General features: G+C 38.4%; 6 protein-coding genes and 1 long non-coding RNA gene across 15 annotated transcripts in view; 3 read left to right on the top strand and 4 right to left on the bottom strand.

The window, feature by feature from the left end:
* Window positions 1–24,052: 24,052 nt before the first annotated feature.
* On the top strand, window positions 24,053–29,701 carry LOC104099520 (putative disease resistance RPP13-like protein 1). 3 transcript variants are annotated; one of them, XR_011413673.1, is made up of 5 exons: window positions 24,053–24,426; window positions 24,511–28,291; window positions 28,364–28,618; window positions 28,723–28,803; window positions 29,248–29,701. XR_011413673.1 is itself a non-coding variant. In XM_070194977.1 (3 exons), exon 2 carries the CDS (start codon window positions 24,520–24,522, stop codon window positions 28,582–28,584), a length of 4,065 nt encoding a protein of 1,354 aa, XP_070051078.1. In that variant the 5' UTR covers window positions 24,065–24,426; window positions 24,511–24,519; the 3' UTR covers window positions 28,585–28,618; window positions 28,723–29,238. The 3 variants fall into 3 exon arrangements, 1 of the variants encoding a protein (XP_070051078.1); XR_011413672.1 differs by having other exon boundaries at window positions 24,065–24,426; window positions 24,511–28,618; XM_070194977.1 differs by lacking the exon at window positions 29,248–29,701 and having other exon boundaries at window positions 24,065–24,426; window positions 24,511–28,618; window positions 28,723–29,238.
* A 614-nt stretch (window positions 29,702–30,315) lies between these two features.
* LOC138891349 (putative F-box protein At1g20795) lies at window positions 30,316–31,479 on the bottom strand. The gene has a single exon (XM_070192843.1). The coding sequence runs from the start codon at window positions 31,477–31,479 to the stop codon at window positions 30,316–30,318; it is 1,164 nt and encodes a 387-aa protein (XP_070048944.1).
* Window positions 31,480–36,246: 4,767 nt separating this feature from the next.
* On the bottom strand, window positions 36,247–38,183 carry LOC108945685 (uncharacterized). Its single transcript, XR_011413674.1, has 2 exons — window positions 38,045–38,183; window positions 36,247–36,400 (listed from the first exon to the last, which is right to left on the bottom strand). It is a non-coding gene; the product is annotated as an uncharacterized lncRNA (long non-coding RNA).
* A 354-nt stretch (window positions 38,184–38,537) lies between these two features.
* LOC104099496 (NADH--cytochrome b5 reductase 1) lies at window positions 38,538–47,723 on the bottom strand. 6 transcript variants are annotated; one of them, XM_009606517.4, is made up of 11 exons: window positions 47,611–47,723; window positions 47,457–47,492; window positions 47,148–47,273; window positions 44,489–44,630; window positions 44,282–44,372; window positions 44,095–44,172; window positions 43,396–43,476; window positions 43,139–43,228; window positions 41,817–41,882; window positions 39,079–39,165; window positions 38,538–38,988 (listed from the first exon to the last, which is right to left on the bottom strand). In XM_009606517.4, the coding sequence occupies exons 3-11, from the start codon at window positions 47,254–47,256 to the stop codon at window positions 38,896–38,898; spliced, it is 837 nt and encodes a 278-aa protein (XP_009604812.1). In that variant the 5' UTR covers window positions 47,257–47,273; window positions 47,457–47,492; window positions 47,611–47,723; the 3' UTR covers window positions 38,538–38,895. The 6 variants fall into 6 exon arrangements, with proteins under 6 accessions (XP_009604812.1, XP_009604806.1, XP_009604816.1 ...); XM_009606511.4 differs by having other exon boundaries at window positions 47,148–47,278; XM_009606521.4 differs by having other exon boundaries at window positions 47,148–47,278; window positions 47,615–47,702.
* Window positions 47,724–50,186: 2,463 nt separating this feature from the next.
* LOC138904344 (uncharacterized) lies at window positions 50,187–52,128 on the top strand. The gene is made up of 2 exons (XM_070192844.1): window positions 50,187–50,682; window positions 51,437–52,128. The coding sequence occupies exons 1-2, from the start codon at window positions 50,187–50,189 to the stop codon at window positions 52,126–52,128; spliced, it is 1,188 nt and encodes a 395-aa protein (XP_070048945.1).
* A 9,423-nt stretch (window positions 52,129–61,551) lies between these two features.
* LOC104099489 (probable lysophospholipase BODYGUARD 4) lies at window positions 61,552–65,044 on the top strand. Its single transcript, XM_009606499.4, has 4 exons — window positions 61,552–62,091; window positions 62,890–63,239; window positions 64,113–64,309; window positions 64,601–65,044. The coding sequence occupies exons 1-4, from the start codon at window positions 61,662–61,664 to the stop codon at window positions 64,962–64,964; spliced, it is 1,341 nt and encodes a 446-aa protein (XP_009604794.1). The 5' UTR covers window positions 61,552–61,661; the 3' UTR covers window positions 64,965–65,044.
* Window positions 65,045–65,450: 406 nt separating this feature from the next.
* The window catches only part of LOC104099475 (cationic amino acid transporter 2, vacuolar-like), a 7,794-nt gene continuing 2,053 nt past the window's right edge, over window positions 65,451–71,191 (bottom strand). The window contains exons 4-14 of one of the 2 annotated variants that reach the window (XM_009606483.4): window positions 70,926–71,066; window positions 70,727–70,845; window positions 70,550–70,646; window positions 70,263–70,435; window positions 70,068–70,134; window positions 69,430–69,588; window positions 68,198–68,468; window positions 67,519–67,621; window positions 66,890–67,002; window positions 66,625–66,700; window positions 65,451–66,055 (exon numbers count right to left, since the gene is read on the bottom strand). In XM_009606483.4, coding sequence (XP_009604778.1) covers window positions 65,896–66,055; window positions 66,625–66,700; window positions 66,890–67,002; window positions 67,519–67,621; window positions 68,198–68,468; window positions 69,430–69,588; window positions 70,068–70,134; window positions 70,263–70,435; window positions 70,550–70,646; window positions 70,727–70,845; window positions 70,926–71,066 — 1,479 coding nt within the window. In that variant the 3' untranslated portion in view covers window positions 65,451–65,895. The remainder of the gene's footprint in view (window positions 66,056–66,624; window positions 66,701–66,889; window positions 67,003–67,518; window positions 67,622–68,197; window positions 68,469–69,429; window positions 69,589–70,067; window positions 70,135–70,262; window positions 70,436–70,549; window positions 70,647–70,726; window positions 70,846–70,925; window positions 71,067–71,191) is intronic. The other variant, XM_009606490.4, reaches the window with a different exon arrangement.

The raw sequence follows: 71,191 nt of genomic DNA on the forward strand, positions 1-71,191 counted from the left end.
ACCATATCATAATCAAGTTATTTTCTCCATTTTTCAGCCATTTATAGTTCATGGAAACAACCTTTCCAAAACAGTCCATTAAAACCCATAACATCTCAAACTATTTCAAGTCTCCTCTTGTAGTATTTTGCTCAAATAATGTAACCAGCACACAAACAACTTCAAGTACATATAGTAGGATTTTATACTCACCTTAAAAAGTATAAAACACACAAAATTTCAGCCAAGCACAGCCCAAAACGATCCTCAATAACACCACAACATTATAGGTGTTGTATTCTCTTCTTGAATCAACTTTTGGTATTCAAGTTGGTGTGTAAACACTTGTAGTTCGCCTTGAAAATCTAATACATATGAAGGAGGGACTGATTATTACCTTAATAAACAAGAACAATATGAAATCTGAGGTTACTTACCTTTGAAGAACCCTCCAAAACAGCCACAAGACAAAGAACTACGAACTAGCAAGCACCATGGGATTTCTAGCATTGGATTCATGTTTCCATCTTAGGTTCTCACCCTAGAATCATGGAGGAACCATTGGAGAGAATTTAGGAGGATTTAGGAACTATTTGGTAACAGAAAAATGAGTTAAAACGATGGAGAATTGAGTTTAATACAAGCTGGAATATTTCCCCGACTTTTTAGGTCCCATGGGTGCTGCTTGCGCAGTCTCACAAAAACGTAAATATCTCTCTACTCTGATATCATATCGATAAACGGTTAAATGAGTTAGAAACTAAACTCAAAGACCTTCAATTTTGTATATAATATGTCCCAAAAAGATATCATAAAGCTTACGAAAGGTATTGATCAAAAAGCTTCATTACAAGGAAAATCCTTAGTCGGTTATTTTTTCTGCAACTTAAATCCGATTTTTTCCAAACTTTATATTTCATATCCAAACATCATATATAGTCATATCATGACTTTAAACTCATTTAAATAATGATTCACAAGTCTCATATTCATCTTAACTTACTTAAGACTTCGGTAAACCTTTCTTATCCTTGTAGAAGGATTTCGTCATTTTGAGCTTACATTAGATAATCCTATAATGACAGTGAAGTCTGAAGTACGGGGTGTAACAACATGTCCCATTAGAAATATTTGTCTATGATAACTCTTAAAGGCTAGTGAAAATGGGACGTAACATCATTAAATCACTTTATATACTTTCAAAGAGGATCTCATTTTCAAGCTTACATCAATTGACTTACGACGTACTTTCACGTACAAAAACATGGGGTGTAACATCATTCCCATCTTTGGAACATTCATCCTCGAATGTTGACTGATACACTTATCATTCTTATAACCCATGGCTCTGATGAATACTTTAATATTGTCCTTTGCCATCTAGGCAACTGTTCTATGAATAAATCCAAAGGCCAGGGCATTCCCCCCTTTAGGCCTCTTACTCACGCCACGACTCGTGGTTAGAATTCTTCTAATCTCGTAACTATTACTACCTTCTATCATGCAGTCTGTACGACTTTGTCATTGTATGTGTGCCTATGCGACTCTTCTCTCGTTTTCCTCCAGCTTTTGGCCAATCTCTAGGCCTCACTTTGTGAACATATACACGACTACGACAAGTTGTCCCTCTGGGCATCTATAGGTATACTGAAGTTCTTCGCTTGGTACTTTGTTGAATGTACCACTATTGCTATATTTTGTTTCCTAGCCTTGGTTATCTGTCCTTATGGCATTAGTGCATCTAGGTAGGTCATACCGTACTATAACACTTACTTCGGTTTATTATTACTGAAGTCTGCTACCCAACTCTAGGTTACTCTCTCACTCCTTATCCCATATGTATAAATCTAAGTCCTTTAATGCTTCCTTATTACTGTTCATCTAAAGAATGGCATCATAACCTCCTCTTATACTTTGGAATTTTTATCCATCTATTATTGATTCACCTTAATGTTGATCTATATCTACCACTGATAACTTGGGACCTCTTACGTAATACATTGTCACTAGGGCTAACTTCTCATTGGGGAACATCTGAAGTGATTTTCCTGATCCACCTAGGGATGGTACTATACTTCAATAATCATATTTCATAGCATCCTGGCGTGATTCATCTTATATGGGTATTTTAGTCCCATGCAATTCATGAAATCCCTTTTCTTAAAATCATTACTCATTCAAAAGCCTAAACGTCACCCTCTTATCTATCACCATTACACCCTTATTCTACTACTAGGGCAGCATTTCATCTCTTCTAATTGCTCATATTCTTAGACTCCTCTGAGTTCCTTTAGACTGTACCGAGCTTTCTATAACTTATGGAAACCATTAGCTCTCTTGTTTTGATAGGCTTAATCTCGAGGCCTTACCTGTTCTCATCACCTTCTCACTTACCTTTTCATAACCTTATTCTTGTCTACCTAAAATGTTGTCGTTATATCATACTTTATCTTGCGACCTACACATATCTATTTATACTACTCGCAATCTTCCTTTAAATTGCTAGCACCATAGATTCCCTTTCGTGCCTTCTCAGTTGTCTTTAAATGTAAGCAATTACTTTTTCTGGTCGTTCTTCCACTTGTTGCATGAATACTTGGCTTATCTTGTTGCCCACAAATACTGAAATTTCCTGTAACTAATATGATCTCAAATATCACCTTTGATTTTTACTTCCCATTCATTAGCCACGATGGTGTCGCTTTCTTATGGAGTGTGTACAATATTGTAGTGAGACTATTGCTACAAGACCATTTCTTCTTTATGTCACTATGCTTAAGTTGAAGCCTTCTTTCTTATTTCCTCAGCTAGTCTTTCGAGGTAATACATAGTGGAGACCCTCTGACTCCTATAAAGCTACGAGCTTATTACATCGCATATCCGAAGGAATCTTTAATGTTCTTACTCGCCTATAATTATCCTTAGTTACATACCTCTGCGCCCTTGTGCTCGTAGGGTTGCTTCTGAACTGAAATTTTGAATGTCTCCCCAGTGGCACTTTTATTTGTGGAACACTTATACAGTACCTTTAACTACCCCAACTCCTATCTGAAAATTTTTAAACAATTGCGATCTCGTATCTGCGAGACTGGATTCCCTATGTTGGGGTTCACTATTTTATCTTGCGTGATCTGCTTTTTTGTCTATTTCTTCTTGGGTAGCCATAACTAGACTCTTCGTGAATCAACTTCTAACTACTCGTTAGTCCATTCTCATATCTATATTCTACGTAACCCCTCTTGGGTTATGTCATTTGTCTTAACTTACATCTCGTACTGGCTCCTTATGTATCAAGTGTTCATTTCCACTTATTTATCAGTATCATCTGGTGCGGAACCCTTACTGTCTCTCCTCGACATCATGCTTGCATAATGTTCTAGAATCTATCATATCTGTAGGATCTGAATAAATGCAATCTCATTCCTTTCACCTTTTTACTGCATTCTTTCTTTATTATTCCATAGTTACCTCTTCATCTTTGGCATCTTTTCACATATTTACTGACATCTTACCCGCCTTACGGTAACCTTTCCGTACCAAGGATAACTAAAGTTCTTACGCACGAGGGTGACACCTCGTATAACTGGCACACTTAGTCCCTTAAGCTTAACTTTGCTCACAGTGCTCGCTTTAGGGAAGCGTCTTCTTGAATGACCTTTAAAGGAATGTGATCTCTAAAATTCTCATGATGCCGGCTATTGTCAAATCATTCGGTCCCTAATTCATATTTATTTTATCTTGTTCACCAGCTCATACTAATTTCTATTACTCCGGGGTCTAACGTTTCCTTCTGGTAATCATGTTGGAGTCACCAACTTATTTTTCGAAAGAAGGATATGACTTTATGGCTTATACTCTTCTATTGTTTCAAGGCATGTCTCCTCTTGTCTTTTCCTTCACTTGACTATAGACTCTGTCATCGTGTCATATTTTGATTTACCGTTATCACCCATATATCACATCTTACTCATGATGCTTCATTTACTCTCTTCTTATTCTCCGGATAATATTTTTGTCTATCACTTTATTCTGAAAACATCAACAAAATGTTCTTTCACTTTTATCTCCCCTTGCTTCATCTCACTGGCTCTTTGGAATGCCTAACATTCTCCTTTTTCTTTACTCGGGGCTGGAGTCATACTAAGGTAAATATTTATCCCTTCTAGGATTCCACTGCCTATTTTTGAAATTTCTAAATATTCTAGTATTCATATCTGACTGTACTATTCTAGATTTCCCCATCTGGGTGTCTCACAAGGAGATCTATTACCACATTTGCACTATCTTCGAAATGTTAGCTAATGATAACAATCCATCCACCATTTTTGGGTTACTCTAACCCCACCTGGATCCTGATATCATATCCTTCTCTTAAACTATATTTTCTAGCTCCCATATGGCATAATTAATATGAGTGTGGCCACTTGTATATAACTCTATTACTGTTGAAAGTAACCCATAATGCTTGTATTTCTCTGTCTGAATTGCAAATACTGATAATCTTCATTAACTTGGCACCTCGTGCCCTTCTTTATCTTGCTTCTTTTACTTGCCGAAACTTGTATCTACCTTCTGATTCTCTTATTTCTTTTTAGCATATGGGTGGATAGATATTCTTGCCTTAGGGCTCCTTATTAAGAAGCTTACACATCTTAGTACACACATGATCTGCTAAATACCTCACATTTACTCATCATAAGCATGATGCAAAATTGAGTTCCTCTGACTCAACTCTTCCACTGCCACATTCAATCTATTACCAACTGTATTTCTGGATGTAGGTATCATTGTATTACGAATAAAATAAAATTTAGGAGTTTGAATTCTTACAAGTGAGCTCTACCACACGATCTAAAGTAAGAAGAAAGAGTGACAGTCCTAAATGCCCTCTAGCCTCCTGCTTATAAGTGTGGTGCACAACACACCCATAAACAATACTCTACTAGACACGGCTTGTAGACTCCCTAAGACAGAACTGCTCTAATACCACTTTTGTCACGACCCAAACTGTAGGACCGCGATGGGCACCCGGTGCCTAACTCAACTGAGTACCAATGTAATGTATCCTTCTTATCATACTATCATGGGTAAATGAACTGTAAATGCCATCATGAGTTAACTAGAATTAAACATACGAGAATACTCGACATGGGATAACCCAACATGAAATAGAAGTTTATGCATGCGACACACGGGCCTATAAGGCTGACATGATCATTTGTATACTCAAAACATAGGCCAACAAGGCCATACAAGTATCCATATACATGACATATGTCTGCAAGCCTCTACGAGTACATAAATGTCATAAAGTTCGAGATATGGACTCGCTCTACCAATCAATACATGTCCAAATCATACTGACTAGATAGGCAACTCCGGAGCAAGTGGAGTGCACCAACACCTTTCGTTGAGCTGATAGCCTACTAGGAGGACTCTCAACCTGTCTATCGGGACCTGCGGGCATGAAATAGAGTGTCCCTAGGCAAAAGGGACATCAGTACAAATAAAGTACCGAGTATGTAAGGCATGACAATAGTATATAAAAGACATGAAAGAAACATGGAGTAAAGAACTTAACCTATAATTCTGAATAGCTCTGTGAATCATAAAAAATTTATAATGTCATGCATGTGCGTATAAATGCCATACCATGCATAGGTATATGCGTGCATAATATCATCAAGTCTATGAGGGCATCTCATCATATCATCTCAGCCACTGTAGGAAAAATTATCAACATATACTAGCTAATCAGGTGGTGGTGCGTATATAACATCATAACCGTTCCCCATACCTCATATACATATACTATACGCATATGTAACACTATCTGGTCATGGGTCAATATACATGTATAAATAAATGCAGTGCATAATGAAATAAGTCAATAAGATCTCTCGAAATGTCATGAGACCCATGAACATACGATATGATAGTAGGACATATGGGGAATCAAGAACATAGGTAACACTAGTACTTCTAGGAATAGAATCATTCGTGAAAGTGGCGTGCTTGCTCGTTTTGTTGTATCATATGGATCATGCCAAAAGGAAAGAAGGGATAGCCTTAATATACCTGTATGATCTCTTCCTTATTACTCAACCAAGCTCAGCACAACTTCTTGCATCTACAACAAGTGAAATGATATTGGCGTTAACATATAATGTTGTACCATCGTATTTGGCTAGTCGTATGGCTTAAGGAAAATCGGGAAACAACTCCCCTATTTTTAATACATCCCAAAGACCATAAAGGGTCATCAACAGCCCAACAACAACAAGTATAACCAACAATAGCAACAACAATAATATAATCCAATATGAGTTTCTCCGATTATCTTAACAATCATATTGAGCGGCAAGCTCGTTTTTACTCATAACAAGATATAAATTGAATCCAACTATTATTCCATAAATTAGTTTACAACCTTCAGAACATCATACTTATATGTACTATATTATTTCTACTTCAAAACAACCACAAAATGCCTTCCAAAACAGCCTCATAGGTCTAGCACCTTAATTTTTATCATCAATCACTTGTTTTCATATTTTCTTCTTCAATCAACTTAATTAACACCTAGAAAAACTTAACAACAGCAGCCACAACATTATCAAATTATTTCTCATAATTTTAAGCCACCACAAATCATATATTTATCCACAAAATAGTCCAACCAAAAAGACAACCATATCTCATGTTCTTTCAAGTGCTATCTTATGGTTTTTCACTCAAACAACATAACCAACACAAAATTAACCTTAGGCACAATCAAGAAGATGTTATACATACCTTGGACAGCAGATAAAACTCGAAACCTTATCTCTAATTAACTCACAATAGCCCTCAATGGCAATACAACACCATAGAAGTGACTTAAGCTAATCTTCACTTCCATTCTCAAGTTTCGTATACTTCTTTCACTAATTCACTTGATAAACATATATACATGCATAAAAACATAAAACATATCATAATCAAGTTATTTTCCCTATTTTCCAGCCATTTATAGTTCATGGAAATAACATTTCCAAAACAATCCATTAAAACCCGTAACATCTCAAACTATTTCAAGTCTCCTCTTGTAGTATTTTGCTCAAATAATGCAACCAGCACACAAAACAACTTTAAGTACATGTAGTAGGATTTTATACTCACCTTAAAAAGTAGAAAAAACACAAAATTTAAGCCAAGCATAGCCCAAAACTATCCTCAATAACACCACGACATTATAGGTGTTGTATTCTCTTCTTGAATCAAGTTTTGGTGTTTAAGTTGGTGTGTAAACACTTGTAGTTTGCCTTGAAAATCTAATATATATGAAGGAGAGACTGATTATCACCTTAATCAACAAGAAAAATATGAAATCTGAGGTTACTTACCTTTGAAGAACCCTCCAAAATACCCACAAGACAAAGAACTACGAACTAGCAAGCACCACGGGATTTCTAGCGTTGGATTCATGTTTTCATCTTTGGTTCTCACCCTAGAATCATGGAGGAGCCATTGGAGAGAATTTAGGAGGATTTAGAAATTGTTTTGTACCAGAAAAATGAGTTAAAACGATGGAGAATTGAGTTTAATACAAGCTGGAATATTTCCCCGACTTTGTGGGTCCCACGGGTGCTGCTTGCGCAGTCTCGCAAAAACGTGAATATCTCTCTACTCCGATATCATATCGACAAATGGTTAAATGCGTTAGAAACTAGACTGAAAGCACTTCAATTTGATATATAATATGTCCCAAAAATACATTATAAGCTTACGAAAGATATTTCTCAAAAAGCTTCATTACAAGGCGAATCCTTAATCGGGTTTTTTTTGCAACTTAATCCGATTTTTCCCAAACTTTATATTTCATATCCAAACACAATATATAGTTATATCATGACTTTAGACTAATTTAAATTGTGATTAATAAGTCTCATATTCATGTTAACTTACTTAAGACTTCGGTAAACCTTTCTTATCCTTGTAGAAGGATTTCGTCCTTTTTGAGCTTATATTAGATAACCCTATAATGACAGTGACGTCTGAAGTACGGGGTGTAACAACATTTTCCCTTAGAAACATTTGTCCCGGAATGATAACTCTTAAAGGCTTGCGAAAATGGGACGTAACATCATTAAATCACTTTATATACTTTCAAAGAAAATCTCATTTTCAAGCTTACATCAATTGACTTACGACGTACTTTCACGTACAAAAAACATGGGGTGTAACAAATTCCTCTCGTGCTTCCTTAACTGCCTTGAAGCATACGCAATTACCTCCCCATGTTGCATCAGGACACATCCTAACCCGACACCTGAGGCATCACAATACACGGCATTACCCTTTGGACCCTCTGGAAGTGTTAGAACTGGCGCTGAGGTCAACCTGTTCTTAAACTCTTGGAAACTCCGCTCGCAAGCCTCCGTCCACTAAAACTTAGTTGCTTTCTGCATCAACTTCGTCAATGGTGCCGAAAGGGAAGAAAAACCCTCTACAAACCTCCGATAGTATCCTGCTAAGCCTAGAAAGCTACGAACCTCTGTTGGAGTGGTAGGTCTAGGCCAAGATTTCACGGCCTCAATCTTCTGAGTGTCTACCTTTATACCTTCATCGGATACAATATGCCCCAAGAACGCTACAGACTTCAACCAGAACTAACATTTAGAAAACTTAGCATACAACTTACGATCACAGAGGGTTTGGAGTGCCGCTCGTAGGTGGTCTGCATGATCATCCTCTAAACTTGAATAAACTCGAATATCATCAATAAATACTATCACGAATAGATCTAAAAATGGCCGGAATAGGCTATTCATCAAGTCCATAAATACGGCGGGTGCATTCGTCAACCCAAAGGACATGACAAGGAACTCGAAGTGGCCATATCGGGTTCTGAAGGCTGTCTTCGGAATATCTTTCTCCCGAACTCTAACTTGGTGGTATCCCGACCTCAAATCTATCTTTGAAAAGAATCTAGCCCCCTGCAACTGATCAAACAAGTCATCGATCCTTGGAAGTGGATACTTATTCTTAATAGTTACCTTGTTCAGCTGTCTATAATCGATACACATTCTCAGCGAGCCGTCTTTCTTCCACACAAATAGTACCAGTGCACCCCAAGGTGAGGTACTGGGCCTGATGAAACCTTTCTCCAGCAAATCTTTTAACTGCTCCTTCAACTCCTACAATTTGGCATGTGCCATTCTATATGGAGGGATGGATATTGGTTGAGTTCCTGGAAGAAAATCGATGCTAAAATCAATCTCTCGCTCTAGAGGAATACCTTGAAGCTCATCCGGAAACACATCTGCATACTCTTTAACCACGAAAATAGACTGAAGTGTAGGTATCTCATGATCTGCATCTCTAACTCGCACAATATGATAAATGCACCCTTTTGCGATCATTTTCCTTGCCTTCAGATAGGAAATAAACCTACCTCTAGGTGTCGCTGTATTACCTACCCATTCAAGGACTGGCTCACCCGAAAAATAAAATATGGCTGCCTTTGCTTGGCAATCAACTGTGGCATAACAAGATGCCAACCAGTTCATGCCCATGATAGCATCAAAATCCATCATCTCTAGCTCAACTAGGTCGGCTGAGGTCTGGCGACTACAAACTATTACCGTACAACCTCGATAAACCCGTCTAGCAATAATAGTTCTCCGACCAGTGTAGATACCGCAAAAGGATCACTTAGTATTTCAGGCACTATACCAAACTTCCCCGCGACAAAAGGGGTAATATATGATAAAGTAGATCCTGGGTCTATCAAGGCATAAGCATCGTGAGAGCAAATGGTCAATATACCTGTCACAACATCTGGTGAAGACTCCTGGTCCTGTTGACCGGCTAAAGCATAGATACGGTTCTGATTACCCCCTGAACTGGAGCCTCTACCTCTGCCTCGACCTCTACCAGCCGAAGACTGAGACTCGTTCCCTAAAGGATGCACGGACATAGATGATCATGTTGCTGAACTCACTGGTTGTGCCATACACCCAGAATCTCTATTTGGGCAATCTCGCATCATATGCCCCGGGTGCCCATATGTATAACAAGCATCAGAACCTACTCGGCATTGGCCCAAGTGTCCTCTACCACAGATGTTACACCGAGGCAAAAATGACCATGTCTGCCTTAAACCTCGCTGTCGCTGCAAACTCGACGCCCGTGAGCTCTCACCTGGTCCTGACTGAGTATAGCGGTCATACCTGTAACCCTGTAACTGAGTTGGCGGAGGCCTAGGTGGCCGTCCGAAGTACTGGGGCCTATAACTACCCTAAGACTACTCCTGAGACCTTGGAAATCTCATCATCTTACGCTGCACTTGCTCAGTCCTCTCTGTACCCTGCTGTCGACGCCTACCCCTTTCTATATTCTGAGTGAATGCCTGAATCCGGGAGATGTCCATACTATCCTGCAATGCAGAGGTGGCGCATGCCTTGGTCAACTCTGGGGCCAACCCTGCTATAAACCTATGGATCATGTCCCGCGTAGTAGCAACTATGGATGGTGCATATCTGGCTAATGAGTCAAAATGGAGACTATACTCTCGAACACTCATAATGCCCTGCTTGAGGGCTAGAAACTGATCGACCCGAGCTTGTCGGATCTCCTGCGGTATGTACTAGTTAAGGAAGGCATCTGAAAAATTCTCCCAACTATCTAGAGGTGCATCACGTGCCCTGGACCTCTCCTATCCCTCGTACCAAAGGATGGCTATATCTCGGAGTCGAAAAGCTGCTAGCTCAACTGCCTCTTTCTCTGTGGCATGCATAACCCGAAAGATCCTGTGAAGTTGATCTATGAAATCCTGCGGGTCCTCCCTCTGATCTGTCCCCGTGAAATCTGGGGGACTCAAAGCAATAAACTCTCGGACCCTTGAACTCCTAGACCCCTCAGAAGATCCTGCACTAGCTGATGCCCTAGCTTGTTACTGGGTAGCTACCAACTATGTCAACAAATGCACCACACTCCTCAAGTCTTGATCTGATGGAAGTGGAGGGGGAACTGGGTGTGCAATATCCCTAGGAATCTCCTCAGGTGGTGGAGGAGCCGGCAATGGCTGAGTAGGGGTCTCGCCCTGGGCCTCAGACAGGGACCCATCTACTGGGGGGTACCCTGCCGGTCCCCTCAACTGTTGCTGCATCTCCCCTCTGGCTAGCCGTAGTCTTCCTAGTCACCATCATCTGTGTATGCAACACCAGCACATAAGTTTAACTCAAATTTCCTATAACTCAGTTCTACATCACAATTTAGATTTGAAAGAAGGGTAACCAAATCCTAAATGCCCTGTAATTCCCTACTTATATAATGTGGTGCACAACACATCTATAAACAAGACACTACTAGACACGGCTTGAAGTCTCCCTAGGACAGAACTGCTCTGATACCAAGTTTGTCATGCCCCGAACCTGGGGGGCGAGACCGGCACCCGGTGCCTCACCTAACCTAGCGTGCTAACTTGCGACTAAGAGACTCTGAACATATAATGTCATAATTTGGCCATAGGGCCATATTGCAAGACAATTTGCGAAGCAAAATATAAAATGAACGGCAACTAGCGCTGACCAAACATCAATATAAAGCTGGACCGACAAGGCCGTCATAACTACTACAGCTGACAAACCAACAAAATATACATACCAGGCCTACAAGCCCAACATACTGCACTAGCTGACAGGATATGTCTACAAGCCTCTACTGATGGATGTATTGTGATCGGAACAGGGGCCCGACCTACCCATAACATATATACATACATACAGAAGATGTACATGAAACCCTAGACCCAGAAACTCCAAAGGACGTGGAGGTTACCGATCAGGATGAACTCGGGAAATACCTACTGAGGAGGTCTACCCGTCTGTCTATCTGAACCTGCACGTATGAAATGCAGCGTCCCCAGAAAAGGGACATCAGTACGAAATAATGTACCGAGTATGTAAAGCAATAACATAACTGAAAGCTGAAATTGAACTGATAATATAATAACTGAAAGTAACTGGGAGTCAAAGATGATCTGGAGATATACTTACCTGCTGATACTGACTCAACTCCTTCAATATAGCAAGTAAAATAAATGTCCGGCCCTATAAGGCTCGGTACGTGTAACTGCTCGGCCGTAGTAGGCTCGCTCATAGGCGCTCGGCCATACTAGGCTCTATATCTCGGCCATTCTGGGCTCGCTTATAGGTGCTCGGCCACAATAGGCTCGGTATATAACTTACCATCTGATAAGAGGTTGCCCAATAGGGGCCTGCCCACCGATTATAGCTCGATGGTGGCGAAAATACTGTAATACTGTATATATATAGACCCTCTACTCTCTTGACTGGAAGAAGACAATACTCAATTGAATATAAAGTCCCGATAAGGGAGAATACTGTAACTTATGAGACTAGGATAATATATATAAATTCGGGAGTATGAACTTCTCTTTATGCCTCGTTATCAAACACATGTAGTTACGAGATCATGCCAAAATGAAGGAAGGGCTTAGACTTAACATACCTTATCACAATCTTTCCAATCACCAAGTGGAACTCGCCTCTTCTCACCTTAATCTACAACAACGATAATAATACTATCATTAAGTTACGAAAGGTACAACTATCGCACAACGAACGACAAGCTTATTTTGTATTAAAACGGGTATCTCCCCTATAATCCTTATTTCCTCCAAATTCAAGATAACACCAACACAAGAACTCAACAATAAAAATATATATATATATATATATATATATATATATATATATATATATATTATTTTCCAATCTTTTATACTCCACCAAATACTACAAAATAGCCCAACACACCCCAATCCCTTCAAACACAAAACGACCATCGTAGTAGTGTCAAACAACTCGAAAATATTACAACAAACAACCATCCCACCACCCTGCATTTATGTGGTATTTCTCCACACCCTTCCTCCTCCAAAACTCCACAAAACAGTAAAAAATGCAGACCAACATCAACACAAAATAGTCCACAAAACAGTCCGCTACAAATGAATAACTCGAACTCACGACTTCCGATCACCGTCCCGTGAGTTCTTTCAAATATAGAACGACTTACCATGCATTTACAGCAGAGAAAAATGGATGAAATAGAGCAGTAAAGTTACCTTATTTGTTGGATAACTCTGCTCCTATCTTGTTTCTTCCAACTCTAGGTTTTACCTCGAATTAGAACTTGAAAGGGAGAGAAAATCAATTGGGGTTTGTGGGCAATTTTTGGGAGAATTTTTGCCAAGCTTATATCTAGTTATTATGCCCTATTATCAGTCTAATACATGAAGGAGATAGGCCTTTAAAAATACCACTTTGTACGACCCGAACTGGCCCATTTTTGGATGACCCGAACTGATCCATTTTTGGACTCTCGTTTAAGCAAGTAGGTGACAGTCTGCGCAGTTTCTCAAAAATGCCCATATATCTCTACTCTGACATCGTATTGACAAACGGTTTAATGAGTTAGAAAATAAACTCATAGATATTCAATTTGATGGGTGGAAAACCCCATAACTCTAAGTATATTGGGAGAAAATTGTAGTTACATTTGACCCAAAGTTTCAGTAAAACTTATGAACATAACTTGTGATGACTTTTATCGACTTTTGTTCCACCACTCGCTTGACTTCAAAACATAACGCACGACTATCATACTACTAACATAACTTGTAATATAACCTCTTTATCATGTTAAGCACCCTAGTCTCACCCCAAAAGTACATGTTATAGCATTTCCAACTTGTCGACTTTCGATGAAACACTATATTCTTCAATTCCTTTAGCTTCTGAACCTTCCAACCCTCTTTGTACTTGTTGTTCATGATATTCAATATTTGTAACCTCCGAGGTAACATGATTAACTTAATTTTTATATTTTCAAAGATGATCTCATTTTTCGTCCTATATTAGTTTGCTCACGACACACTTTTACGTATGGAAATATATGGTATAACAGGTGTTACCAAACCTTTTTCATTTTCCAGCTTTGGTTACTTAATGATCTTAACATTTTTCCTTATACTCGCAAGACTCGGTGCTTCACCACGAGATATTTCTCTAATATCGAGAATAGTTGAGTCTCCTCAAGGCAGAAGCCAAAGAGCTTATTGAGAAGAGGGATATGTACAAACTTCTCAGTGAGCAACACGAGGGGGAGGTGAAGAGCTTCCAATCTGAGTCAGAGGTGGCTCGAAAGGAGCATGCCGACTTGGTTGAGCAGGTAAAAATATTTGAGCTTAGTGATGAAGAATTAGGCTCGATTACTAATGGTCAGAATCCGCAGGTCCAATAAAAAATCAATCAGATCGGTCAATTGCGAGCTGAGATGGATGTTGTCAAGGCCGAGACCGACAAATGGAGGGGCAGGATGGATTGTCTGGCCTCGTAAAAAGAGGTTGCTCGGGCAAAACTGACTTAGGCTGAGGTCCATCTTCGAGCAACAAAGGAAAAGGCTGAGGTGCAGGCCAAAAATATTGAAGAGCTTCAGTCTTCACTAAGTCTGTCTGCCTCTGATCAAAATATTATGGCCAAGGAACTTGAAACGGCCAAGTCAGCGGCCGCGGTGACTAAATCCGACGCCGACAAGATGGTGTCCCAATATAAGGCCGATACCTAGGCGGCCCAGGACCGCTTGAAATACATTTTTGAATACAAAAAGCAACAGTCACGAAGAGAGGCCCTCGAGGAGGTTCATGCTCGAGGTTTTGATCTATCTGTAGAGATCGAGATCGCTAAGGGACTCGAGGACGAGGCCAAGAAATTGTCTTAGCCCGAGGAAGAAGAAGAAGACTCCGAGGGTTCCGATGGAACCAAGGGCGAAGAAGACCATGCTATTTAGACGCCTTTGTAGATATTTTTTTTTCTTTGTACTTGTGCACTTTTTGTTAAGGCCATTTGGCTTTTGTTAAGACTGAATATAATATACAAGGTTTGTTTTTCCATTCGACAGTTTAAGAATTTTGTTTTCCTTTGCTTTTTATTCTTTGTGTTTGCAAAGATCAAAATGACTTAGCATAAAATAGTTTAGGTCATGTTTGGAGGTTTGAATAGGCCTTGCCTTCAATATTATTCTGTTTAAGGCATCGTGGGGGTTCGGTATGACCAGAAACTTTTTTTTTCGTTATGAAATTTTGAAGGCCTTGTTTTTCGTTACGGGTCTCGGACATCTCCGAGCCATTTTAATATGGCCGTAGCCTTTTTAGTTTGGGTGTTGCCCAGTTGGCTCATTACCCCCGAGTTATCCGGTCATTGCCTCGAATGGGGATGGTTGTAGCCTTTAAGGTTCGGGCATTGCCTAATAGGTCTTGTGCCCGCAGGGCTTTCGATAGCCCGAGCTGTCCGAGTTTTTTTATGATGGCAGTCCCCTATTGAGAGTTTTCGTTGAAATCGGATAAGGCGGCTCTTGGGCTCGATGCCTTTAGGGGACCGAATGTAGGAAATTCTTTTAAGAAAGAAGAGAAATGTTTAAGGGACAAGATGTCTTTCCGCAAGGTAGAAACTTCGTTTTATTCTTGTACGTAATAGTCACACATGTGTACAAGTTTTATTCCAGGGCTCGAGCAGTCTATGCGGGTATGGTTCATTTGACCGTTTGGACCTTACAGTAAATCCTATCAATCGAGCCGAGACCATTCAATCATAAATTTTCTTTCCTTGCTAAGGTCGTTATCCGAGGGTAATGCCCCCAGTGTTCCGGGCTGATCAAAGAAAGGCCTCGAATACTGTTGTTGTGATCTTCGATACCGGTTTGTAACCGGCCTTCAATTCTAAGTTAGCACGATCTATTGTTGCCTCATTAAAAACCTTGTTGGAAAACCCATTTGGGACAAAACCGGTTGAATGAAAAAAGAGTGCAATGCGTGCTTTCAGACCTAAAGATTGTATCGTTCTTTGATGATCGCCTGCAGGTGTTAGTTCATAATGCAAATAAATAAAAGGAAATGAATAGGGTCGTACCTTAGCAGTAGTATCGCTTCAAGTGAGCTACATTCCAGTTGTTCGGTAGTTGCTCACCGTTCATTTTTCCGAGTTTGTACGATCATTTACCGGTGATCTTGATAATTTGATAAGGGCCTTCCTAGTTCGGCCCCAACTTCCCTTCATTCGAATTTTAGGTGTTTAGTGTAACCTTACTCAGTACCAAGTCCCCGACATTGAAATGTCGAAGGTTGGCCCTTCGATTGTAATATCTCTCGATCCGCTGCTTTTGGGCGGCCAACCGGACAAGGGCTTCTTCACGCCTTTTATCCAATAGATCTAGGCTCGTGTTCATAGCTTCGTCGTTCGATTCCTTGGTTGCATATCGGAACCTGAGACTTGGTTCTCCAACTTCGACCAGTATTAGAGCTTCGGCACCGTAGACCAGTGAGAATGGGGTGGCCCCGGTACTGGATTTCGAGGTCGTTCGGTATGCCCATAAGACTTCGGGTAGGATTTCCTTCCATTTTTCCTTGGCGTCAGCTAACCTCTTTTTGAGGTTTTGGAGTATGGCTTTGTTGGTCGATTCTGCTTGTCTGTTCCCACTAAGGTGGTAGGGTGTTGATAGGATCCTTTTGATCTTATGATCTTCGAAAAACTTACTTACTTTGCTGCCGATGAATTGTTTCCCATTGTCGCACACGATCTCGGTCGGCATTCTGAAGCGGCATATGATATGATCCCAAATGAAATCGATGACTTCCTTCTCCCTGACCTTTTCGTATGCCTGGGCTTTCACCCACTTAGAAAAATAGTCAATCATAATCAATATAAATTAAGCCTTACCGGGTGCCCATAGAAGGGGGCCAACAATATCCATCCCCCACTTCATGAACAGCCATGGTGACAAAACCGAAGGCAGCAGCTCTCTGGGCTGATGAATCATCGGAGCATGTCTTTGATATTCATCACATATTAGTACGAACTCTTTCGCGTCCCTTTCAATATTGATCCAGTAATAGCCGGCTCTGATTACTTTTTGAACCAATGATTCGGTGCCTGAATGATTTCCACAGGTACCTTCGTGGATTTCCCTCAAAACTTACTCGATATCCCCTGGACCTAGACATATTGCGAGTGGGCCATCGAATGTTCTTTTAAACAAGGTTCCATCTTCAGAAAGGATAAGTCGGGCAACCTTTGTACGCAGGGTCCTTGATTCTTTCGGATCCAAGGGCAGTTTTCCAGTCTTCAGATATTCTATATATTTGTATCTCCAGTCCCAAGTTAGGCTCGTTGAGTTAATCTCGTCATGGCCCTCTTCTACTACCTATCTCATAAGTTGAACGACTGCCCCCGAGTTGAACTCGTTGTCCTCAACCGATGATCCTAAGTTAGCAAGGGTATCGGCCTCACTGTTTTGATCCCGAGGTACATGTTGCAAAGTTCATTCTTTGAACCGATGTAACATTACCTACAACCTATCTAGGTACATTTGCATCTGTTCTTCTCTGACCTCGAACGTCACATTGACTTGCTTCACCACGAGGAGGGAGTCACACTTGGCTTCGATCACCTCTGCCCCCAAGCTTTTGGCTAGTTCGAGACCTACAATCATGGCCTCATATTCGGTCTCGTTGTTAGTCAATTTCACAGTTCTAATAGATTGTCTAACTACATTGCCTGTTGGTGGATTCAATATGATGCCAAGTCCGGACCCTTTGGCGTCCGAGGCGCTGTCCATAAAAAGGGTCCAGATCCCCGAGGAGGTTCCTAAGTTGATTAATAGCTCTCTTTCGACCTCGGGTATTAAGGTTGGCGTAAAGTCGGCCACAAAGTCTGCCAAAATTTGAGACTTAATGGCAGTTCGGGGTCAATATTCAATATCGTACCCACTGATTTCCATGGCCCATTGGGCCAACCGGCTCGAGAGCTCGGGCTTATACAGAACATTCCTTAACAGGTAAGTGGTCACGACACATATGGGGTGACACTGGAAATATGGTTTTAGCTTTCTAGAGGCGCTTAGTAAAGCGAGCGCCAGCTTTTCTAGGTAAGGGCACCTAGTTTCGGCTTCACCTAGGGTCCTGCTAACATAGTAAATTGGAAATTGCATACCTTGTTCTTCCCAGACCAGGACTCAACTTACCGCTATCTCCGATACTGACAAGTATAAGTATAGTTGTTCGTCTGTCTTCGGCGTGTGAAGTAGTGGTGGGCTTAATAGATACCGCTTGAGTTCCTCCAAAGCCCGTCGGCATTTTGGGGTCCATGAGAAGTTATTCTTCTTCTTCTTCTTCAATAGTATGAAGAACCGGTGGCTCTTGTCGGACGACCTCGAGATGAATCGCCCTAGGGCGGATATGCGCCCGATTAATCTTTTCACAACCTTCACATTGTCCACAATCGTGATATCTTCGATGGCTTTGATTTTGCCGGGGTTGATCTCGATATTCCGGTTGGATACCATGAATTCGACGAATTTACCTGACCCAACTCCAAACGCATATTTCTTCGGGTTTAGCTTCATATTGTATTGCTTCAATATGCTAAAGGTTTCTTGCAAATGTTTTAAATGGTCCTCTGCTCGCAGGGACTTAACCAACGTATCATCAATGTAAACTTCCATTGATTTTCCTTTTTTTTCCTTGAACATCCGGTTTACTAGGCGTTGGTAAGTAGCACCGGCATTTTTTTTAATCTGAACGGCATCACGTTATAGCAGTATGTGTCGTATTTAGTGATGAATGAGGTTTTTTCCTGATCACCCGGGTCCATCCATATTTGGTTGTACCCGGAGTAGCCATCGAGAAAACTGAGGATATCATGGTCGGCCGTGGCATCGATCATACGATCCATGTTAGGCAAAGGGAAGGAGTCTTTGGGACATGCCTTATTCAAATCCTTATAGTCTACACACATTCTTAATTTATTCCCTTTTTTAGGGACTACCACTACGTTCGCTAACCAATCCGGGTATTTAACCTCCCGAATGAATCCTATTTTAAGGAGTTTAGATACCTCGTCCTTGATAAAAGCATGTTTGACCTCGGACTGGGGTCTCCTCTTCTGCTTGACTGGATGGAGCTTCGGATCCAGGCTTAGCTTGTGAGTGGTTATCTCCGATGGGATCCCTGTCATGTCAAGGTGGGACCAAGTGAATCTTTATTAGTTATAAGAAATTGAATGAGTTTTTTCCTGAGCTCGGGGCTTAACCCCGTGCCCAGGTATACCTTTCGATCGGGCAAGTGTTCACTCAATACGACTTGTTTCAGCTCCTCAACTGTTGATTTAGTGGAATTGGAATCATCAAGGGCTATAAAAGATTTGGGGACCCCGTAATCATCATCCTCGTCTACCCCTTGTTCCTCTGATTCTGCCGAGGCTGGTATTAGTGATTGCTATTTGGCCCCGTTTTTTACCATCTGGTTCAGATATATCTCAGTTGAGATTGAGTATGCCGGTATCACTTCATCAACCGCGAATATTTCCTTGGCGGCCGGTTGTTCCCCATAGACTATTTTGACTTCGCCAGGTGTTGGGAATTTCAGCACCTGGTGCAGTATCGAGGGCACTGCTCTCATGTTGTGAATCCACGGCCTCCCAAACAAAGCGTTGTACCTCATGTCTTCTTCGATCACATAAAACTTAGCTTCCTGGATGGTTCCGGCGGTGTTCACCGGTAATGTTATCTCACCCTTAGGGGTTTCACATATCATGTTTAATCCGTTTAGAACTAGGACTGCAGGCACAATTTGCTCTTGTATACCGAGCTGCTCCACGACCCTCGATCAGATGATGTTGGCCGAGCTACCTGGATCAAATAACACACGCTTAACTCGAATTTTATTTACGAGTACATATATTACCAGTGCATCATTATAGGGTTTCACGATCCATTCTGCATCCTCATCATTGAAAGACAAGGTCTCTTCTAGCTTTTAATTCCGAGTCTGTTTTTCCCTCATGATGGATACTTTGGTGCTTCATCATCGGCCTCTGAGGGACATCGACCCCACCGATGAGCATGTTAATGAAGTGTTGAGGTTCTTCTTGTTCGACCTGCTTGTTAGAATCCCTATTCCTGAAATGGTTCTTGGCTCGGTCGCTCAGGAATTCTCGCAGATGCCCGTTGTTGAATAATCGGGCTACTTCCTCTCTCAATTGTGGGCAATCCTCCGCTCTGTGGCCGTGTGTGCCATGATATTTACACACCTTGTTAGGATCCCTTTGGGACGGATCGGATTGTAGAGGCCGAGGTCATTTGGTGTCCTTGATGCGTCCAATGGCTGACACATGGTGACAGCATCGACGTTAAAGTTGTATTCCGATAACCTCGGTGCTTCTTTAAGCCCGACGGGCCAGTTGAAGTTGTTTTTGCTCATGAGTCCCCGGTTGCTCTGACCTCGATCACTTCCCCTTTCATTCCTCATAGAGTTTCACCTAGACCCGCTGCTTCTTTGGTCTCCATTATACGGTTAATACTGATACCTGTTTGGTCTCGGCTCACGATCGATGTCTCTCTTGACTATGTCGATGGCTCTGACTGGATACACGGACCCGAAAGGGGCCCTAAACTGATCATCTTTGACCCTGATTTTTTATTGAAACCGGTTATGCACGTCGGCCCAAGTAACATCCGTATATTCTATTAGGTTTTGTTTCAACTGCTGTGAAGCCACCGATCTTTGAATATTGAGTCCTTGGGTGAAAGACTGAACGACCCAATCATCAGTGACCAGTGGCAGGTCCATCCGTTCCATTTGAAACCGGGATACGAAATCTTTGAGCATCTTGTTATCCTTCTGTTTTACTTTGAAAAGGTCTGACTTCCTGGTCTCGGCCTTAATGGCCCCGGCGTATGCTTTTACAAAAGAATCTGCAAGCATAGCAAATGAGTCAATATAAGTAGGAGGTAAGTTGTGATACCATATCAGAGCTCCCTTTGACAGGTTCTCTCCGAACTTCTTCAGCAGGACAGACTCGATCTCATCATCCTCCAAATCGTTCCCTTTGATGGCACATGTATAAGAGGTTACATGCTCATTTGGGTCGGTCGTTCCGTTATACTTAGGTATCTCAGGCATGCGGAATTTCTTAGGTCGGCTTCGCCGCGCTCGGAGGGAAAGGTTTTTGCACAAACTTCTTGGAATCCATGCCTTTCAATATTGGCGGCGCTCCTGAGATTTTGTCTACCCTGGAATTGTAGGTTTTCACCTTTTTGTTATTAGCTTCGATTTTCTTCTCCCCTGATTCTACTCGTTTTGTCAGTTCCTCGAGCATTTTTATGATCTCAGGGTTAGTCCCCAATTCGTTTTCATTCGACCTCTCTACGACCGGTTCATCCCTACAGGTGACCACCCGTGGTAGATCGGGCTCAACTCTGCTCGGTGCGCGGCTCTGGTTCTGTAACTAAGCTATCACCGCCTGTTGGGCCTGCAACATTTCGAAGATCACCCTTAAACCGATCCCGTCTCCACCAACATTTTGTGTATTTTGAGCCGCTAATCGAGCTCCACCACGGACACTATTCTCGGGATCGGTAGGTGTCGATAGCCATATGTGAATTAGCATCAATTAGGTATGCGATCGGAATTCCGATGGGATTAACGGGCGGTACCTTGTCACCGGGTGCTATATTGTTATTTTCACCGGGATGACCAGACTTGTTGTCAACATATATTGTGCTGATTGAGAGTTTGACATTTTGTGTTTTAACCTGAAATTAGGGACACTTCAAAGAACAAGTGTAAAGCAGTGTGTGTTATAGAGATTTGTATTAAATAACCACTATTATCCTTAGCCCCACGGTGGGTGCCAAACTGTTTACCCTCAAAATCGGATAACAATTGAATTTGTAAGTGGTTTTAAGGATACGTGATCTAACTTGATACAAAACGATAAATTAGATTGCAATTAAAATAAATAATAGAAAAGTAAATGCAAACCACACGAATTGAACGGTCATAGCCTTGGAGAATTAATCACCCTCGAGCCAGGTACTTCGATCGATATCAAGACAGAAGAAATGAGAGCTTAAAGAAAATGATAATCACTTAAAGAGAATAATAATGTATTGTTTTAGAATGCGTGTTACAATGTCCTCTATGAATTATCAGACCCCCTCCTTTATACCTCCCCCCTTTATATAGTAGAGGAGTCCTACTTTAGGTACAATTCTATAAAAGGTAAAAATCTCTCGATTAGCTGATTGTCGGTTCCTTACTGATACGCGCCGAGATTCCCGCCACAATATCCGACCGGTGACGGATATTTCGGTCTTCTGTTGGTTATGCTAACAATGTTACTTCGAGCTCGTTCGGGACTAGGATCGACTCCGGGGTCTCAAACTCAATGTTCTCGAAGGCAGGTGTTCTGACCCCGGATTCAGACTTGGTGGGACTCGAGGTCGATTTCCAGCCCTTGGCTGTCATGTTCCGAGCCTAAGCTACCGTGTCGTAAGCGAGCTCGATTTCGACTGTATACACTTTGTCCAAAACTGCAACAATTCTATACCCATTTATCTTAGGATCATACTATTACAGGTCATCATGTTGTTCCAAGGTATGTTGTACAAGAAAAAAACACTAGTTTGCTGTCGATCCAGACCGGAAAACCATAACTATACCCGTACAAAACCGTAATATTGAAGTTGGCCACACTGTGCGAAACTCTCCAATTGTTGCTAATTATGTAATCATAAACAGCAATGAATATGGATTTTTGAAACCTTGTGCCGCCCCTAACCATTTAGCGTACATGTGGCTATCAATATGATTGATGAAGTACTCAGGGACGTTAAGAATTATAGCCTCTTTTCTTTTTGTATCAAAGGCAAGAACACAATTGTCACATCTGAGCCAATGCAAGGAATACATGCACGTAAACAGATCTACTACTAGCGACCAAATAGCTGAAAGTATTGCCTAACTTTATTCTCTATTGGAATTCATGCCACACACCGCCTGATCCCTCCGATGAAAATACATGAAAATTATACCCTTCTTCTTCAGCCAGTATCCCAAATTATACACTCCTCTATTTGTGTGTTGAATAGAGGAGTAGTGTAGATCAGATCTTTTGATGTCGGAACAACTACGTTTGAGAAAACTTAGGATCAGAAATCCTAGTATTAAAATTCTTGCTTAGAACTTTACATTGAACTGCAAGCTTCAAAGGCAAGTGTGAGATGATCTCCACAACTAAATCATCATACAGTTCCATATAGCCGTTTCTCATGTCATTGGTTTCTTCTTTTCGTTTTTTAGTCTTTAAGTAAGGAGGCATAAAATATTTAACCTAAAATGTCTCTTTATTTTCATTGATGTACGTTTTTCTGATTAGGAAAATACGTAAGAACAATCAATTAATAGAGGGTAAAATAATTATAGGATTTAAGTTATATAGAGAAAGGTGAGCTTAATCCAAAAACATGTATCAGGAACTGAATCTTTTCTTAAATAAAAACTTTATTATACTTGAAAGTTTAACAAGATGATAAATCTTACTCCTTGTCCTTTTTATAAGTCACATTAACCGATAATCACATTAGTAAACCAAATACTGGATTAATTTTTGGAGGATTCAACGTGAGTAAAATAATTTTTTGTAGCGTCCACGCAGCGTAAATTATGCCTATAACACACAATTAATAATATACCATATTTCTTTATATTATCTAAAAATTAATACGTAAAATAATGTTTTACGTAAAGATTATTTCAAGATAAAGTAATATTTGTTTAATACACCTAAGATTATTTAATCTCTTATCTGCAAAAAGGTTCATACTAGAACTGCTAATGTGCTTCTTCTGTTCTCAAGCTCTAGTACTTTCTAAAACATGATATTAAGGAATTCCAAGATTTAGCTGTCTTTTTCAATTGATTTTGTCAAATTATTCTGAAATTCTGTCACTAATAACACTTAGTTATAACATACGATTTGATAATTTGTTTTTAAAGATAGTGACTACACTATTAGTAGTTAGAGCACCATTAATTATTTCCACAATTTCTTTTACATTTTTCATGATATGAGCAAAAGGCACACCACAGCAATTTATATCATTTCAGTGCCCCACCAATACCATGTCCCTTTCTACACTCCCAATTAGCCTGTCCTCTCTTGCCTCAATTATTCAATGAATACAACAATAACAACAATACAACAATAACAACCCAGTATAATCCCAGGGTATGGGGAGGGTAGTGTGTACGCAGACCTTACCCCTATCCTGGGGTAGAGAGGATGTTTCCGATAGACCCTCGGCTCCCTCCCTCCAAAAACTCTCCACCTTGCTCTTGGACGACGAACTCATAACTTCTGACTAGAAGTGGAGGTGCTTGCTGTTATTCAATTATTCCATGAATAGTTAATTCATTATGAAGTCTTGCTTTTTTAAAAGAAAGAAAGAGCACAATTACTTTTAGTTACTTTTGCTAAAGCACGGACTCAGCTAGCATATACTCTGAGCATTCTTGTTCATATTACTTTTAGCATTGAACAGGTAAAACTAAGACTATTTTAAGATAGAAACATTAATCTTCTCCAAATTCTTGATTATTTTGTGGTTGCCTGTTTGGCTTTGCAGCTTTCAGAAATGGAGATTGGCTTAGCAGTTGGAGGTGCATTTCTATCTTCAGCTTTGAATGTTCTCTTTGAAAGGCTTGCTCCTCAGGGTGAGCTGCTCAAGATGTTTCAGAGGCAAAAGCATGATTTTCATCTCTTAGAGAAGCTAAGGAGGACTTTGTGTGGTTTCCGGGCTGTGCTAAGTGATGCAGAGAATAAGCAGGCATCAAATCCAGACGTGAGTCAGTGGCTTAATGAACTTCGGGCTGCTGTGGACAATGCAGAAAACTTAATGGAAAAAATCAATTATGAAGTTCTGAGAGTTAAGGTGGAAAGTCAGCATCAAAATCATGCAGAAGCAAGCAACCAGCAGGTAAGTGATGGATTTTTTCTTAACATAAAGGAGAAGTTGGAAGGCACCATTGAAACATTGGAGGAGTTGGAAAAGCAAATTGGTAGGCTTGGCCTAAAGGACTATCTTGTTTCTGTTAAACAAGAAACTAGAGTACCTTCAACATCTTTGGTTGATGAATCTGATATCTTTGGTAGGCAGAATGAAATAGAGACTTTGGTTGACCGTTTATTGTCTGTTGACGCCGATGGAAAAAAGTATAGTGTAATTCCTATTGTTGGAAAGGCGGGGGTTGGCAAGACAACACTTGCTAAAGCTGTTTACAATAATGAGAAGGTGAAAGTCCATTTTGATTTGAAAGCTTGGTTCTGTGTGTCTGAACCATATGATGCTTCTAGAATAACAAAAGGATTACTTCAAGAAATTGGTTCATCCAACTTAATGGTTGATAACAATCTTAATCAGCTTCAAATCAAATTGAAGGAAAGCTTAAAAGGAAAAAAGTTTCTTATTGTTTTAGATGATATTTGGAATGACAAGTACACCGAGTGGGATGACTTGAGAATTCCTTTTGCACAAGGAGAAATTGGAAGTAAGATCATTGTGACGACACGTAAGGAGAGTGTTGCCGAGATGATGGTTAGTCAGCCAATTATCATGGAGATTCTTTCTAGCGAATTCTCTTGGCCTTTATTCAAAAGACATGCATTTGAAAATAGAGATCCCAAGGAACATCCAGAACTTGAAGAGGTAGGAAAACAAATTGCAAAAAAGTGCAAAGGTTTGCCTTTAGCACTAAAGACACTTGCTGGTTTGTTACGGTCCAAATCAAAGATTGAAGAGTGGAGACGCATTTTGAGAAGTGAAATATGGGAACTGCCAGACAAAATCATATTACCAGAATTGATGTTGAGCTACAATGATCTCCCTGTGCATTTGAAGCAATGCTTTTCCTACTGTGCAATATTTCCGAAAGATTATCCATTTCGGAAAAAACAAGTCATTCAGTTGTGGATTGCTAATGGTCTAGTACAGGGGTTGCAAAATAATGAAACAATTGAAGATTTAGGCAACCAATACTTTCTCGAGTTGCGATCAAGATCATTGTTTGAAAGGGTCCCAAGGTCTTCTCAAGGGAACACCGAGAAATTCTTAATGCATGACCTTGTCAATGATTTGGCGCAAGTTACATCTTCAAAACTTTGCATCAATTTGGAAGATAACAAAGGATCTGGTATGTTGGGAAGATGTCGACACCTATCATATTCAATGGGATATGGTGGTGACTTAGAGAAATTGAAACCCCTCGACAAATTGGACCAGCTGAGGACATTGCTTCCTATCAATATCAAGCTCTATGGGACATTTCATTTAAGCAAGAGGGTGTTGCATAATATATTGTCAAGACTAACATCCTTAAGGGCACTCTCATTGTCTGGTTATGACATCAAAGAGTTGCCGAATGACTTGTTCATCAAAATAAAACTCCTAAGATTTTTGGACCTTTCTCGGACATTGATAAAGCAGTTACCAGATTCAATTTGTGTACTCTATAACTTAGAGACACTTCTCTTGTCATGTTGTCAAAATCTTGTGGAGTTACCGATGCAAATGCCAAAATTGATCAATTTGCGCCACCTTGATATTAGCGGTACTCCTTGCTTGAAGAAGCCGCAACATCTGAGCAAGTTGAAAAGCATCCGTGTGTTATTGGGAGTTGAATTTTTTCTTGGTGGTAGCAGTGGTTCGAGAATGGAAGATTTGGGTGAACTACATAACTTGTATGGATCTCTATCAATTCGACAGTTGGAAAATGTGGCGGATAGAAGGGAAGCTTTGAAGGCAAACATGAGAGGAAAGGAACATATTGAAAAGTTATCATTGGAGTGGAGTGTAAGTATTGCGGACAGAACAGAAAATGAAAGAGACATACTTGATGAGCTACATCCAAATCTAAATATTAAAGAACTCAAGATCACTGGATATAGACGGACAAACTTTCCAAATTGGCTAGCTGATTATTCATTTTCTAAGCTGGTGGAATTGTCTCTAAGCAACTGCGAGGACTGTTATTCCTTGCCAGCATTAGGACAACTTCCTTCTTTAAAATTCCTTGCAATTCGAGGGATGTGTCGAATAACAGATGTGACTGACGAATTCTATGGTAATTCGTCCTCCAAAAAGCCTTTTAACTCTCTAGAGCGACTTGAATTTGCAGAGATGTTGGAGTGGAAGCAGTGGCATGTACTAGGGATTGGAGAGTTTCCTATACTTGAGAATCTTTCAATTAAAAATTGCCCCAAGTTGATTGGAAGGTTGCATGAAAATCTTTGTTCTCTGACAAGTTTGACAATTTTAAATTGTCCTGAACTCAATCTGGAGGCACCTATCCAACTTTCAAGTCTAAAAAAGTTTAAAGTTATAGGTTCTCCTAAGGTTGGAGTTCTTTTTGATGATGCTGAACTGTTTTTGTCTCAACTTCAGGAAATGAAACAGATAGTTGAATTAGATATTTACAATTGTCAGTCTCTTACCTCCTTGCCTTTTAGCAGTATGCCAAATACCTTGAAGGAAATAAAGATATATTATTGTGGGAAATTGAAATTGGAGTCATCAGTTGGTGATATAATTTCTATAGGAAGTAACATGTTTCTGGAAAGATTGCAACTGATAGGATGTGATTCTATAAATGAGTTGGTCATACAAGCACGCTATTTGAGTGTATTTAGTTGCCCCGGCCTTACAAAGTTTCTGATTCCCAACGGGACTGAAGATCTCATAATTTTTAACTGTGAGAATCTTGAAATACTTTTGATGGCTCAAACGATGTCATTGCGTACTTTGAATATTAGCAACTGCGAGAAGCTGAAGTCGCTGCCAGAACATATGCAGGAACTCCTTCCATCTCTTAAGGAACTGAAACTGATTAGTTGTCCAGAAATAGAGTCCTTTCCTGAAGGAGGATTGCCCTTCAGTTTAGAAGTCCTTGAGATCTTCTATTGCAAGAAACTGGTGAATGGGCGAAAGGAGTGGAGTTTACAGAGATTCCCCTATCTCAGAGAGTTACGCATAGACCATGATGGTAGTGACGAAGAGATTCCTGCTGATGAAAATTGGGAGTTGCCTTGCTCTATTCGAACTCTTTGGATGGACAATATGAAAACATTAAGCAGTCAAGTTCTCAAAAGCCTCACCTCTCTTGAATATCTATCTACTGTGAATTTACCTCAAATTCAGTCATTGTTGGAAGAAGGGCTTCCCTCATCTCTTTCTGAGCTTAGATTAAATGACCATGACGAGCTCCATTCACTACCTACCGAAGGTTTTCGACGCCTCACCTCGCTTCAACGTCTATATCTTTACCACTGCGATCAACTCAAATCTATTCCAGAATCAGCGCTGCCCTCCTCCCTATCTGAGCTGACCATCTTGAATTGCCGTAATCTCCAATCTCTTCAAGTGAAAAGAAAGCCTTCCTTCCTCTCTCTGCTGCCTATCTGTCGTTGCGGTAATAATCTCCAACCTCTTCCAGAATCAGCGCTGCCCTCCTCCCTCTCTAAGCTGGTCATCGATGATTGCCCTAAACTCCAATCTCTTCCAGTAAAAGGGATGCCCTCTTCCATCTCTGCACTATGGATTCGCAACTGCCCATTGCTCAAACCAAGTCTAGAATTTGAGGAGGAGGATTACTGGCCAAATATTGCTCAAATTCCCACCATAAAAATCGACGAGGAATATCTGTAATGTAATGATTATAACGAGTGGTGCTCTGATAAATGTAAGTTATTCTTTCTCTTTTTTACCTCAGCATCTTTTTATTTTTGGTCACTTCTATTGGCTTGTTTGTTAATTCTTTTCCTTTTGTTATATCTTGTTGAGCAGTGTGGGGCTTATATTGCCACTATAAAGCCGAGGAATCATCTTCAGGTCAAGATTAATTGTGATGTTAGATGAGAAAAATAGGTACTTTTCTTTTGTTTGGAATTTGACAGTACTACTGCTCTTCATCAGTCTGAGAAGCAAATACCATGCAATGTTTATACAGAAATTTCTTCCCATGTCAAATTCGAACATCCATTAAAATGACTATCATTTTCTAGTATCAACTATATCATCCAGTGCTCGTAACTACCAGCACTGCTTCTTTGTCCAAAGTAAAGTAGGCCTGCAATTTTGTGATAGCTAAGTGTGACATTAAGCTCTACGTTTTTCACAGTTTATACATTGCTCTGAATAATTCTTTGGTTATAAGGATTAGTCGGCATATGGATTTGATATATGCATGTTACTAGACTACCTTATAAGGACCCATTTTTTCAGTTATATATGTATGTTGAGAAAAATCATCTGTAGAATTGTATAATGGCAAATTAAGAACAACTTTTCTTTTTTCTTCTATTTTATCAGGATTTTGACAACAGCATGATCAGTCACTTTGCTCTATTTTGAGAGTGATTTGGGAACTATACAATCTCATTTTCTCTTGGAAGGCTTTTTCAGCTTTTAGCTGAAGTTTACCATTGATGGTCATATACTGCTCAAACTGCGTCTTGAAATTGAGTAAATGGACGAGTGGCCGGTGATTGCTCAATCCCCCCCCCACTCGGTTGATAATGAACTCATATAGCGAGCAAGATAAATAAGTGATTCTCCAAAAAATGGTGCCTATTAATTTTCAAGGCTTCTCTTGGCTTGTTTATTAATTGCTTGTCTTTTCTAATATTCTAAGACTGCTATGCATCATTTATTTCTGTTGCAAAAATTATTAGTCCCTTCATTCCCCTATTTATAGTCTCCCGTCACTTCCTGTATAACATGAATGGTTGTTTTGACAGGCAAGCTGGTACGGACTTTTTTTCAATTCCACCCTAATTACTCCAACAAGGCAAATCTATAGTCATTATTACTCAAAGTTAAGGCAATTTAGTTATATACCCTTATTTAAGTAATGCAATCAAATAGATTTCTAAATGTGATGCCAAAACCTTCAACAAAATACTAGTCTACTTTGTCAGGATGAGTGTGTGTCATTCAATTGAATGCTTTTCATCGTAAAATTATACTGTGCAAGTAGGCCAAAAAGATTTAATGTTTAATTAGTATATAAACTCATGAATCCCCTTAACATAATGAAAGCTTTTAGGAGCGGAAGTGGAAAGCCCATAACAAAAAAAAGATTGTATATCTCTCTTGCTTTGGCTCATTTTGTCTGAACTCTAAATTTAACATTAATTGTATGCAATACTCATTATTCGAACTCTAAAGTGACAACTGACACCACAAAAAAGGCACGCAATACTTCCATGAACATGTTGATTGTATCAGTTCAGATGGTACGGAAAAAATTCTTTTAGAAATAAAAGACATTCAACTTGAAAGGAATAGTACCAATAGTTAATCCCTGACCTTCAATTTCCTTTATGACATATAGCAAGAACTAATAAAATACTACAAAAATTGAATTGAAAGAAACTACTAACTGTCAGTAATAAATCTTCTGAGCTCATCTAACGTTGCAGTAATAGTTGAGAGATGTTTAGCAGTGACTGTATCAGAGAGCGTCTTATGAACACTGGCTAATGTTGGTTCGAATGTATATGGCGAAGAACTAATTGCATTGCCTTTATCCAAAACTGCAGCTATTTTATACTCATTCATCTTAGAATCATACTCGTACAGTTCATCATATTGTTCATCATATTGTTCCAAGATACGATTTACAAGGAAAAGCACTTGTTTACTGTCGAAACAGACTGGAAAACAATAATTATAGCCGTCCAAACCCGTAATGAAGTTGGCCACAGTGTGAGAAACTCTCCAATTATTGCTTAGGTAATCGTAAGCAGAAATGACTACAAATTCCTCGAAGGTGCAAATAAGGGTAAGTAAAACTTGCACCACCCCTAACCATTTATCGTAAATGAAATCATGAGTATGGTTGATGAAGTCAGGGAAGTTAAGAATTATAGCCTCTTTTCTCTTTGTATTAAAGGCAAGAATACGACGGTCACATGTGAGCCAATGCAAGGAATCATGCACGTAAACAGGTCTACTACCGGCAACCAAATAGCTGAAAGTATTACCCAATTGCAACTTCATTCTTGATCGGAATTCATGCCACACGCCGCCTGATTCCTCCGATGAAAATACCTGAAATCTATACCCTTCTTCTTTAGCCAGTTTCCCAACTCTTACCAACTTATATTGATCTGAAGTAGGATAGTCAACAACAAAGCCTGTATCACCAATTGTATGCTTATATGTTTTGCACTTTGGGTGTGGAATCAATTGGTGTGCCCCAGTTATAGGATTGAAAACGCAGAAACTCCGAACTTGATGAAAGTTAAGGAGAAGTAGACCCTTGCATGAGGCTAAAACCTCAACCTGAACAGGTAAAGTCGTCTTATAATGATTGGCCCGGATAGAGTTTATGGAAATTTTATGAAAGTTCTTGGATACTCTGTCTGATGAATAGATGAGTATAGAGATGATCTTTTGATGTTGGAACAACCACGTTTGAGAAAATTTAGGATCAGAAATCCTAGTATTAAAGTTCTTGCATAGAACTTTACATTGAATTGCAAACTTCAAAGGCAAGTGGGAGATGATCTCCACAACTAAATCTTCATTCAGGTCCATATATAAGATTCTGTTGCGTTGTGTTGCTCTGCTATGAATATCTCAATAGCGTTACCCACCTTGATTTGTTCTTTCTGTTTTCTGAGTCTATAAATAAGGAGGCATCAAATATTTAACCTAAAACGTCTCATGTCCTCTTTTCAGAGTCCCAAAGGGATTAGGAAGATTTCGTAAGGACGATCAATTAATAGAAGGGTAAAAATATTTTTGGATTAAAGTTATATAGAGAAAAAATTTAGTTGGAATACTATTTTTATTAGGTTATATATTTTATCATAAATTTTTTACATATAATTATTCGAAAATCAATTAAAATAGGCTGTATGACAACTAGGTAACCAAGATTCAAATTTCTGAGGCGGCAAAACAAATCATCTAGATTTCTTTCCATTTGTTCGAGTCATTGTGCACACAGTTATTTTATCAAAATGCTAAGGATTTATATTCTAAACAAGGATTTATATCCTAATTGTCATACAGCCTATTTTAATTGATTTTCGAATAATTATATGTAAAAAATTTATGATAAAACATATAACCTAATAAAAATAGTATTCCAACTAAAAAATTTCTCTATATAACTTTAATCAAAAAATCTTTTTACCCTTCTATTAATTGATCGTCCTTACGAAATCTTCCTAATCCCTTTGGGACTATGAAAAGAGAGTATGATACGTTTTAGGTTAAATATTAATATCGTACTTTACTTTGAGGAGGTGAAGCTCTTTATAAAACTAGGCAAATCCTAGAAATTACATTACATGTTCACTTCTCTCTAGAGTCCATTTCTCCTAAGGTTACTAGACTAAAGAAAATTATTTATGAAAGTCACTTTACTTTGTTTTGTAATCGCAAAGTCATTATAATTTGCATATTGTAACTCAAAAGTCACTCAACACTTTTACGGCATATTAAACATTATTTTTCATATTTCTTTTTAACTGAATCATTTAAAAAATCAAAAACATCCATTTAAACAGACTCAATCCGCTCTATGGTCCAAGCTATTTTTTCTATTTTTTATACAAAAATATAAATATTACTATACAATAGTTATATTGAATGTATACATTGGTTTAAATAAAATATTAAATAAGTTGGATTAGAAATAATCTTATGGTAGCACTATCTTTACTATAAGTCAAAATTTCAAGCATAAATAATTTTTTACATTTTTTCTTCAACCTTTTTATTTTCTTCCACTCCAACGCTACTAATTTTCTTGTTTCACTTCAAATTTAACGCCTCTAGTTTTTTAAGATTAATTTATTATTCTCTATATAATACTTTGCTTAAACCAATGTATACATTCAATATAACTATATTGAGAACCAAAATGATACATTATAGCAAAGTAATATTTACGTTTTTTATTATACAAAATAAGAGAAAGTAGATCGAGTCATGGAACAGGTTGAGTGACGGTTTAAATGGGTAATTTTAATTTTTTAAATGACTGGACATAAAAAAAATATGAAAAATACTATTTAAAATGCCCTAAAAGTGCTGAGTGACTTTTGAGTTACAATGTGCTGTTAAGTTGAGAAGTTGAGCTATACAAGGAGAAATTGACAGTGAAAACCCTAGAATTTAGGAGAGAAGAAATCCGACTCATTTATTACTCTCAGAATTTACAACAACAACAACCCAGTATAATCCCACTAGTGGGGTTTGTGGAGGATAGTGTGTACACAAACCTTACCCCTACCCTGTGATAGAAAGGCTGTTTCCAAATGACCATTGGCATCCTTCCCTCCAAGAACTCCCCACCTTGCTCTTGGGGTGACTCGAACTCACAACCTCTTGGTTGGAAGTGGAGGGTGCTTACCATCAGAGCAACCCACCTTGTCTAATTTACATTTTCAAAATGAGTCTCTGTTATTCTAGAGTGTTCTCTTCATTTATATACAAATAACTAATTAAGTAATACATGGGCTAAAGTGCAAGATTGTGAAACTTTGTGTTGGGTCATGGAGTGGGTTGCCTGGTGCTTGGGCCTGGATTATATTGCAGAGTTAGGCTGCTTAACACCCCCCCCCCCAAGCTGGAGGGTGGAAACACCCCAAGCTTGCCCAAAATCGTGTGGTGAAGGGGGCCATATAAGGCCTTGGTCATGATGTCTGCCAGTTGGTCAGAACTGTGAACAAATTGGAGAGACACCAGCCCAGAAGATAAGTAGTCGTGAACATAGTGACAGTCCACCTCTATATGCTTTGTGCGCTCATAAAAAACCGGGTTCTTTGCAACGTGTAAGGCAACTTGGCTGTCACAAAATATAGGGACATGGGTAGTAATAGAAAGGGCAAGGTCATTGAGGAGTCGAACCAGCCAAGATATCTCAGCCACCACCTGCCTCAAGGCCCTATACTCAGCTTCTGCAGAGGAAAGAGAGATAGTAGGTTGTTTCTTGCTTTTCCAAGATATAGGGCATCCACCAAGAGTAATTAAATACCTGTAACTGACCTCCTAGAAAAAGCACGTGTAGCCTAGTCAGAATCAGCAAAGGCAATAAGAGATAGATCAGGTGAATTACTCAACAAAATTTCTTGAGTTGGGGCAGGCATTAAGTATCTCAAAACATGTAATCCAGCTAGCATATGAGGGACCCTGGGAGATTGTAAGAACTAACTTAAATGCTGGACAGAATAGGCAATGTCAGGCCTGGTGTGTTGCAAAAAATTTAACTTCCCAACTAATCTTCTGTAAAGGCTGGGATCTCGAAGGAGATCACCATGATCAATAGACAATTTGATTGAGGGATCTATAGGAGTGGCAACAGGAGATAAATGAGAACAGTTGAATTCATCTAATAAATCTGAAGTATACTTGTATTGATGCATGACATAACCATCAGGGTAAGAAGAGACTTCGAGGCCCAGAAAATAGTGGACCAACCCCCGTCTTTGATCTTGAATTGGTCATCCAAAAACTGTTTCAATGTTGTCATTTCAGCAATATCAGCACCAGCTAAGAGGATATCATCAATATAGACCACCAATATGACCAAAGAATCACCAGAAGACTTAGTAAATACTGAGTAATCATTTTTGCTAGCAATGTAGCCTTTGGATCAGACAGTTTAGAAAACCACTGCCTGAAAGCCTGCTTAAGACCATATAAAGACTTCCGGAGCCTACAAACCATAGGAGAGGCAGGAGCAGCAGAAGAAGAAGAAATCTGAAGACCATGAGGTATCCTCATGTACACCTCCTCATGTAGATCACCATGGAGGAAGGCATTATTGACATCAAGATGGAAAACAGTCCAATGTCTTTTAACAGCAAGAGAAAGGAGACATTTGACAGTAGTAAGCTTGACAACATGAGAGAAGGTCTCAGTGTAATCCATGCCTTCCTTTTGAGTGTCACCCCTAATAACAAGTCTTGCCTTATACCTCTCAATAGAACCATCAGATTTCTGCTTGATTTGTATACCCACTTGCAGGGGATAGCTTTCTTATGAGAAGGTAGAGGGACAATGACAAAATCATTCAAGAAGAAGAAGAAAAAGAAGAAGAAAAAGAAGAAGAAGAAGAAGAAGAAGAAGAAGAACTAGGAGATAAAGAAACAGGTGCAGGGAAAGGAGAAGTAACAGATGAATTAGGAGTAGAAGTATCAGTGAAATCAGATGTAGGGGAAGGAAAGGTGGAGGAAGGTGGGAGATGATAAGGAAATATGTGTTCATGGAAGAAGACATCTCTAGAGAAAAGGATAGAATAAGAAGATAGATTGAGAAGTTTGTAACCCTTCTTGCCACAGGAGTACCCCAGAAAAACACAAGGAATGGATCTAGGCTGAAGTTTATCTCTACCTTGCTTAGGGATGGTAGCATAGCATAGGCAACCAAAAGACTTCAAGTGATCATAGGAAGGGGATATCCATATAATTTTTCAAAAGGGGAAAGGTTTTGAAGTACAGTAGAGGGCAACCTATTGATTAGATAAGTGGATGTGAGGACACAGTCGCTCCAGTACTTAAGGGGAAGTTTTGATTGATATACGAGGGCCCTAAAGACTTCCAAAAGACTTCAAGTGATCATAGGAAGGGGGATATCCATATAATTTTTCAAAAGGGGAAAGGTTTTGAAGTACAGTAGAGGGCAACCTATTGATTAGATAAGTGGATGTGAGGACACAGTCGCTCCAGTACTTAAGGGGAAGTTTTGATTGATATACGAGGGCCCTAAAGACTTCCAAAAGATGTTTGTATTTTCTTTCAATCACTCCATTTTGTTGAGGAGTGTGAGGAATGGTAGTTTGATGGAAAATACCATTTTCAGAAAAGAACTGTTGTGCCTCAGACCTGCTTCCCAGCTCATAACTATTATCAGAACTAAGACTCTGCATAGTAGAATTGAAATGAACCTTTACCATTGTAATAAAAGCCTTAAGCATAGAAAGTGCATTATTTTTGCATGATAAAAGGTGGGTCCAAGTGACCCTGGTGAAATCATCAAATAAGGTCAAAAAATACCTGAACCCATTATAGGTCTGAGTATTATAAGGATCCCATATGTTAATATGGACAAGTTGAAAAGGAGTAGATTAATGAATTAAACTGTCAGGAAAAGGCAACCTTTGTTGTCTTGCCATTGGGCACACTTCACAGAAGAAAGTTTGTTTAGATGATACCTTGCTAGATAAAAAAGGAATTGATCTCATTGTAATAAATGGTATATGACCCAATCTTTAGTGCCAAAACAAATCAATTTTATTAATATCAGGGGAATTACAAATGTTACAATGAATAGCAGAATCAGGCAGAACACTAAAAGATGGACTAGAAGCATTACATTAAACAGAACTAGAAATGGAAATAGGAATTGAACCAACAGACAAAGTATAAGATGTCACAGCTGGATGCAAGAAATATAATCCACTTATAGCTTTACCAATTTTCAGTGGCCTCCTCAGAGAATGGCCCTATAAAATGTAGGCAGAAATGATAAGAGTTGCAATGCATTTGAACTGAACAAGAAGTTTATGAATGGATATTAGATTGAAATGGAAAGAAGGAACTAACAGAACATTATGTAAAATCATATCTGGCTTGAGTTGTACAGAACCAATAGATATGACTTTTACTTTGTATCCATTAGGTAGGGTTATTAAAAAGGTGTGGTGAGTGGTGTTAAGTTGTTTAGAAGATGTTTGTGAGGTGTCATATCGTTGGTTGCACCTGAATCTAGAATCCAAGGGTTTGAACCTAGATGTGACACTACACATGCATGAAATGCAGTAGAATGGACTTGAGGATGATTAAACACACTTGCAAAATGAGCAAACCCAATGTTCTTTGAACTTGTTGATTCAGGGTGCATAACAGGAGGATGCATCTATTGGAAGAGGGTCATGAGATGCTCATATTATTCTTTGTTGAACCCACGACCATTGTTCTCAAAAGACTGCCCATTCGAATAAGATGTGTGTTGGATAGAACCTTCAGACTGAACATAAGCAGCAGACCATTTGGATTTGGTGAACTTAAAATCAGGAGGAAATCCATGAAATTTGTAACATTTCTCAATTGTGTGGCCAGTCTTTCTGCAATATTTGCAGGACAATTGAGAGGAGGAATCAGATCCTCTCTTTTGTTCAAACTGAAACCTTTGAGTGAAACTCCTAGCAGGGGGTTGCACAGGGTTGCTATGAATAGGACTGCTATAAGCATTGAATGAGGCAGACTCATTTGAAAAACTGGGAATAGGAGCTGAGGTTTCCTTCTATTTTTCATCATGTTGGAGCATGGAATAGGCTTTACTCAATGATGGAAGTGTTGGCATCATGAGAATGTTGCTCTTACAAGTAGAATATGATTCATTTAAGCCACTAAGGAATTGGTATATTTTTTGTTGTTCTATAAATTTTGGTAATGCCCCACATATACACACTGGTCCTACATAAGCAATGTTAAGTTCATCCCAAAGTCCCCTGAGTTTTGTAAAATAGGTGGCAATGTCTAAAGACCCTTGGGAAGCAGCACTGATTTTCCTTTGTAATTGAATGTACTTTGAACCATTTGATGTCCCAAATTTATATCAGCCCAAATATCCTTGGCAGTGTCAAAACACAATACACTATTTGCTATGTCATTAGATAGGGAATTTGTTATCCATGCAATGACCATGTCGTTGCACCTTTCCCAAAATGAATAATAAGGTGAGTCAAATTCAAGTTTGGGAATTCTACTAGTTATAAGCCCTAATTTATTCTTAGCACAGAGGGCAGTGAGCATATTTTTACGCCAAATGAAAAAACCACTCTCATCGAAAGGGGGAGAAACTATATGCGTACCAGGACTGTCTGATGGATGTACATAGAATGGGTGAGATGGAGGTATAGTGAAATCATCAAAACCATCTAACACGGGAGGAACTAACTTCTGGACTACCCATGAATAACCTTAGATATGCAAAGTCCCAAAATAGGAATACCGATACAATCAAATAGCACTAATAACTCACATAAGTGATGAAAGAAAGATTACCGTCCCTCTTTGCAACCTAAAGAAGGTAAGGCCTTGAAAAGGAAAAAATATCGACCAAAAACAGCAAGTATGAGAGAAACCTGGAGATATCAGTAGGACACCGGAGAATCACTATACAATTCTCAATAGACGATAAACACCGTTGAGAAAAACACTGCAACCCAAAAACTCGACGGTCGATGTGTAAAAACAGATGAAGCTCGACGATGTGAAATCCTCCATGAAAGTCTATGAGGGTACCATCGATCGAAAGAACAGATCGAAGTTCATCGATTCCATGGCTTTGAGAAATCGAGCTATGCAAGGAGAAATTGACAATGAAAACCCTAGAATTTAGGAGAGGAAATCGGACTCGTTTATTACGCTGAGAATTTACATTGTCAAAATGAGTCTCTGTTATTCTACAGTGTTCTCTTCATTTATATACAAACAACTAATTAAGTAATACATGGGCTAAAGTGCAAGATTGTGAAACTTTGTGTTGGGTCATGGAGTGGGCTGCCCGGTGCTTGGGCCTGGACTATATTGCAGTGTTGGACTGCTTAACATGTACAAAGTATAATGATTTTCCAGTTACAAAACAAATTAAAGTGACTTTCATAAATAATTTCTATTAGTTCAAAATGGACCCTTTCTCTCTGCATTTAACAGCTTGAAGGATAATAAACAAGACAGCAATCAGTTGTGTTGCTTTGTTGTTACTGCACCTTGAAAATGAACAGACAACAGAATTACAGAGAGGACATATCTACTCAAGGATGAGATGTTATTCAAATTCGAAAGTAGAGTCGCTTTGCTGAAACTCTGTTAAGCAGACCTATAATAACCCATTATAAGCAAAACAAAATATCTTTTCCCAGACTAATGTAACCCCTTTCGAGTTGAGGTTAATTTCAATGCAGGGATAAAAATTAAAACAAAAGAGAAGAAGCTAGAATTGGAATTGCATCTCCGGGGCATATCCAAGGGCTTCAAGATGAGCAGCCATAGCTTTGTTCATCGGTGGTGGACCACACCTCAGTATCTGCACGTTTAACATGAAATCAGAGCTCGAAAGAAACGTATGATACTAGAATCGGTAGGTTTTAGCAACTTGGGAGATACAATGTAATACCTTAATGTCAGCTGCAGGTGCAGGGCAATGAGTCTGGATCATTTCCTCGGAAACAAATCCAACACCACCACTCCATACTTCTGGAGGCTATTGATATATTAAGAGAACTATTAGATTAGATCATTTAATTCAATTTCATAGGATGTACAAACAGGTCTACTTGCAAGAGAAATATACCTTTAACAAGGAGCAATTCGGAAAGACACTAAAGAAGAAAGAAATCACCTTCACTAAAAGCTCAATATTTTTATCTTTTTCCCTAAGAAGCAAGCTCAACTTTTTTATTTTTGGTTTTGTGTGTGCGTGGGGGGGGGGGGGGGGGGGGTTCCTAAGGAGCTTCTACCATATATCTTACAGGTAGAGGTATGGCATTTCCCCAACTATCCTACAACCTGTTTGTCACCTTTTACCTGATTCTTTTAGCATACTACCATATCGACATTGAACCCTATCTTGTTTGGAACACCAAAACCAGAAAGTTAAAGAGAAAAAGAAAATTACTGTTGGTTGAAAGTTCTTATAATAATTTAAGTAGATCGATTGAAAAATGTTGTTAGCATCGCTCAGTTGAAGAGTTCATTGAATATAACAAGTTAAATATGTTACACTTCCTTAATGAGACATAAGAATAAAGTTAAAGTGCCTCCACTGGTCGAGATTTTAAGTACAACTTTTCGAACCAGTCATGTTAGATCAAATTGTCATTTTTGTTTCTACAAAATCAGTAAAGAGATGCACGAAAATAATTTGACAGTTTTGGAGATTTTAAAAATATCACTACAAACTACAGTAATTGAACTAGCTATCACAATACACACATGTCAGAGAAGAAAATTTTGCATGATCTACAGAACAGTCAATTTATTTTTGTTTGTGATGGAAATCTTTAGCAGAATGCTTTTAAAAGCAGAAAAGTTAGGGTGGATTAGAGGATTGAAAATTAGAAAAAGTGAGGGGGAAGAACTGTATGTCTCACACATACTCTATGCTGATGATACATTGATATTATGTGAAGCTGAAAAAGAGCAACTCTTACACCTTAGAGGAGTACTACTAGCTTTTGAAGCTGTCTCAGGATTGAAAGTGAACTTGGCAAAGAGTAATGTGTTTAGTATTAATGCCGAGCATTGTATTGATGATCTGGCAGATGTTTTGGGTTGTAAAGTGGAGCAGCTACCATCCACCTATCTGGGCCTACCACTTGGAGCAAAAATGAATGATGCAAAGATGTGGCAGGGGGTCTTGGATAGATGTAGCAGTAAACTGGTGTCATGGAAAAGACAATATTTATCTCTTGGTGGTAGGCTTACACTGGTCAATAGTGTGATGGATGGTATACCTACTTAGCTAATGTCTCTCTTTAAAATGCCAACATCAGTGGAGAAAAAATTGAATACTATGAGGAATAAATTTTTGTAGGAAGGTAATAATGATAACAAGAAATTTCACTTGGTCAAATGGCAGGAGGTGATGAAAGAAAAGAAAGGAGGGGGATTAGGAGTGAGGAATCTAAAGATGCATAACAAAAGTCTTTTATTAAATGGCTATGGAGATATAATTATGATGGGAATAGATTATGGAAAAAGGTGATAGATGCCAAGTATGGCATGAAGGACATGTGGGCTCGTTCAATTCAATCTTCTTCAAAAGGGGGAGTTTGGAGCACAATTAGTAATCTTTGGAATGAATATAGTCAGTTTGTGAAACTGAAACTTGGAAATGGTAATAATACCCTGTTTTGGTCTGATATGTGGTTGGAAAATGGAAGTCTTAGATCGAAGTTTCCTGGTCTATATAGCTGCTCTATTAACAAAAATGGAAGAGTGTCAGACTTCTATTCAAGCACTGGCTGGCAGATAATCTTCAGGAGGGGCCTCAATGACTGGAAAGTTGATGAATTTTCCCAATTGATGCTGTTATTGGATAATGTTAGATTGGAGGAAAACTGGAGAGACTCATTAATCTGGGCAGCAAGTAATGATGGTATTTTCACAGTCAGTAGATGTTATAGCTTGTTACAAAAACAACAAGGGCTTTATCAGTCAAATTGGCCATGGAAAGCAAAATGGAAGTCAAAATCACCTATTAAAGTAGCCTGCTTTGGTTGGATTGCAGCAAAGGGAGCTTTTCTAACTCAGGAGAACTTGCAGAAGAGAGGTTTTGCTCTAAGTAATCGGTGTTACATGTGCGAAGAAGAGGCAGAAACAGTCGACCATCTAATCATCCATTGTAAAGTGGTAAAGCAGTGCTGGGAGCTCTTCCTAAATATATATGATGTCAAGTGGGCAATGCCTTCCAGTGTAAAGAGTTTGTTGGAGACATGGCAACAACAAAAAGTGGCAAAGAGTCAACAGATAGTATGGAGAACAATCCCTCTATGTGTGTTCTGGACAATATGGTTGGAAAGAAACAGGATTTGCTTTGAAGGGGAAAGGCAGCATGTATCCAGGATTAAAAACAGATGCTTAGTAAACTTGTATTTCTGGTGTAAAAGACATGTAACGGAAAATATGGAACAATATATGAATTTTCTAGAGGAGCTAGGAGGAATGTAGTTGCTTTGTTGTATTAGTTTGGATGTTTGTAATTTTGTACCATCTTGGTACCTTTTAATAAAATCTTACCTTATCAAAAAAAAATAAAGAACAGTCAATTAAACAAAATCATAATTAGTATAGGCATAAGGAGAAAAAAGCCTATAGGCACCTCATATTACAAATAAAAAATATAGAACTAACCTGATTCAAAACGTAATAAGCTTTGAAACGGTCAGGATAGTTAGCAGCAAGGCCCTCCAACTCTTCCTGCAGGCCAAGTAAGAGAAATTAAGGTGCGGACACTCAGTAGTTTCAAGCTATATGCCTTTCCATAGAAAAATAATACTACGCTTGATCTTAGCCAAAAGGTCAAGAAAGGTAACCCCCAGAAATAAATACTGATTAGCACAATATATATATATATATATATATATATATATATATATATATTCATTAATACTTTTATTTTATTTTGGCATGATAATGATATGAGATGAGCTTAAAGAAGGAAGTAAGGATTCATATTGCCGACCCCAATTTGTTTGGGACTGAGGCGTAGCTGTTGTTGTCTAACCATTATGCAGGAATGGGCATATTAACATTGAGCTTGAGACACATATCTACTCCCTGGGTTCCCCAAATAGTTCCTTAAAAAATAGAACTTTGGCATCCCCCGTGTAACCAGAAAAGTTGATAATGCATTTAGAAAAGGATCATCACATAAAAGGATCACCATGCAGGTAAAGTTCAATAACGAATTGGGAGAAGGGGGAAAGTAATAAAGACTAGACTGTGAAAGTGCAAATGAGTTTAACACTTCTAAGCAGTCAAACGCTGTATAACATAACTACAGATTTTTATGAGAAGGTAACATTTATAACATAACTACAGATTACTTAGACATGATCCATACATGTGGGAATGTATTTCTTTAAAATGATTTACTTTTATAAGTAAAGGTGAAGTCAATCTGAACGGAGCAACCCCAGAAGGAAGGAATAACTTTTACTAATACAACAAAAATAGGCCAAGAAGAAAGGTTGGATACTCTAGAGAAGGTACTTATCTATAGAAAAACGAAAACTTTAGAATAAAACTCAAATGCTTTACAACTTCAGCACAACTCACTGTAACTTGATTTTATGTGTTTCTTAAGTCAAAGATGCTCTAAGCCATTTTATAACTTGAACTACCTAACAAAACACAGTTGCCACTCGAATTTCAAAAATAAAAATCAGACATTATTTTCCCCCTCATCTCTAAAGCACAGTTCAGCAAAGGGCTAAAATAAGCACATATTTTACAGATCAAGCACCCTGCACCTTTTAACTCAAATAGGAAAATCCACCCAAAATAAAAAGGGAAAATTCAAAATGAGATGAACAATAAGCCTACTATTCAATACATTTTAATTGCAGCAACTATAACAGGAGACCAGTCAAGGGCATAGTTAAAATTCGTTCAAACATTCAAGTAACATGTACGAACTTCAATTGAATGACATAAAGATAAAAAATATGTACCTTTAGAAGAATATCTTCATAAGTAACATTAGCATATATTAGGTGCACCTTCGTCTTGTCCGTAGGATTTTCAAGAATAGCCCTAGCAACCTGGCCAGAAACAGAAAGAAGTAGTAACCTATATCAAACTCGAAATCTTTTGGTCCACTACATTCTTTATCACAAAAGTGAAAGACAAACTATTTGATTAAAGCAGAAAAGTAACCATAATTAACCAGAAAAAGGAATGGAATAACACATCAACCAACGGAACAAACCTGGAACATTGGGGTAATGCCAGAGCCTCCGGCAAGCATACCAAATGCTCTTACTTGGCCAGGCTGGTACTTGAAACGGCCCTATTTATGAACGGACATTGATGTGTCAGTCCTCAAAAGATAAAGCTCTTCATTTTAGCATCGAGAATCCAATACCAACTGAAATTAAGCAAAGTTGGATTTCTCCTCCATCTAAATTTCAGATATGGAAGAAGAAAAACCATAACACACAGAATGGTGAAATTTGGCAAGATATCTTTCTTTTTTTTATAACCGCGGTGTCCGGGCCAGCTTGCGCACCTCGACTAATTCTACGGGGTACTTGCTACTTCTACCAGCAACCCGTACCGGATAACTCTATCCGCCAAGGCTTGAATAGATGGGGAGAAATCACCTAGTATTTTTTGAAAAATTGGCATGATATCGTTTTTAAAATTAGTTGAAGTCTGGAAAAATATCTAACCAAGCAATACGCCAAAAGAATAACTTATTGGATACATCACGAGAATGCGACATTTTTCTCTTTAATTCTTCTATTTCATTTTCTAGGTCGTCTGGATAGTAATTCAAAAGTTTAACAAACTTGAAATTGCTGAAAAGGAGAAACAAACTAAAGAGACATAGCTACTCTTCTGAGACAAGAACAGATGACCAATAAGTAACACCGCAGAAATATCTCATAAGCAAAACGAAAACTACCTTGGGTCCCTTCACTGCCATATAATCACCAACACGCATTTCCCGGAAATGATGAGACATCCTTCCTTGGGGATACATCTGTGCATTCATAAAATACAGACCATCAAAATCAACAATATGTTATAGAAAAATGCCGATACAGATATAATAATGCAAGAACAAAATAAACATACTACCGAAGTTTTACCTTTATAACTAATTCAAAATGTCCAATGTCAGAGTCCAAAGTAGTTGGCGTGTATGGTTTAACAACCTCTTCACCTTGACTATCTTTGCCCCTGATTGATTGAGCATGAAGTAAGTAACCAAATGTTTTCTAAATATCAATAGCAGAAATTGATTGTAACAAAGACCAAAGACCACTGGCTTGCGAGAAAAGTTCAATCAAACGAACCTGCAACTAATGTGTTGTCCAATGGGTAGGCCCAACACAGAAGTGGGTGTTGGAAGTTCAAATTTGAATTTTGCCACATTATGGCTAAGTTGTGTGCGCTTAACAAGCTTAAATTCCTTGAATTCTTCAGGATCTAAACATACTGTTAAGACAACATAATACCATCAGTCAGTATAACCAAGATCAAAAGCATAGCCAAAAGTAAGACAGGGCACAGATTCATTAGTGACTTGAGAAAGTAAACTAAATCAGCACATTTCCTAACCTCTTAAGACTAAGATAAATCACACAGAATCCACTTGTTCTATAGCATTTGAAAATTTTAACTTGATTAGATAAGTTGGAGTACTCGGAGCGACATCAAGATTTTGGGTACTGTAGACGCATACGAGAGGGGGAGGTTATAGGGGCTATGCGCAGGATGAGTAGGGGTAAAGCGATCGGGCCGGACGAGATCCCGGTGGAATTTTGGAAGAGCGTGGGTAAGGCGGGCTTGGAATGGCTTTCTAGGTTGTTTAACGTCATTTTTAGGACGAAAAAGATGTCTGAAGAGTAGAGGCGAAGTACGATGATTCCGTTGTACAAGAACAAGGGGATGTCCAAAACTGCAACAACTATAGGGGTATCAAGTTGTTAAGCCATACGATGAAAGTGTGGGAGAGGGTGATCGAAGGGAGGATGAGGAGGAGTGTGTCCATTTCCAAGAACCAGTTTGGTTTCATGCCGGGACGGTCGACTACTGAGGCCATTCACTTAGTGAGGAGATTGATGGAGCAGTATAGGGCGACGAAGGACTTGCATATGGTGTTCATTGACCTAGAGAAAGCCTATGACAAAGTCCCGAGAGAGGTTCTATGGAGATATTTGGAGGCTAAAGGAGTGCATGTAGCATATATTAGAGTGATTCAGGACATGTATGATGGAGCTAAGATACGAGTTAGGACAACAGGAAGAGACTCTGAATACTTTCCGGTTGAGATGGAGTTGTATCAGGGATCAGCACTTAGCCCGTTTTTGTTTTCCTTGGCAATGGATGCATTGACGCGACACATTCAAGTAGAGGTGCATTGGTGCTTGTTATTTACGAATGACATAATCCTGATTGATGAGACGCGAGGTGGTGTTAACGAGAGGCTGGAGGTCTGGAGACAATACTCTGGAGTCTAAGGATTTCAAGTTGAGCAGGACCAAGACAAAATACTTGGAGTGCAAGTTTAGCGGTGTTACCCAGGAGGCGGACGGGTATGTGAGGCTTGATACGCAAGTGATTCCCAGGAGAGAGAGAGTTTCAAGTATTTGGGTCCATAATTCAGAAGGATGAGGAGATTAATGAGGATATCACACCGTACCGGAGCAGGGTGGAGGAAATGGAGGCTCGCTTCCGGTGTCTTGTGCGATAAGAATGTGCCGTTGAGACTTAAGGATCAGTTCTACAAGGTAGTGGTTAGACCGACTATGTTGTATGTTGGCCAGTCAAGAACTCCCATGTCCAGCAGATGAAAGTAGCTAAAATGAGGATGTTGAGATGGATGTGTGGGCATACTAGGTTGGATAGAATTAGGAATGAAGTTATTCAGGATAAGGTGGTAGTGGCCCCTGTGAAGGAAAAGATGTGTGAGGCGAGGTTGAGATGGTTCGGGCATGTTAAAGAAGAAGCACATATGCCCCAGTCAGGAGGTGTGAGAGGTTAGCCTTGGGGGTAAGAGGAGGGGTAGAGGTAGGCCAAAGAAGTCTTGGGGAGAGATGATCAGGCGGGACATGGCGCAACTTGAGCTAACCGAGGACATGACCCTGTATTTGGAGGTTGAAGATTAGGGTAGAAGGTTAGTAGGTAGTCGTGCGTTTCCCTTTGTCTTCCCTAGTTCGATAGTATTAGTGTTAGTACGGTACCCTTTTATCCCTAGTCTGCTATTATCGCATTTCTTGTTATGTTATTACCTGCCATCGGTACTTCCGTAGTTTGCTAGCAGTACTTCGTTCATATTCTCGTTTGCTACCTTGGATTTAGTTCTCTAAATATATTGTCTTGCTATTACTTGTTATCGGCACTTCTTTCATATTCTTTGTTGCTATCTCCGATTTAGTTTTCTAATTATATTGTCTTGCTATTACTTGCTATCAAGACTTCTTTCACCTTCTTTAGCCGAGGGTCTATCGGAAACAGTCTTTTTGCCCTTCCAAAGAGGGGATAAGACTGCGTACATCCTACCTCCACATACCCCACTTGTGGGATTACACTAGGTTGTTGTTGTTGTTGATTAGATAAATGAATAACCACAATGGAAGATATAGCTTGTTACAGAGGAGCAGGCGCACCCACTGAATTCCTCTTGAACTATTTATGTAAAACTGACAATTTCTTAGTACACACACACAAACACCAAGTGCAAACCAATTGCCACAAAATAGTAGCTATAACAACGACAACAATTATGACTCAGTCCCAAATAAGTAGTGGTCGGCTATTGGATCTTCACTGACCGTGGTTATCCAATTAAATTCGTATCATGCGCCATGAATTAGTAGCTATGCGATTACTAATTTAAGACCATAAAACTTCTTTCTCCTAAATAATAAGCATGCATAAGCGTAATTAACAGTTTTCTTATTTTTTATTACACTATGCTATAATAGCAGGTAACTAAGTTAAAAATCAGACCTTTAGACTTCTTAGAAGAGAAGTAAAAATAGGCAGTAGCACCAGCAGCAACAACAGCAACAGCAACCCCAACAATCAATTGAGCTTCAGGTCTTTCCAGAAACTCCATTTCAAGAGGAAAAAAACCTGATCTTTAGACAAATAGTAAAGAAAAAAAGGATCAATTAGTACTAAATAGTACATCAGTCACTGCTCAACTGACATTTCAAATTCCAATAAAGGAACCCCATTTCAAAACATACTGAATCTTGATGTAAAAAGAAAAAAGCAAGGGGGTTTGAATCAATTAGCAAAATGGGAAATTCTTACCAGAAAAGAGGAATCTTGAATTACAGTGAGATGGAGCTGTAGTTAAAATGAAAAAAATTAGAAATAAAAGAACAGACAACAAGAGTAGATCATAGTAGTAAGAAGAAGTAGGTGAAGACGAGATGTGGGATCTTTAGGTATTGGTTGTTCTCACCTACCACTGCCACTGTCCCCAACCTTCAGCCGTCGCCCCTTGTTTTCTCATCAAACCAGTGTCCCATTGATTTTATTCAGTGTATATATTTGATATTTACTCCAACAATTTCAAGTTTGACTAGGCACCAATTATTTAGTAAGAAGATAGAAATGTATTTTTACTCAAATATGATATTGTTATGACTATAAAATAAAAGTATAAAATTAAATTATTTTTAAATATAAAAAGATATTTTTTTTTAGAACAGACTAAATAAAAGTAGAAATTCTAGTAGTTCAATTGATTGGTTATTTAAACTTTCGCTTTGCATGGTTTGATTCCCCTTGTAACCCTCTCTTTCATTTCTCCTTTCGTTAAAAGAATTTAAAAATAAATAAATATATATTGTTATTTGTTATTTTATTTGTTAATAATAAAGATAAAACATAGAATTTAAGAACTCAATGAAAAACCTTGAAGTAAAATCTGTTAGTATATGTTTAATAAGTTATTTAGATATCTACATTTAGGGTGTGTTTGGTATGAGTATTTTTTAATTTTCTCATGTTTGGTTGGATTAAATATTTTAGAAAAAAAAAAAATCTCATGAACTCGTTGGAGGAAAATATTTTCCCTATCAAAAGAATGAAAACAATTTCCAAAATTCTTTCTTCAACTTTTCCCACCATATTCTCCATCCCCACACACACCCATAACCCACCCCACCCCTACCCCTACCCCATCATACCTAACAACAAAAAAGTACTTTCTTTTCATGTAGAAAAAGTATTTTTTTTTATTTCAACAAAATGATGTAGTATCTTTCATTTCAACAAAAAAAGTATTTTCTTTTCATGATGTAGAAAAAGTATTTTTTTTTATTTCAACAAAAAAGTACTTTGTTTTCATGATGTAGAAAAAATATTTTCATGTATTTCAACAAAATGAGTATTTTCTTTCTATAATGTAAAAAAAGTATTTTCTCTCATTTTAACGAAATGAGTACTTTTTCATGTTGTAGAAAGAATACTTTTTTTTCAACCAAAAAAATAATATTTTTTTTTTAGTTATGTAGCACAAATTTTAACGTTTTTTTGCGTGAAAGCAAAAGTTCAACTAAAAAACTTTTTTACCGAGTACTGAAAAGGAGTATCATTTACTTTTGGGCTTCCGATTTTTAGATTTTTTTTTATAGACTTTTCTGACGAACAAGATTGCAAAAACTTCTATTTTAGAAGGTCTTTGGAGATTAATGGATTCCAGATGTGGCTTGAAATGTGGACTCCTGATTTTAGGCCAGACCATGATTCTTCTATTGTCCCACTATGGGTTTTGCTACCTCAACTTCCTTTTCACTGCCACACATGGTATTATGTTAAGCAGATTTGGGAACCGGTGGGAAAACCTTTATCTATGAATGTTGCCACTTTTGGCAGAACTATACCTAGTACAACCAAGGTGAGAGTTGAGATTGATCTCACAAAACCACAGTTAACTAGTGTTTATGTAGGCCACGAAGAGGACACAAATCCTTTGAAGGGATTTACTCAGAATATTGAAAATGAACATGTCCCAAAATATTGTAAGACATTCTCTAGTCCAATGTAGAGCTGCAATTAAGAAAAAACATCAGGGGAAAAAAGAAGATATGACTAAAGTTGAGCAGACTCAAGTGAGCAAGCAATCTGGTGAGGAAAATGAGCAAACTAATATGATCTCTAAAAAGAAGGATGACCAGCCTGATAACAATAAACATGAAAATGAAAGAAAGAGTTAAAAGGAAACATAGAAGACAAAGAATTGCAATTTCAAAAAAAAAAATAAGAACGGGAAAAACTAGGTAAATGAACATCTACAGCATCACGTGGAGGATATTACACTAATATCCGGAACTAAAGCTATAAAATCAAATGACAACATTGACAAGGATAAGACTAAGTGAAATGATTTCCAGCAACAATCGGATGAAAAAGTTGGGCAAACCTCAGGAGTTGATGCTACAAAGGTATTAATCGATAAGGTTAATCCAGAATTGGGGTCAATAATAGATAAAGGCAAGTTCATTGAGGGAATCAGCAATTCTGGTACCAGTGCTCAGGGAGGTCAAACCAACAGTATAATGATTACATGCCAGGAATCAAATGATCAACAAATCGCTTGTGATCCTAAGAGGTCGTCAATCAATATCCATAATTCTTTTCAGATTTTGGATGAAGAACAAGAAGAGCAAAACCAAAGCTCTAAGATTGAAACTCAACATAAACAGTCTCAAATCTTAGAGATTAATTCTGAAGGGACCAAGAAAGATACCAACACCAGTACTCATGTGAACCAAGACAGTAAAGAAGGAGATCAAAAAATACAGAATACTGACAATTCAAAGGAAGATGATGCTACTGCTCATCAATTAGGCAAAACTTTTTCTCCACCACCAGATCTGAAACTACATGATGTAGTCATCCAATAAGTCCAGGAAGTGATAGAAAGGAAATGATTGTCCCCAAGAGGAGCAAAAATCCCAAACAAACGCACCAAGAAATCTGCTACTGTACCTAATACTAGAGGCAGAGGTAGAGGAGCCAAAAAAATTTCTAATGGGTGTCAAGTCTAAGGGAGCTTTCCAAAGACTTAAAAAGCTTATCAAGAGACACAAGGTTACCTGTATTGCTCTTCATGAACCTTTTGTAGACAAAACAAAGTTGAATCATTACAGAAGTAAACTTGGCTTTCCAAATGCGATTGCAAATAGTAATGGGAAAATCTGGATTTTCTGGGATAATGATTACACCTGCAATGTCATTAGCAACAAAAAACAACAGATTACTATGGAAGTCAATCACAGTATGATGCAGATTCCTTTCTGGATTACTATTGTGTATGCAAAAACCAATACAAGAAGAAGAAAGAACCTTTGGAAATCTATCAACAATACGAGTAACCATATCAATGGACCATGGTCTATTGAAGGTGATTTCAATGTGATCATGGATGCTAATGAGAAAAAAGGTGGCAGAATTCATAGACTTAGTAAGATTATGGATTTTATCAAATGTATGAAAGATTGTGATATGGCAGATGCTGGCTACACAGGTAACAATTATACCTGGACTAATTGAATGAGGAATGGCAATAAAATTCTTCAGAGATTAGATAGAATTTTCTATAATGATCAATGGTTCTGTTAGCTCCGTTAGGTGATTTTGGGTTTAGGGGCGTGTCCGGATTGTGGTTTGGAGGTTAGATTTTTGAAATTTTGGGCCGGTAGTGAAATTTTTGATATCGGGATCATTTTTCAATTTTAAAAGTTGGAGTAGGTCCGTAAAGTTGATTATGACTTATGCGCAAAATTTGAGGCCAATCGGATGTGGTTTGATAGGTTTTGGCATCGGTTGTAGAATTTTGAAGTTTTAAGTTCTTTAAGTTTGAATTGGAGGGTGATTCGTGATTTTTGCGTTGTTGGATGTGATTTGAGAGCTCAACTAAGTTCGTATGGTATTTTAGGATTGGTTGGTATGTTTGGTCGAGGTCCCGGGGGCCTCGGGCGAGTTTCAGACGCCCAACGGATGCGATCGCGTGGGATGATCCGCGATCGCGTAGGCTTATCTAGGTAGAGGATGGAATTTTTCTTCACGTTTGCGGACATGGGCATGCGAACGTGTAGTAATGTGAGGTGGTGCTTCGCAAACGCAGAGACAAGGTCGCGATCGCGTAGGGTTAAGTGTACCAAAGCTGGACCACGCGCTTTGCTCATCGCGAACGCGTGCGGATATTCGCGACCGCGTGAGTAGGGGAGACAGAGCATCGCGTTCGCGTGGTGTTTTACGCCATCGTGCTATCTTTCCAGTGGCTACTGTCACACACTTGCCCAGAACATGGTCTGATCATAGTGTTCTGCTTTATCAGTACACCAAGTCTGATCCTCCTCTTATCAAGTACTTTAGATTCTTAAATTTCTGGCTGGATCAACCTGATTTCGATCATGTTGTTAAAGATTGCTGGGAAACTCAAGTACAAGGCAATGTTATGTATACTCTACGTCAGAAACTCAAAAAACTCACTCATTGTCTTGGCAAATGGTCTAAAGAAAGTATTGACAATGTATTTGACAAGGTAGAAGAACGTGAGAAGAAGGTTAAAGATCTAGAGATTAAATATGAGCAAGATGACTGTGCCAGTAATAGGATCAATCTTTATTTAGCATATGCTCAACAAATCAAGTGGATGAATATGCAAGATTCTATTCTTAGACAGAAAGCCAACATCAAATGGGAAGAAGAAAGTGATAGCAACTCCAAATATTTTCATAGCGTCATCAGACAGAAGAGGAAAAGATCTTTTCTGCACATAATCAAAAATGAGCATGGTCAATGGATTCAAGGGAATGAGAAAATTGTAGAATGTGCTATCTCACATTTCAATAACCTTTTTTCACAAACTTATCAGAATAATGACATGGATTTTCTCAAAAGGATTGACAGTACCATCACTTGGGAGGACAATCTAGCTCTTCTACAACTTCCTTCTGACTTCCAATGAGGAAGTTAAAATAGCTGTCTTTGAGCTTCATCCTGATAGTGCAGCTAGTCCGGATGAATTCAATGACAGATTTTTCCAAGCTTGTTGGCATATTGTTGTTGATGATGTGCGTGCTATGGTTAAGGACTTCTTTGGTGGTAACAATCTGACAAAAAATTTTACTCATACTTTTCTAGTACTTATTCCTAAGGTTGAATCTCCTTATATATTTTCTCAACTTAGGCCTATTAGTCTAAGTAATTTTTCCAATAAAATTATATCCAATAGATTAACTGATTTACTCCCTAGAATTATTTCTGAAAATCAAACTGGTTTTATCAAAGGAAGGCTAATCACTGAAAATATTCTCTTAACCCAAGAAATTATCCAGGGTATTAAACGCAAAAATAGAGGGGGCAATATGGTTATGAAACTAGACATGGCTAAAGCCTATGACAAAGTTTCTTGGTTTTTTCTCACTTCTGTTCTGAAGAGTATGAGATTTGCTGAATCTTTCATTGATATGATTCATAGATTGCTCTCTAATGTTTGGTATTCTGTTCTTATTAATGGCACTATATTTGGTTTCTTTCCCTCTTCTAGAGGTCTTAAACAGGGAGACCCCCTTTCCCCTAGCCTTTTTGTTATTGCAGCTGAGGCCCTAACCAAAGCCATTAATCGCCTTCATAATAAGGGTAAGTATATTGGTTATTCTATGAATAACAGAGGTCCTAGGATCAATCACCTTGCTTATGCAGACGACTTATTGATATTCACTTCTGGAGATAAATACTCCATGAAGCAGGTAATGGAAACTTTAAGGAGATACGAAGAATCTTCAGGTCAGGAGATCAACAAGGATAAAAGCTTCTACATAGCCTCCAATTATATTCATGATAGTAGACATAATATGATTTATCAAATATTTAGGTTGTCCAATCTATTCTGGAAGAAAGAAAATTTATTACTATGCAGATATTGCCAAGAATGTTATGAATAAGATAGGAGGTTGGCAGGGCCATGTACTCTCCCCTGGTGGCAGAGCTACTCTCATTAATCATATGCTACAATCTCAAACACTTCATATTCTTGACGTTATTACCCTCCCAAAACAATTCTCAAACAATTGGAGAGTTATTTCTCCAACTTCTTCTGGGGCAAATCTGAAAACAAGAACAAATACCATTGGAGCTCTTGGAGGAACCTGTGTTAGCCTACTGATGAATGTGGTGTTGGTTTAAAAAGTCTGACTGACTTATGTAAGACTTTCTCTGCCAACAGATAGTGGAGGTTAAGAGTTGCAAACAACCTTTGGGTAAATTATATGAGAGCTAAAAACTCCCCTAAAAGTCACCATGTCGCAAAGGGCTTGGAATCTAAACATCTTGCTGCCTGGAAGGAAATGATGCATATCAAAAAAGATATTGAACCTTATATCTTGTGGAAGAACAATGATGGTAATAGCTCCTTTTGGTGGGATAATTGGGCAGGGCTTGGACCACTTGGTGCTTATATCAATGGTAACAAAAAATCTGGTAATATGAAGATCAGGGATTGTGTTAACAATGATGCATGGAATATAAACACTATCTCTAGTCTGATTCCAAATAATCTGTTGAATCATATTACACATATTCCCATTGGCAATAAACAGATTAATGGCACTCCTGTTTGTACTGAGACTTCTAATGGTACATTTACTTATTCCTCGGCTTTCAATAGCATTAGGAAAAGAAGGGATATGGATAATATGTAGAAAGATGTTTGGAAGAAAAATATCCAATTTAAAATGTCTATCTTTCTTTGGAGATCTATTAAGGATAAATTGCATGTGGATGAAACCATAAAGAGATTTGGTCATAATATAATTATTAATTTACAGCATGTATATAGTGTAGTATTGTCCCACATTGGTAGAGGAGTAGTATGTCCTTGTATAGTATAGCTATAAATAAGGACCTCTTGTGTAGTATTATTCATTCATCCAATATCAATAACATATTTTCTCTCGTGCCTTCTCACATGGTATCAGAGCAATTGTGAGAGACTTATCACTGTGCATAAATTCCAGCGATTCCGGGAAAGAGAAATCAGTATTTTTTAAGGTTGTTTTCTATCTGCTTCATTTCTGTCAGTGTTGTGCAAAATCCAACACTACTACAAGAGTCGTCACTGTCCGGCGACCAAACCCCAGTGAACAACTCCGACAGAAGCAGCCTCACGCGCCTCCATGCGCCACCAGAAGCTCACGTGCGCGAGCTCACGTGCCGGCGCGTACGACCACTTCCGGCCATTTTTTTCAGAACAGTTGGGTCGCCTGGTAATTCCGATCCTACCCCTACTATTTTCATTTCATTCCGACAACTTTGAGTTTTTTTTCGGTAGCTACAGTACTATTCCGACAGCTACAGTAGATTTCGGCAGCTACAGTATTTTAGTATTTTATTTCTGTGTTTTCGTACACTGTTTCAGTGGATTACAGTTGATTCTTTCTCCTATTTGGTAATAATTTACAACAATGTCTTTGGGATTTGATGCTTTTGGGTCTAGAAACATGAGTTCTGGAAACTCTAGTGCTATTATTACCTCGGAACCTTTAATGGGAGGTTCAAACTACTTAGCTTGGGCTTCATCTGTCGAGTTATGGTGTAGAGGTCAAGGTGTTCAAGATCATCTAATCAAACAGTCTAGCGATGGAGATGAAAAGGCAATAGCACTTTGGGCAAAAATCGATGCTCAGTTATGTAGCATCTTGTGGCGATCTATTGATTCCAAGTTGATGCCCTTGTTTCGTCCATTCCAGACATGTTATTTGGTTTGGGCAAAGGCACGCACCTTATACACTAATGACATATCTCGCTTCTATGATGTGATATCACGGATGACAAACTTAAAAAAGCAGGAATTGGATATGTCTACTTACTTGGGTCAAGTACAGGCAGTCGTGGAGGAATTTGAGAAGTTGATGCCAGTTTCGGCTAGTGTGGAAAAACAACAAGAGCAGCGACAGAAGATGTTTCTCGTTCTTACCCTCGCTGGACTTCCTAATGATCTTGATTCAGTACGCGACCAGATTTTGGCTAGTCCGTCTGTCCCGACAGTTGATGAATTATTCTCTCGATTACTCCGCTTTGCTGCAGCACCAAGTCCACCAGTGAGCTCATCACAAATACTTGATTCCTCTGTTCTTGCATCCCAGATAATGGATGTTCGGGCATCTCAAACTATGGAGCATAGACGAGGAGGAGGTCGTTTTGGAAGATCTAGACCCAAGTGTTCTTATTGTCACAAACTTGGACACACTCGTGAAATGTGTTATTCCTTACATGGTCGTCCACCCAAAAATACTTACATTGCTCAGACCGAGACTCCAGGTAACCAAGGATTTTCTTTATCTAAAGAAGAATATAATGAGCTCCTTCAGTATCGAGCAAGTAAGCAGACATCTCCACAAGTAGCCTCAGTTGCTCAGACTAATACTTCTGTTTCTGGTAATTCTTTTGCTTGTGTTTCCTAGTCTAGCACTCTTGGCCCATGGGTCATGGACTCCGGCGCTTCTGATCACATCTCTGGTAATATATCACTTTTATCAAATATTGTATATTCACAGTCTCTTCCCACTGTTACTTTAGCCAATGGATGTCAAACTAAGGCAAAAGGAGTTGGACAAGCTAATCCATTGTCTTCTATCACCCTAGATTCCGTTCTTTATGTCCCTGGCTGTCCTTTTAGTCTTCATCTGTTAGTCGTTTGATTCGTGCCCTCCATTGTGGTATATACTTTATTGACGATTCTTTTATTATGCAGGACCGCAGTACGGGACAGACAATTGGTACAGGACGTGAATCAGAAGGCCTTTACTACCTAAACTCACTCAGTCCTTCCACAACATGTCTAGTTACAGATCCTCCAGATCTAATCCACAGACGTTTAGGACGTCCGAGTTTATCCAAACTTCAGAAGATGGTGCCTAGTTTATCTAGTTTGTCTACATTAGATTGTGAGTCGTGTCAACTTGGGAAACATACCCGAGCCTCCTTTTTGCGTAGTGTTGAGAGTCATGCAGAGTCTGTCTTCTCCTTAGTTCATTTTGATATATGGGGTCCTAGTAGAGTCAGTTCATCCTTGGGATTTCGTTACTTTGTTAGTTTCATTGATGATTATTCAAGATGTACTTGGCTTTTCTTAATGAAAGATCGTTCTGAGTTATTTTCTATATTCCAGAGTTTCTGTGCTGAAATCAAAAACCAATTTGGTGTTTCTATTCGCATTTTTCGCAGTGATAATGCCTTAGAATATTTATCTTCTCAATTTCAGCAATTTATGACTTCTCAGGGAATTATTCATCAGACATCTTGTCCTTATACCCCTCAGCAAAATGGGGTTGCTGAGAGAAAGAATAGGCACCTTATTGAGACTGCTCGCACACTTCTAATTGAATCTCGTATTCCGTTGCATTTTTGGGGCGATGCAGTTCTTACAGCTTGTTATTTGATTAATCGGATGCCTTCATCTCCCATCAAGAATCAGATTCCGCATTCAGTATTGTTTCCCCAGTCACCCTTATACTCTCTTCCACCTCGTGTTTTTGGGAGCACGTATTTTGTTCATAACTTAGCCCATGGGAAAGATAAGTTAGCTCCCCGTGCTCTCAAGTGTATCTTCCTTGGTTACTCTCGTGTTCAGAAGGGATATCGTTGTTATTCTCCAGATCTTCGTAGGTACCTTATGTCAGCTACGTCACATTTTTTGAGTCTAAACCTTTCTTTACCTCTGCTGACCACCATGATATATCTGAGGTCTTACCTATACCGACCTTTGAGGAGTTTACTATAGCTCTTCCTCCACCTTCGACCACAGAGTTTTCATCCATACCAACTGTTGAGGAGTCTAGTGTTGTTCCCCCTAGTTCCCCGGCCACAGGAACACCACTCTTGACTTATCATCGTTGTTTGCGTCCTCCATCAGGCCCAACTGTTTCTCGTCCTGCACCTGACCCTGCTCCTGCTGCGGACCCTGCTCCTAGTACACCGATTGCACTTCGGAAAGGTATAAGGACCACACTTAACCCTAATCCTCATTATGTCGGTTTGAGCTATCATCGTCTGTCATCTCCCCATTATGCTTTTATATCTTCTTTGTCCTCAGTTTCCATACCTAAGTCTACAGGTGAAGCGTTGTCTCATCCAGGATGGCGCCAGGCTATGAGTGACGAGATGTATGCTTTACATACAAGTGGTACTTGGGAGCTTGTTCCTCTTCCCTCAGGTAAATCTACTGTTGGTTGTCGTTGGGTTTATGCAGTCAAAGTTGACCCGATGGACAGATTGATCGACTTAAGGCCCGTCTTGTTGCCAAAGGATATACTCAGATATTTGGGCTCGATTACAGTGATACCTTCTCTCCCGTGGCTAAAGTGGCTTCAGTCCGCCTTTTTCTATCCATGGCTGCGGTTCGTCATTGGCCCCTCTATCAGCTGGACATTAAAAATGCCTTTCTTCACGGTGATCTTGAGGATGAGGTTTATATGGAGCAACCACCTGGTTTTGTTGCTCAGGGGGAGTCTCGTGGCCTTGTATGTCGCTTGCGTCGGTCACTTTATGGTCTAAAGCAGTCTCCTCGAGCCTGGTTTGGTAAGTTCAGCACGGTTATCCAGGAGTTTGGCATGATTCGTAGTGAAGCTGATCACTCTGTGTTTTATCGGCACTCTACTTCAAGTCTCTGTATTTATCTGGTAGTCTATGTTGATGATATTGTTATTACTGGCAATGATCAGGATGGTATTACCAACCTGAAACAGCATCTCTTCCAGCACTTCCAAACTAAGGATCTAGGCAGATTGAAGTACTTTCTGTGTATTGAGGTTGCCCAGTCTAGCTCAGTTATTGTTATTTCTCAAAGAAAATATGCTTTAGATATTCTTGAGGAGACGTGGATGATAGGTTGCAGACCTGTTGACACTATGATGGATCCGAATTCTAAACTTATTCCAGGACAGGGGGAGCCGCTTAGCGATCCTGCAAGCTATAGGCGGCTGGTTGGAAAATTAAATTATCTCACAGTGACTAGACCCGACATTTCCTATCCTGTGAGTGTGGTAAGTCAGTTTATGAATTCTCCCTGTGATAGTCATTGGGATGCAGTTGTCCGCATTATTCGATATATAAAATCGGCTCCAGGCAAAGGGTTACTCTTTGAGGATCGAGGTCATGAGCAGATCATTGGATACTCAGATGCTGATTGGGCAGGATCACCTTCTGATAGACGTTCTACGTCTGGATATTGTGTTTTAGTAGGAGGAAATTTGGTGTCCTGGAAGAGCAAGAAACAGAATGTAGTTGCTCGGTCTAGTACAGAAGCAGAATATCGAGCAATGGCTATGGCAACATGTGAGCTAGCCTGGACCAAACAATTGCTCAAGGAGTTGAAATTTGGTGAAATCAGTCGGATGAAACTTGTGTGCGATAATCAAGCTGCCCTTCATATTGCATCAAATCCGGTGTTCCATGAGAGAACTAAACACATTGAGATTGATTGTCACTTCGTCAGAGAAAAGATACTTTCAGGAGAGATTGCTACAAAGTTTGTGAGGTCAAATGATCAACTTGCAGATATCTTCACCAAGTCTCTCACTGGTCCTCATATTAGTTATATATGTAACAAGCTCGGTACATATGATTTGTATGCACCGGCTTGAGGGGAGTGTTAATTTACAGCATGTATATAGTGTAGTATTGTCCCACATTGGTAGAGGAGTAGTATGTCCTTGTATAGTATAGCTATAAATAAGGACCTCTTGTGTAGTATTATTCATTCATCCAATATCAATAACATATTTTCTCCCGTGCCTTCTCACAATAATATCCAGATGCTCTTGTTGTCTACATCCCAAAAAATAAACTATTTCTCATATTCTTCTTACTAGTGATATTGCTTTTCTAACTTGGAACTTCTTTGCAGGTCCTCTGGGAATTAAAGTAAGATGCCACTCAATTGCTTATGCTTTAAAGTTATGGAGGAACATTTAGAATAAGAATGATATCCAAAGAAACTTATGTTAAGTAGTTCCTATCTTTATCTGTTGGGAACTATGAAAACATAGATGCTCTATCATGTATGGAAACATAAATCCTACCATTGCAAAACTAAGACACTCTATTTTGTTTCATATGAAGGTATACATGAAGAAGAGAGGGGCTACTGTGGATATGAAATGACAATGGCATCAAATTTGCTCTTGCATGGAAGATTATAGACCAAGAATCACAAGCACTCCAGTTATATGGAATAAACTACTGTAGGTTTTCTAAAAATAAATACCGATGGAAGTAGTAATATTACAAAGAGAACTGCATAAATTGGAGGGGTGGTTAGGAATAGAAATGAAGATTTGATCATGATATTTGCCAAAGCTCTTTATTTCTGCACTAACAACCAAACTGACGTTCAGGCAACACTCTATGTCCTTAATTGGTGCAAGCAAAACAATGTAACCAATTGTATCCTAGAGATGGACTCTCTTATGACTGTCAATATGATAAAGGGTATTTATAATCCTCCTTGGGATCTTACAAATGATATCAAGTACATGATTCAAATCGCACAATCCTTGAACATAGAAGTTCATCATTGCTATAGAGAAGGAAATAAAATTGTTTAGGTATTAGCCAAATTGGAGCTTATGGAATGGATAAGGCACAACTCCCATGTTTTAGAATTAGGCATATGAGGAGTGGTACAAACTCTAATGGTGATTATGTATGTAATTAGCCTCATTTTTTGTATATCCTCTATCACTGTGGACAGGGAATTAATCCCCCCAGACTCTCAGTAATCACCACTAATGTACCTCTCCTCATAGAATTTTTTGCTTACTTAGTAGAACTCTAAGTAGGCCTAACTCTGATTGTGACCCAAAGGAGCCAATCTCATCTTATTTTTCAGATCAAGAAATTGAAATTGGCCTTAGGTGTAATAGGACTCCCAGTTACTGTGCACGATCGTAGACTGAGGTGCTCAGCATGAAGTTACCTGATGTTCGCTACTACTAATAAGGGCGAAGAGATGTTAACCTTTCGGAATTTCTCCTTTATTTTGTCCTTTCCATTCACTCGGATTTCGCAGGCACTGAATGAATGAAATGAGTGTTCGAGCCTTAGAAGCATGCGAAGGAATAAGGTCTGGAATAAGTCTTCGGATCAGGCATTGTGCCCCTCTCCTCCATGTTTTCACTTTTTGGTTGTTGGTAATATACAGGTAAGGGTTCATGCCTTAACCCCTACATCACTATGGTGACATTTAAATAAATAAATAAAACTAATAAGGATTTTGGTGGAGTGATAGATATTCTTTCATTCTTAACCAGATCTCGAATGTGAATCCTGAAAATAAAGTCACCTTTATTAGGAAGCATGTTATCCTCCGAGGTGGGACTTCCGAACGCGAATTCGAATCTTACGTCCAATCTAATCATGATAAGAAGTCAACCTGGTGCTGGGTATAGTAGTTGAAGTTTTCAGCAAGCAATTCATATCTTCATATTAGTGTCAGTTTTTATATCAAATTAATAAATACAAAACATGTACTTTTCGTCATATTATAATTTAGTGTTGATTAAGTCATATGTTGTTTCACTTCAATTTTTAACTACTAAAGTTAAATTATTTAATTTCGTATAAATACTTAATGCGGATAAATATGTACTCAGTTACTAGCAGAGGCGTATCCAATTAGAGGGGTATGGGTTCACGTGAATCCATACTCCTCTCCCCAAACCATGTATAACAATACTATATTTCTTCAAAATTACTTAAATATATGTGTGTGAACCCATGCTCAAAGACTCTTATGATGCAATTATTATTGGGTGCACCTCTACATGTGAAATTGACAGTTCAAATCCCACTCTGTACGGTCTTGTTTTCGGCACGAAGTGTATATATATATATATATATATATATATATATATATATATATATATATATATATTATGTGTGTGTGTGTGTGTGTGAAAATTACTAAAATTTCAAAAATAATATAATTTTGAACCTATAATTTCAAAAGTGTAGTGAGTTCATGGTAAGACACTAAAGTTAAACCCGTCAAATATAAATTCTAGATCCACCTCTTCACAATAATGCAACCATCCTTTTGAAATTCTAGATCCGACTCTGGTCACCAGAGTATTAAGTAGTGTGACGTTTAAGAAACAAAAAGATCTAAATAGTAGGTTAAGCAAATAATATGATTTATACTATTAAATGTCTTTCACAAGAGATGTACGAACCTTAATAAAGAGTAATAATATGAATTAAAGGTAGGATTATAAACAACGTGTTCTTCTTTGAATGCTTAAAATTGCCTGGGCAATATCCATTGGTTAGTCTAATTTGGTCCATAAATTAGAAAAGCAGAATAGTATAAACAAAAGAGAGAATTGTCAATAGCCAAACCATTCTACGTACGTGGTCCAAACTTATTTCACCCAACAGTAACCAACGCTACCTTACCTTATATTCCTTACTCTCTCTATCTGTCTAAATTCTTTTTCAAATATGCTCAAAATCTCTGCTTCTTTCTCACGAAAATGTCTACAAAATTTCAAGGAAACTCTTATTTCATCAACGAGTGCAGTTGTTTTCTTATTCCTTGACTTCGTCGACGTTGTTTTTTGCGTATTCTTCAGATTGATAGATGAATTCTTGGAAGGTAAAAGGTCACAATGTTACTGTTTCATAGAAAAAGAAGAAGAAAAAAGTGTTACTACTGATATTGATGGAGAGAATGAATTGTCAGAGACTCTTTATAAACGGAGAAATGTATTTAGGGAAATGGGATTTCTCAGAAATTGTAGTAGGAAGAAAGAATGGAGAAAAGTAAACGAAAATGTGAGATGGTCTGATTGTGGTTGTAAAAATTGTGTTTCATGGATGAGTAATGAAGCAGAATTGAAGCTTCATGTTGTTATCAAAGAACCAGACCGAGGTATATATACATCACATATATACATAGTAGTTCGATTTAATTTATACATACTGATAGTATAAAGAATTTTTATACTATCAATATAATTTAACACGTTAGTAACATGATTTTGTATGAATATGTGGTCCCGTATTGGAATATTATTTCATATTTCACTTGAATGCAAGTGTTTTAAATCTCTTATTTTACAATTAACAATGCCAGTTTACATGGATATATAAATAATTCAATTTTAGTTGCATTGTTGGTATTTGCCTAACAAGAATTTCTAATATCATAAAAATGAAAATTGATTACTAACATGAATACACAAATGTCACATCGTATGCGTTCCTTTAGTCTTTTTATAATATTATTGAGTTGGAATGTTTAGCTATTCATTTCTCCTTATAATTTGTTTCTCTTAGGTGGAATATGTATTTCACTAAACCTTGATTATATGCAAATTAAAACTATATAAATTCAACATACAGAATACAACAACAACAACAACCCAGTATAATTCACTAGTGGGGTATGGGAAAGGTAGTGTGTACGCAAACCTTACCCCTACTTTGGGTTAGAGAGGCTGTTTTCGATAGACCATCGGCTCCTTCCCTCCAAGAACTCCCCACCTTGCTCTTGCTCTTGGGGTGACTCGTACTTACAATGTCTTGGTTGACGTGCATTCTACAAATTAGAACTTCAAAAGTCTTCTGTTCCTCTAATTTCAAGAATCGACAATTAATTTCTTTATACATTGATGCGTGTGTTGGATAAATATTCATAACTAATTATTAACATTGCAAATATTGGCAGCTAGCTTACAGGATTTCAAAGGCAAGAAGGCAGAAAATATAGTATTTTTACATGGTTTTATCTCATCTTCCTCATTCTGGACAGAAACAGTTTTCCCAAATCTCTCTGAAGATGCAAAGCAGAAATACAGATTGTTTGCAGTTGACTTATTGGGGTTTGGAAAAAGTCCAAAACCAAACAATTGCTTGTACACACTTAAAGATCATATAGAAATGATTGAAAGATCAGTGATTCATCCATTTGAGTTGAATTCATTTCATTTAGTTGCACATTCAATGGGCTGTGTGCTAGCATTAGCATTAGCTGCAAAATTTCCTAACTCAGTCAAATCAATCACCTTAATAGCTCCGGTAAGTACAACTTAAGCACCAATTAAGGATTAATTTCATGTATGATTACTGAATTTTTTACTACATTAAAGTAATTGAATTATATGTGAGTTGCTAAGAAAATACAAAATGGCCGGAAGGGTAGTCAAAATTTGACAATGTATCTTCTTTTATTATTATTATTATTATTATTATTATTATTATTATTATTATTATTATTATTATTATTATTATTATTATTATTATTATTATTATTATTATTATTATTATCTGACCTGGATTTTACAGAGTGGGAAAATGTTGATGTGCGAAGTGACGTGTTTATGACTTCGCACCAGAAATTTAACCTTTCGGTCATTTATATTTTCTAAGCAGAAGGGGAGTCTTGGAGTAGGTAAAGTTGTCGTCTCTGTGTCACCTAGTTCGAGCCGTGGAAGCAGCCACTAATAATTGTATTAGGTAGACCTTCTACATCACACCCCTTAGGGTGCGCTCATAGGCGAAGCTATATTTGTTAAAGGGTGGTCTTCGTCGTAAAATTACACTATATATATAAGTAAAGTATTAGGTTTTAGCGAATATATAGCATATACTGAACACCCTTTGTCAAGGAATTTTATTTCAGTTCTTTCAAATTTGAACACCCTTGAGAAAATTTATGACTTCGCCACTAGGTGCGCCCCTTCCACGGAACCTGTGTGAATGCGAGATAATTTGTACACCGCGCTACCTTTTATATTTTCTGAGCAATTCATACACAGTTCAGTTACTTAATGTTAATTTTCTAACTATACTAGCATAATGTAGACAGTGACCATACATGAAATTAGTCCTACGAATTTTCTTGAATGAGTTGTTTTTTCTTGCTAATGGTCTTATTGAATGATATTTCAGCCTTATTTCACTTCAGCAAAGGAGGATGCTAGTTTAATAGCACTTAACAGACTTGCAGAGAGACGATTGTGGCCACCTTTGTTATTTGGTTCATCAATTATGTCTTGGTATGAACACTTGGGCAGATGTGTATGTTACATCATCTGCAAAAACCACAGAATGTGGGAAGGAATTCTGAAGTTACTAACTTGGAATAGGTGAGGGCCATAACTCTTTTTACTTAGGTTGAGTCGGAAAATAGATTTTTTTTATATGATGCAACGTGAATATTATGTAAGGTGAGTTGTTGATATGACTATACTGACCAGATTTGACATTTCTGGTGTTTGATGTATAGGCGTAGTTAGTTTTCTGTTTCAAAATCTTATTTTATCACACTTTTGTACAATAAACTGAAAGTCGAATGAATATATGTAAAATTACCTCATGTTATGTCAAAAATAGCAGGTAGCTTTCTTAACAATCTGATTCTTACTCTTTGGTTTCAGGAACCTACATTTTATGGCAATTGACTTGACAAGGCACACTCATCATTCAGCTTGGCATACTATGCATAATGTGATATGTGGGGGAGCAAAATTTATGGATAAATATTTGGAAACTCTAAGTATAGCCAAAGTGAAAATCAATGTTACACAGGGTAGTAGGGATCAAGTAGTGCCATTGGAATGCAGTAACAATGTAAAGATGAAAGTGCCAAATGCAGAGGTAAAAATAGTTGCAAATGCAGATCATAGTTCTGTAGTCATAGGTAGAGAAAAAGATTTATGTAATGATTTAGAGAAGTTTTGGGTGTCAATCAACAAGAGGGAAGATGAGGATATGCATATCAGAAATGGGAATTTAACTTAGTTTTTGATTGTTTAAGATACAATTTCTCCTTTTGTAAGACATTCTATATTGTCAAACTAAAAATGAGTATAATTTCCACATATTCAATCCAGTTCTTAAGTGCAATTCCCAATTAATTAAGTACAAGCCGGATGTACTAACTCCCGCTTGCACAAGATCTATGGAAAAGTCGCACCCCACATTAGTTTTGTTGTATGCAGCCTTATTACCTTGCATATCTGCAAGTGAATCTTTTCACGACTTGAATAAGTGACCTTAATTTTACAGTCAAACGGCAGCAACTCTTAAACGAAAAAACCTTTAATTATGAATCCTAAAGTTTTAGTATATACAACAAAGGAGCAAACGAGAGTGATATCTTGCTTACACTGTTCCATCGATTAAGACGGACTGAGTTGGAAAGAACTTTTTATTAATTATAGTAATAAATTGCAAAGGACTTCGCTAGTCATAAAACCAAAAAACTTAATTGCAAGAAACAAGAAAGAATAAAAAATACCAGTACTATTTAAGGAAATTCCAAGAGGTTGTAGATTTACATTTCACATATTTACACTTTCCACAAGTACCCCCATTATCAGGATATCACAATTCTGTAAGTTATATCACAAATATGTACAAACAAAGAAGCTCAAAGAATCAACTGCCAGCTGCTGATTACAAACACTTGATGTGATTTGCAATAATATATATTTCTAGTTCTCATTTTTCTTGTTCCTTTCTCTTTTTCCTCTTTCAGCAGTGGAACTACACTAGAAGAATTACAATGGCAACAAAGTACAAGAAAAGAGATCTGAAACATATAAGTAACAGTCTATCAACAGAAATACTTGGGAACCCAAAATGTGCAGCTTCTTCTTCTTGATCCTTTGTGCTGCTTGTGGGTTGTGCAACCGATACCAAGGGTATTCACTTGACTCGGACATACAGGTTAACATGCAAGGGAGTTAGCAGACGTCTGGTAAATTTCATCCACGTGAGTTGCAGGAACATAAACTGCGTTCTTCAGTGAACTGTGTGTTCGACCATACAAAGCATATATGCACGCCCCTATTAATAGCCATATTGATACACGGGCCCAAGTTGCACCACTGCAAGAAATGCAAGCAGTTGTTTAACAATGCTGAGTAGTAATGCTTAGATTAGAAAGATAAAGAAATAGTGGTAATCACGAGTAGTGATTCTAGGCATTGACAACTGGCCCATCTTTAGCGAGCATAGGAGAGTGCAGGAAGCAGTGTACTATGCGTTAAAGTTTCCCACATTAGTTGAGGGAATGAGTTGATGTCTCCTCATATGGTGTTGGGCAATCTTCACATCATGAACTAGCTTCAAAGATTGAGTTAGGCCCAAATTCATTTTCTTAATATGGTATCAGAGTCAAACACATCAATATTCTTTGTTTACCCAATGTTGGACCCTCATATTATGTTGTCCGCACTCCAAATGATAGGTCTGAGCGTGCGGATGGTGTTAAAGTGTCTCACATTGGTTAAGGGAATGAGTTGTTGTCTCCTTATACGATTTTGAAAAATCACCTCAGGAGCTAACATTCGGGGTTGAGTTAGGTCCAAATTCATTCTTAACAGTAAAAAACAAAAATATGAAATATAGTTCGGCAGCGCATAAAATAATAGCAAAGACGTTCATGAAGGCTTACCCGAGATTAATTAATAAGTAGACATTGATGAGAATGCAGGCAATAGGCAGAAGTGGAACGAACGGACAAGTGAAACCTGAATAGGAAAAAGAAATTACATTTTAAATTAGGCATCACTTGCCGTCAAGCACAAGCAATATAATTAGATAATTGATGTGAGCATGAGCACAAGTAGGATGCTACCACAAAATACCAAGATCATTAGATCTAAGGTCGAAGCTAATGGAATGAAAACCCTTTAATCAGGCATAATGATAAAGCATACCTCCCGTGTGTCCAAAGCTGTGCCGCCCATCATCCTGGTCTATGCAAGTGAGCACTATCAGACCAGATAGCAGAAGAAATCCGCCGATTCCACACAGTGTGTACCTAGCAGGACTAATCACAACATTAATTTACTGGAGTCAGATTTTGGTACAACAAAAGTAAGGTTTACAGAATAAAACTACATCAGTATTTGTCATCACAACAACAACCCAGTATAATCCCACTAGTGGGGTCTGGGGAGGGTAGTGTGTACGCAGACCTTACCCCTACACTGGGGTAGAGAGGCTGTTTCCAATAGACCCTCGGCATACTTCCCTCCAAGAACTCCCACCTTGCTCTTGGGGTGACTCGAACTCACAACCTCTTGGTTAGAAGTGGAGGGCGCTTACCATCAGAGCAACCCACCTTGTCACACATTTATGAAAAATATAATAAGTTTTTACTCATATTTAATGATAGTTAAATATGCGCCTGTAGATACATTCATGAATGTCTATATCCAAGTTGGTGTACAAAATTTCCCGGTGTTTAACCTTATAACACATTTGCACACTTCTTAAACCTCCTCTGTAGCCCTCCAAACTTTAAAGAAAATAAACAGGTAAAATCTAGAGAGAGAGAGCTCACTTGGGCAAGCTAACAATTGAAGCGGCGGATGTAAGGATGAATATTCCAATACAGATGAACATAATAGTCCAGCCAGCAACTTTCCGCCTTTGACGTACTAGATCTGCAACAAAATCAAGAGAAGCAAATTAAACTGGGAAGTACTTATTTAGATTATTCTTTGTAAATGACAAGAATATAATGATCACATCCTTGACTCATGAATGCAATGGAAATAAGGGAAACTGGAGAAGAAGGGCTCGTGAACCAAGTGAGCGTCAGTATTTTCATTATTATTATTATTATTATTATTATTATTATTATTATTATTATTATTATTATTATTATCATTATTATTATTTATTTTGAGTTATTCAGTTGGATCATGAGGTAAGGAAATACAATTCCTACACAATGGTGGTAAGAAAGAGACAGACTGTAATCAAGAAACCAAGTTAGTTCTTATTGCTTTTTCCTTCTTCAGATTAATCAGCTATCTGCTCTTTCACCCCCTTGCTTTTCCTATTATTTTTTAGCCATACCTGACACAAGCTATTAGATTTACCTTGGTCGCAATTTCTCAATTTCATATACATTAAAGCATCTTTACTTATACAGAATGTTTACCAAGTCATAGCATAGCATGCTCAATTCAGCACAAAAATACTCCGCCACCTACTACCAAGAATTCAGAACTTACAGTTCAGCTTTGCTGCCGCTTTTTCCACAAGAGGATGCCCAACTGAAATCTCAACTAACAATGGAGTGCTATCTCCAGAGGTCACAGCTGGAATTTTGGTGGTCTCGACATCAATGTCTGAACCACTATTACAGCCGCTATGCCGCAGGCTTACTGAGTCGATTGCCTCCTGAAAAGAGGACGGAAGTGGGACCTCATCTGGTGGGACATATCGGAGAATCAGTACTGAAATAGCCACCATTGTAAATGCAAGGAGTGTACCAACACTAACCTGTGAAACAAAAACATAATCACGACATGCAGAAACCCGATGAAAACCAAAAGGGATGAGAGAAAGAATGGGCAAAGAAGAAAGGAAAACTTTTTGAAATCTAACTTCACATAACTTCTAGCCAGCCTCCAAAGTAGAAAAAAGACAATACAGGAAAAACACATGACAGTTGATATAATCCTTATCAAGGACAAAGTTGTGTAATCCCCTGAATCAAGGCCCTTAGTAGGAAACTTGAACTTCTAAAAGTTACATGAATCACAAATGCTAAAATTAAAGCATATTAAACACACACCACAAACAGAAAGCCAGAGAGCATAAACATTATTCCCATACATAAAAAGAGAGGTTTAACCAGACAAATGTCAGAAAGATAAAACATTTTATTCCTGACTAATGAGAGCTGTGAATTACTCAAACAAGGCTTTCAAAGTTTACTTGACACGTATGGTAAATAAGACATGTTTTCATGTCATTATCTATTAGTTAACAATGAAAAGCATTCATTAAGCTTACAAGGGCTTTCTGGTCCTCATAATCATGTTGTTTGCATGATTCTTTCCCACTCTCTAATTGAAAAAAGAAGGAAGCATCTTAAGGATATAGAAATGGAGATTCTTTTGAGCCAAAAACAGACATTAATTCTAGATATCAATATCACTCTCTTGTTGCCTTTGTTCCCTCACTCCAAAACAAGGATAATTACACACAACAAAGGGAGCAAAAAATACATAACTGATATTGTTAATGTGTTTCAACACCATCTCAAACATGCTCCACGCCATATTTTGACACAATCCTCTATGCAGTGAAGTACTAAAACATTTGAACTTACAGAAATAGAGTGCCAAATAGGAAGAACAAGGAACAAGATGATAGCGCTGAGATGATTGTGGAGGACTTAAGAGAGACTTCTGTCGACCTTTAAATCTAATTTAATATGTTCAGAAGGTGAGCATACCATTCCTGACAACTGTTCAACATCCATGAAAAATGCTAAAGTTCCAGAGAGTAAACCAGTTGCTACAGTGCCTTTAACAGGAACCTGAGTGCGTTTATGAACGTCTGAGAAAAATGAAGGCAGCAATCCATCCCGAGCCATTGCCATAAGTATTCGTGGCTAGAATCACAAGCAAATAACATGAAAATGTTGTTAGGTACCGAAGAAGAGATCTTCTTAGCATAAAAAATAAGGTAGAATCTTGTTTCATTGAGGTGAAACTCAATTCTTAAATATTCAATTACAATCCCAGTTGAATACAAAAATCAATGTTAGCGCCAAAAGTACAAGTATGGTGAAAAACCAACTCCGCTTGTCCCTCTCTCAAAATGTGAGAACACTAGTACGTCCAATGATATAAGATGTAATATCTAAGACTTCAAAGTGGTTATATGTCACATACCATCAAGTTTCCCATGTTACATGCTACAGTTATACAGTATAATTTGCCAGGGAAGGGTTACAAAGTATCTAGTATAGAAAGTTATACATCTTAATTGAACGAACAAGTTAAATAGTTTTAATCTAATCAGATTTTGGTGTCTTAAGTAATTTCAAGCTAGGTCGGCTTAGAAATCTACATGATGCAGCTCGCTTACCTGAGGCAATATAGAACCCATCAATGTTGAGCAAAGAGAAGTACAAGCTCCAATAGTTATGATATATCTGTAATGAGTCTCGAGAAAGTACATTAGAATAGAGAGTATTAAAGTAAAAAAGGCGGATTCACATCAAATAGTTCAGCCTTAAAGATAAACTAACGGCAACATCATTAGGCCAAAAGATTAACTTACGCAGCCCAATTAATTCCATGGCTTGCAAATGCGGAGGAGATTGGGGTATCTGGATCCATAGCATAATAGGGTACTAAACCAACAATAACTGCAGAGACTAACATGTAGAGAGAGCAGCATATCGATAATGCAAAACCAATTCCCATCGGCAGGTCGCGTTGAGGATTCTTCACCTTTTAGAGATGAACAATAAGAAGTAAAATTAAAGATAAATTTTAAAGGTTTAAGAATCTTCAACATAGATAATACCTCATAAATGACAAAGTATATACAGACTTAAGAAATACCTCCTCAGCGGTACTAGCAACTGAATCAAACCCGATGTAGGCAAAGAAAACAGTTGAAGCACCAGCAAGCATTCCATCAGCTCCGAAGGGAAAATACCTATCAATTGAAGAAAATTGAGAAAGACAGATCGACAGAAGGAAAACAAATAAGAATTCTAGTGCAGGACAGCCAATTACCCAACGGGAAGCTCATAGCCTGGCCATCCAGTTTTGAAGCCCAGATATCCACCAGCAACAATCACAAAAAACATAGCACATATATTAACTGCAGTGACAAATCCTTGTACCATTGTACTCTGCAAAAGATGTCACTGAATTAGCATAATTCAAGAATACAAACTACAAAGAGAGATGATTTTCTGGATATGAAAAATACCTCCTTGATCCCTACACACAAAAGCCCAGTGACAACAAAAACTAAAATTGCTGCACATGGGTCCACTGTAACATTCAGTCCTGGTATTGTGTGACGAGCTAAGAAAGTTGGCAGGCTGTCTGGACCTCCAAAAAGCATGGCCTGCAAATAGAAGAAGATGACAACAGTAAATCACAAAAGGAATAGACCAAGTGTACTGACATTTCAAGATGTGAATTAGGCATTTTTTTCCCCGCATGGATACACAGCATCTGATCATTTGGCTT

The sequence above is a fragment of the Nicotiana tomentosiformis genome, chromosome 2, assembly GCF_000390325.3.
Source record: "Nicotiana tomentosiformis chromosome 2, ASM39032v3, whole genome shotgun sequence".
In the NCBI taxonomy this organism is placed as follows: domain Eukaryota; kingdom Viridiplantae; phylum Streptophyta; class Magnoliopsida; order Solanales; family Solanaceae; genus Nicotiana; species Nicotiana tomentosiformis.

Excerpts from the sequence above, each read along its gene's own strand:
- LOC104099520 (XM_070194977.1), top strand. The coding sequence starts at position 24,520 with ATGGAGATTGGCTTAGCAGTTGGAGGTGCATTTCTATCTTCAGCTTTG.
- LOC138891349 (XM_070192843.1), bottom strand. The coding sequence starts at position 31,479 with ATGGACCTGAATGAAGATTTAGTTGTGGAGATCATCTCCCACTTGCCT.
- LOC104099496 (XM_009606517.4), bottom strand. The coding sequence starts at position 47,256 with ATGGAGTTTCTGGAAAGACCTGAAGCTCAATTGATTGTTGGGGTTGCT. Across the intron at positions 44,631-47,147 it reads CTCTTCTAAGAAGTCTAAAG|TATGTTTAGATCCTGAAGAA; the intron begins GTCTGATTTTTA and ends TTGTCTTAACAG. Across the intron at positions 38,989-39,078 it reads CACCTGCAGCTGACATTAAG|ATACTGAGGTGTGGTCCACC; the intron begins GTATTACATTGT and ends TTAAACGTGCAG.
- LOC138904344 (XM_070192844.1), top strand. The coding sequence starts at position 50,187 with ATGGGTGTCAAGTCTAAGGGAGCTTTCCAAAGACTTAAAAAGCTTATC. Across the intron at positions 50,683-51,436 it reads GGCAGATGCTGGCTACACAG|TGGCTACTGTCACACACTTG; the intron begins GTAACAATTATA and ends CTATCTTTCCAG.
- LOC104099489 (XM_009606499.4), top strand. The coding sequence starts at position 61,662 with ATGCTCAAAATCTCTGCTTCTTTCTCACGAAAATGTCTACAAAATTTC. Across the intron at positions 62,092-62,889 it reads TATCAAAGAACCAGACCGAG|CTAGCTTACAGGATTTCAAA; the intron begins GTATATATACAT and ends AAATATTGGCAG. Across the intron at positions 63,240-64,112 it reads CAATCACCTTAATAGCTCCG|CCTTATTTCACTTCAGCAAA; the intron begins GTAAGTACAACT and ends ATGATATTTCAG.